Raw genomic sequence first — 72,089 nt, forward strand, 5'->3', positions numbered from 1 at the left:
TAATGAAGGAATGGTTGGAGTAGGACTTGGAGTTTCCTCGACTTGTCCATCTGAAGAGTTATCTAACTTCGAAAAAAATGATAACAAGTTTTTTCTTTTCTTAGTGCTCGAAGATTGTCCTCTTTTCATTTCAAATTCTACAAATAAATAAGATACTACATGAGCAATCAGTCGAAAATCATATTGTAATGGAGGGGACTCAGGAGAGAGTGATGCAACTCGAAAAGACGTAGGGGGACGTCGGCTCTCTGTCGGGGACGATGCCCCTTCTCTGCAACTCAAAAAGACGTAGAAAGAGAGAGCAGGGAGGGGACTCAGGGGAGAGTGATGCAGCAAGGGGGCGTCGGCTCCATATCAACCTCCTAGCGAATACGATACAGAGGGGGAGCATCGCCGTAGGGGGAGGGGGGCATCGGCTCCCTGCCAACCTCCCGGTGACCTGAGAGAGGCATAAAGGAAAAAGGGGCACGACAGGGGGTCATCGGCCTCCCGCCGGTCTCTCGGCAACACAAAGAGGCACAAAGGGGGGAATCGTCGCAGGGAGGCCCATCTGCCTCCCAGCTAATACGATATAGAGGGTGAGGCAAAGCGTCGCCGCAAGGGGGGGGGGGGGTCGACTCCCTGCCAACCTCCCAGCGACCTGAGAGAGGCATAAAGGAAAAAGGGGCACGGCAGGAGGCCATCGGCCTCCCGCCGGTCTCTCGGCAGCACAGAGAGGCACAAAGGGGGGAATCACCCCAAAGAGGCTCGTCGGCTCCCTGCCGGCCTCCCGGCGATTGCAGTTTAGAGGGAAATCGCAGCACGAAGCAGTCGTCGGCTCCCTGCCGGCCTCCCGAGTCCCCGATGCACGCATAGAGGGGGAAAGATGAGGGAGAAAACAGAGGGAGAGAGGGATAGAGAGACGGCGTACCTGGATTCCGTCGGCACCCGCAGCTGCAAGCAGGGAGCGAGAGATGGGGGAGAAAGGGAATACGTAACAGAGGGAGCGGCTGCACTTGAAAAGGAAGAGGAAGATTGTGCCGTGATTTAAAACCCTACCAGGTTTCGGGTCCAACCCAACTTCCGAGGCAGGATCGGGCTACAACCCAGTTCTCAACCCCCCCCTTTGGTCGTGGTAGGCTGCCATTGGCACCAAAGGCCGTAGGCAGATACTCCTAGATGTTGTACTTTATTTTTATAATAAAACCAAATTAAATCAGTATTTATTATTTGTTTATTTATGTTGTAATTCATTTATTATGCTAAAAATTTGATCCATCTTTTTTATGCAAAACTTTTTAATCATGCATCGATTATCTAATGTTTTTTGCCATTTAACATGTTACTCTTGTCCAAAAAAGTTATGGTTGTACCATAAAAAGGGCACTTTTTTCAATATTTTGACTTAAAAAATAACATTATATATATAATGTACGATTTTTTGCTCAAATGAAGTTAGGGGAAAATTAACTTTCTGAAATTTAAATCCATATTTGAGTTTTTTTGAACAATACTTTTTTGAACAATACTTTTTTGAACATAGTTTTTCATGTTCTAGGCATTTGTCTAGAAAGAATGATTTTCTTTTTTAATAAAAAAGGGGTAGTTTCTACTTTATATTTTCAAGGAGTTGTTGAAAAAGACATGCTCTCAACATTTGCTAAACATAATCATTACACCTTTATTTTAATAGTTTATATGATATGATTACAAATCTAAAACAAATGGTCAAATGGAGACCCGAGGGTTTAGCGCAAGTGGAATAGACTTCGACTGTCAGACGGACAGTCAGGGTTCAATTCCCATGGGCGTTATCCCCCTTGCAGTAGTTTGCCAAAGTCGGTGACTCCCCGAGTTCACACCCCTCTGCCAGGTTTTCCTTTCATTATAAAAAAACAACAAATGGTATAATGTAGTCTTGCACTGTCGTTTCCATCTCTTTAGGAGCATGGATGTTTGTTACCTCACTGCAAGAAAAATAGTTTTTTGCTGGTGCATAAATAGCACCAGCAGTTGCACCAGGAAAGGCATCGCCGTTAATGCATTTTCTGGTGCAACTTTAAATCATCAGGAAAAAGTTGTTCTTGTTGGCACAAATTTGCGCCAGCAAAAATTTAATTCCAACAGTTCTGTGCCAGCAAAGATCTTTCTCAAAATTAAAAAGATCTTTGACTGGCGTAGTTCTACGCCAGAAAAAAGTCTTTACTGGCGCACAAATAACGCTAGCAAAGATGTCCAGTAAAGATAAACTTTTAATGGCGCAATTTATAACTGTGCCAGTAAAATTTTTTACTTTTTTTAATTATATACGAAACTACCAGTTGTCGTCAGATATAATTTAGAGAAGCTTGTACCTGTTTAATCAACATGCAACCGAACAATCAAAACACAAAAAAGCGATCTATTCAGTACCTCCCACATAGCAATAAGAACAACAATGCTAATTTTGTTGGCAGAATATATTTATCTCAGAATATATTTAACAAAAAAGTTCATTGTTTGCATATATATAGATTTTATTTTTCCAAGTGACTAAATAGCAGTATCTGAGGTCTCTCTTAAACACCTGTGTATTGGCATATTAAATGGCATAAATGAATTTCAAATAAACTGAAGTTATACCATCCAAAACATACTTTGGTTCAAGGTAACCCAGTGTCCCTACAATCTTAATGTTGGTTTGATTCTAGCTTCCAACAGTGACTGCAAGACCAAAGTCTGAGAACTGCATACAGCCGCAGATCCATAAGACATCAGGGAGTGGAGATGAAAGGAACACCTAAATTATCAGCAGAGAGATTTAAAATTAAATGCCAGCCTAACAACGCAGATGAACCTTGGCATTGTAGTTGGAATCCAAAAGAATGTTAGAAGGCTTCAAGTCATGGTGGATCACAGGGGGTTGCAGTGTTCATGCAGATACTTAATATGTAGTGCCTGGGCCCCTAAGAACAATTAATTTATATTGGATGGAAATTTTAAGTCTGGAAATAAGAAGATTTTTCTCATAGAAAAATCTGTTTCTTTGTAGGCCGAAGCTGGCTTTTTTTCTTCATGAAGGATGGGTAAACCACCCTAGAAATCAGAAACTTAGTCGCACTGGCTAAGCCTGCCATACTTACAGTCAATGTTATGATGGTATAAGCTGGGGGTATTCTTGATGCGCAAGGCAGCGTCGGGGGACCTAGAGTTAGAAGCTACATAACAAGTCAAGCTAGGTCGAGTGAATATGTTTAACGAAAAATGACCATACTTTCTTTGTAAAATTGTGCGACTTCGGAAATGCTTCATAATTTGCCAAAAACCTCCCAATGCCCAAAATTTTGATTCTCGACTTTTTAGGACATTTTTACCTTTCGCACAAGTGAACTTGTTGATGTTCTCACAATAAATACATATGTCGTACAAAGCTCACAACATCTCAATAACAAGGAGATTCACATAACATTTTGCAGACCTGATATAATCCACATAAAAGAATCTACTAACTTGGCTAAGTCAAATTCCAACAAAGGAGATTCGCATATCAAATGCTCCTCTTCCGAGGTTCACAATCCCTATGCAAACTTTCTAGAATTTAAAAGTTTTAGCTCAGTAGATTTGCTCCATACATTTATAGCAGTTCTAACATTCGTGCAAATGTCTTGCAAACTTTCTTTAACTAAAAACTCACTTAAAGTCAAGATATACGTATGTTTGTAAATATACGTATGACATTTGCAAATATATATTCTGAATGTCCTTACCTTCACATGTTTAATAACTAGTTGCAAGTTTATGTCACATATTGGAGAACATCATGACCTTCACACAAATGCCATGCAAACCTCCTTTCACTAAAAACTTGCATAAAGTTTGAATGCACGTCCACAAATGTGCGCCCTAACTTTATAGGTCATAGCTTGCAAACAAAGGACATCAGTAGATAGATGACTATGTTGCCTATATTTGCAAGTATATGTCATAGTTAGCAAATTGAGGACATCTGCAAATGGAAGCTTATGTTCACAAATATAGGTCATAGTTCACAAACGAAGGACATCTGCAAATAGAAGTCTATGTTCACAAATATAGGTTATAGTTGGCAAACGGATGACATCCATAAATAGAAGTCTATGTTCGCAAATATAGATTATAGTTTATAAAATAAGTATATTCGCAAATACAAGCCTATTTTCACAAATATAATCTGACTCTGCACTTTCTGAAATACTCTTTCTCACTTGAGCTAACTCTGGATCTAAGGGTTGCTTTTCCTTAAATTGCTCACATAATTCTGACATCAACGTGGTTTGCACAAACAGTAATCGATCTGGTAAGCATTGAGCTTTTGCTTTCTAATGTGCGACTGTAGAAAATAAATCCCAGTTTGCTAGTCTGGCTAATACTTCTGACTTTCTACTAAGAGCGTCAGCGACTATATTCACCTTTCCAAGGTAATATTTTAGCTCAAAATCATAATCTTTTAAAAATTTCAGCTATCTTCTCAGTTTCAAGGTCAAGTTTGTTTGCAAAAATAAGTATTTAAGGCTTTGATGGTCAGTAAAAACTTCAAACTGTTCATCATACAGGTAGTATCTGCATATCTTGAGAGCGAATACAATCGTTGCTAGCTCCAAGTCATACATCGGATACTTGACTTTATGTGTTTTGAGTTGGCGAGATGCATAAGCTATCACCTTACCATGCTGCATCAGAACGCAATCCAATATCTTATGAGAAGCATAACTGTAAATAGTGAAACCTCTGGATCTAGAAAGTAAGACCAACACTAGAGCAATGGTCAAACACTTTTTTATCTCTTAAAAATTTTGCTCACACTTATCATTTCACTCAAACTTTACATCTTTCTTATACCCAACCAATCTCAAGAAATTATGAATCTTAGTAGGATTTTTTTGTCCAACCCAATTGGTGACTGCTTCAATATTTGTAGGATCTACCATAATTCCATCTTTAGATACAATATGACCAAGAAAGGATACCTGCTCTAACCAAAATACACGCTTAGAGAATTTGGGGTAGAGTTGGTGATCTCTGAGTGTCTACAGAATTATCCTCAGGTGTTCCTCATGTTGCTCCCTCGTGGTTGAATAAATGAGAATGCCATCAACAAATATCACAATAAACTTATCCAAATATGGTCTTAAAACTCTATTCATCATATCCATGAAGGTTGTTGGTGCATTAGTCAGACTAAAAGGCATGACCAAATATTCATAATGGTTGTATCTTGATCTGAATATCCTTTTAGCCACATCTTCTTTCTTAATCTTTAGCTGATGATAACCCAATCTTAGATCTAACTTTGAGAAATATATAGCTCCTTAAAGTTGATTAAACAAATCATCAATTCGCGACAATGGATATTTATTCTTGATGGTCACTACATTCAATTGCCGATAATCTATACACATTCATAGTGATTTGTCCTTCTTGATGAACAAAATTGGAACACCCCAAGGAGATACTGACAATCGAATAAAACCTTTCTCCAATAATTCACGCAGTTGCTTCTTGAGTTCCTTAAGTTCTACAGGTCTCATCCGATAAGAAGCTTTTGAAATGAGCATTATTCTCGGAATAAGATCGATATGAAACTCAATTTCTCGATAAGGAGGGTGACCTGGTAGTTCCTCAAGAAAAATATCAGCATATTTATGAACTATGTTTACATCTGATAATGTGAGGTCTTCTCTCCCTTCGGTCTTTATGTATACTAGAAATCCAATGTATCTTTCTTGAATGTATTTGTTGGCCTTCAAGCAAGATATGATCATTGGCTTGGGTAGTTTCTTAACATCCTGATATGTGAAAGTTGGAGTCTAGGGGGTTTGAAAACTGACACACTTTTTTCTGCAATCAATGGTGGTATGATTGTCCAACAACCAATCCATGCCAAGAACAATAGCTATATCTTTGAAATTAAGTTGCAATAAGTTTACAGGCAACTCACATTTTTTTATTTTTACTATACAATTGTTATATACAGTGTCCACTATGGTGGACTTGCCTATAGGTGTTTCTATCAAATAAGAAACAATCAATCGTGAAGGTGTAATTGACAACCATTTTTTAAAAGTTGAAGTAGTGAAACTATGTGTAACTCTAGAATCAAACAATATATGTGCTAGAATACCAGAAATAGGAAGTGTACCTTCAACCACTTTAGGGTTGGCAAGAGCTTCTTGAAGAGTAGTTGCATAAGCGCGACCTGATACTACGGGGTTCTGCTTCGGGGGTGCATTGTTTCTCCGATCAGGTTATAGGCAATCATTGGTATAAAGACCCATATGTTGGAAGTTAAAGCACCTGACATTCTTTAGGTCAAACTTGCACTCACACCTCTGAAAGCCACAAGTCCTGTATGCACTTTCTGATTGGGCAGTCTTTTAAATCTTTTGCCTCTTAGCTTGTTGGCCTTTCACATTTTTGACTTGCCTACCCTAGGTTTGGCCTCTATATTGCCTCTTGTGCTCTTGTTGGAATCTCCCTTTATACTGAATCTTCTTTCGAGAGGACTCTGCCATGTCACCACTGTGGTGCTTGGTTTTGTCTTCAATCTTAGGCTTTTCTTTCTCCTGGAGCTTCTCTTTCATCCTCAACTCCCAAAATTCATACTTCGAAGCGTAGTTCATGAATTGACTGTATTTCTTTATCTATTGTGACCCTACCAACCTCAGAATTTTGGGTCTCAAGCTCCTCTCAAATCATCTGCACTTTTTTTCTCATTCACCACCAAAGACTTGGCAAAATGGAAAAGAGAGTTAAATCGGGTTGTGTATTGGGCTACAATCATATCACCCTTCTTCAGCTTCCTAAATTCTTCTTCTTTTTCCACACTCTAACACTTTAGAAATAATTGCCTATAGATCCTTCTCACAAAGGTAGAATAAGGCAAATATGTGTCATGCTCTAAGGTGTCTCTGATTGACCTCCACCAGTGTTCTGCATCGCTAGTCAAATTCGACATTGCTATCCATACCCTATGATCCTCAGGACACTAAATGACATCTAAGGCTTTTTCCACTTGCATGAGCCAATTCTTAGCAGCGACGTCATCATAAGTGTCGTCGAAAAGTGGAAGTTGCATGTACTTAAACCTTTAAGCCCAAGAGGTGATGCCAGAAATAATCATTTGGGGTTGACCTTGTTGAGCTCGGGTCGCCTGCATGATCTCTTATAAAATATGGTTCATGGTATCCTCAGGAGATATCCTCGTGCTTTCTCCTGCTATGCTTCTCATTGGCGATCCTTGTGAAATCTCTATATTTTCTTCTCTACCTCCACGTGGAGCATGCCTCTAAGGGGTATGAAAAAATGAAGATGCTCTCTAAACTGGTGTACTTTTCGAGGACGAGGATGATGAAGGTGCTCTTTGGGATGGTCCGCCAAGGCGCTCCCATCTCCAGCCATTGTGTCGAGCTGCCCCATCTCTCATCTGAAAGTTATAGTGTCCATAGATAGATAGGATGTTCCCCTATGAGTGATCATGTATACTACATTGAAATTATCATGTAATATGCTTGTCATTATTTAAATCATTTATACCCGCACAAGATTTCATCACATGCAACCAATTATAACACTCATTATTTAAAAATATCTTATTTTGTTTCATTAATCATCTGAGTACACATAAATGAAATATTATTAAGCAAGCAAGAAGAAAGCAAAGCAAAATAGAAATGATCGAACTAGACTAACTAATGCTAAGCATTGCTAAATATGACATCATATCACTCTTCAATCCATCTGAAGCTTGGTTCTCTCCCTGAATTCATTTGTGTTTGCTGAGGGCAAGTCATACCAAGAACATTTAAGCCATATTAGGGCGAAGCAGGAGTGTAGGTAAGTGAGGCGGGATCAATAGTGGGATCTTTAGCCACAGAAAGAGTACCCATATTGTATGGGGTCGAAGCAGGAGTATAGGTAGGTGAGGCAGAATCATTAGTGAGATCTTTATACTTGCCTACTTTTCGATGTTGCTTGCTCGGCCCTGTACTAGCCCTGGCCTGCTTCCGTTTTCCTCAACAGCTTGACATGCTGCTTTTGCGACCTGAATTGCCACTCTTATAGTTTCTTCATAAAGAAACTCCCCGACCAGATTTGAAACTCCTTGATTGGCTGCACTCATGGCAGCCACATAGCTGGCTCAGGACATATGTCGTTCCCATGTACTGGTCATATGAGACCCTCTCTAAGATGTAAAGTTTGCGCTAGGAGATGCTCTCCTTGTGACTCCTTCTCAAGCCGTCAGTCAATCCCTCGTCATTCACCCGCGTACTGACTGAGCTCTCTAACGATGGGACTAGTGAGTCCCTCGCCCGTAGGGCTGTGGCTATTGCCCGTAAGTAGTGTCGAGATAGTGATGTCGATACACATCTCTATCTTCGGCTATGATGTAAATTGATTAGAGTCGTAGTGTCAACTCTCTAACTATTCGAGTCATACTTGTCATGACTTCAGTAACCATCATCATTGCAGCAATGAATGCTTCTCTCCCAATGACAGGTGGCTCAGAAGGGTCTTGTACTCTAGGGTCTTTATGATTATCGTGCTCGCTAGCAATTCCTAATCACAAAACAACCTAATCACTAATCTGTCTTTATCAAGTAGAGACTTATATCATATTTTATGTCATTGAACTCGTTATGAATAATGAACCTTTTTGTGTAAACCTGAATTTGATACCATTTTGTAATACCTCGATCTAGGACCTCAGGATTTCAAGTTCGGTTGGTAGGCATATAAAGTTCACACAGAGAAAACATGGCTAAAACGTTTTTTCATTCTTTTTTCAATAACTCACTTTCTTTCACAATGTTCATCATTCATAGCATAAGAAATAACAAATACATAAATGTTTAATGACAAGAAAAATAAAAACTACCAAGTGCTTTGTCGAAGAAGTAGTCGATCATGTCATGCTTGTGCTAGTGTGCCTGAAACCTACAATTGTAATTATACAGAGAGTGACTCTATAACCCAATAAGAAATAATTATAAGCAAATAAATATTTTAACTTACAACTGTAGTGGACTCTAAGCCTCTAGTTTGAGTTTAATTTTTGACCCACCACACAAGTTTGTATGTTTTAATTATCCCCTCATTAACTCTCTTAAATACTTTATCACACCAAAGTAACCCTAGGTCGGTTATACCAGTTATAGACATGTATGGGTGTAGCAACCCACGTAGAACACCCCAATTTTATATGTTGGCTAGATAATGAACCATACACTCTCATTGATCTCCGTACCACCAGACACTGCAGTGAAACAAAAAGAAGACTCCACCGGGAGGTCAGGCTTAATCTCAATTTCAGTATGGTTCATACTACATCCTAATCATGATGGTTATTTATGATCGTCTAGAGTTTCAAACATTGTGTGAGTATAACCCTAATCATTAAATTCAACACATTGAACCACATTCTCAAACTCGTAATTCACTCGTTTTCTCATAAGTGCTATCATAAAATGATCATGATAGATCTCACTTTTTAATTTTGGGATGACATTAGAGTTCACACTTATATCATACTAAGCACATAATGATTTAGGATCACCATATCGTTAAATCATTGGTGTCACACTCTCTATGGTGACTAGACTCTAGTCGCAAACTAGGTAGCCCTTACCACAGGTTTTCAATTCCGAGATTTAAGGGATTATGTATGTTAATCTCAATATATTTATTCATATAACATGAATAGAATAAGAGGGACTCAAGTCTAAACACAATCTCATTATAATGCATGTTATTAATAATTTATCACATATATGCTATCACAAAATAATATCTTTCTAATATGCATGACATACCACGACTAACATGTGTATGTAATTATCTAATAATATCATGCATAGTCATTTTATACACATCATATTTACACTCAAAAGCTCTCATGCTAATTCACAACATTACAATAACGTGCAACACAAAAGTGTTTATTAAACTTATAATATCCTTTACCTCGAATATGATTCTTGTGTTTTGGTCACAATCAAGTCTCAAGCGATTCTAATAGTAGGATCTTATCATTACACAAGCATATTTGTATTAATACATATCACTTTTTATATTTTAACAAAATTAGTAAAATACCCTTCCTAAATTGACTCGTGAGACATCAATTTTTGTACCCCTCATTTGACCAAAACCAGAAAATACAAAGATTCTCCTCTACGATACGAGTCCAATGCACCAAACCTCACTCGATTATGAGTTCAGAGTGCAAAGTTATGCCTATTTTACCAAAATGGATCTTAGGTACTTTGGTAATTTCGATAATTATTTTTAATATTCAAAATTAAATCATAACTCGATCTAGATCTATTTCTAATTTAGATCCAAAATTGTCTGACTGGATCCATACCCATTACTGATCTGGATCTAGACCCAGTTTTGATCTAGATATAGAATTAATTAATTCATTCAGTTGGATCCAGATTCAGTTTTGATATAAATCCAGTACTGATCTGAACTAGATCCAGTTCTATTCTGGATCTAGAACAGTCAGTTTAGATCTAAACACATATCTCTCTGAATCCAGTTCTATTTGGATCTGTCCATACTGACTGGATTAGACTGGATCCAGATTCGGTCTGATCCAAATCAGACCAGTTTGGATCCGAGACCCAGTCAGATACGACTCAGTCTGGTTCACACTTGAACGAGTTTGATTTGAACCAGTTAGATTCAAACTGGTTCAGTTTGAACTATTTCGATCTAGACCGGTTCTATCTGAACCGACTCAAACTAAACTGGTTCAGTCAGAACCAATTTGGTCTGAACCTGTTCGACCCGATATATATATATATATATATATATATATATATATATATTTAAACATACCTGGTTCGATCTGGGTCGCACTCAAACCGATCCACTTAAAATATATAAGAAAAATGAAAGGGGGGCGACAGCCATATCCGGCCCTCCCCTTCCTCTCTATTGCAGACGACCCTCTCTCTCTCGGTCGGGGTTTTCCCCTCTTTTTTTTTGTTTCTCTGCAGCTCGTCGACAGCCATGGCTGTCAGCTCTCTTTTCGCTTAGAAAAAAAAGAAGGAAAAACATCTTACCTCATCGTCGGCCAAATTTTTGGTAAGATCTTTTGCAAATCTTTTTTCTGCAACTCATTTTCCTCTATTTTTGCTCGATCGATGGTGAGGGAGGCGAACCATGAGGGTTATTTATAGCTCTCATGGTAGGGTGAGGATAACCTCAACCCCCGTTGATCATGGGGTGAGGGGGGGGGTGAGGTTTATCTTCATCCCCCCAATCCGTTACGAGTCTCCCCTTTCCCCCTCTTTTTTTTTTTTAATATCCCCTCCGACGATTTTGTCGAAGGGGAGTTTTATACAAACATTCACAAAAATATTAAAAGATTCACATTAAAGTCTTGAAAAATTTGTAAATTTATGTCCATTGTGCGAATGTGAAAAGTTTGCAAATGAGACACAAGATCTGCATATATAAAAGATATTCGCGAATCATCTTGCTATTGTCACGAGGACGTCCGCAAATGAGTGAGGACATTCACAAATCATCTTTGCAAATATCAGTAGACATTTGTGAACTTTTTCGAGAAGTATTACTTAAAAGCGGTTCACAACTTATATTCATGAAGGTCATACTGTATTTGTAAATATTGTATTGTATTTGCTGAGGTCTCATCAAAGTGCGAATGTGAGAGACATTTGCAACAGGTGACTGCGAATGCCATACACCTTAGCGAAGCTCCTTGAGAGATATTTACTTAAGTGAGTGTCGGGGGTTGTATTTGGGAAGGTCCTACTGTAAGTGTCTTACTATATTATATTTGCATAATCTCTTTTTTATTGAATGGTTTCAAACTTCCTGTAACATATCTATATATATAGTGCAAACCTCAGCAGGTTCGTATGTGCAAAAGAAAAAAAAAATGTCTAAAAAAAGATAGCCAGTATTGGATATACTAGAGAAATTTTCAAATTTGTTAGGTATTTCCTAAAACAAGGCATTTTGCAGGGACAATATGATCGTTTTTAAACCATCAAATAAAAAAACACACTACAAAAGAAAGACAGCCAATATAACGTGATTCGGTTTCTGCTACACTGAGTGTTAAGGATCCGCTTTTCTTATTTCATCTCGACAAGACTATGTACAATATTTATGAGGATTTTACTCTTTTCAAAATTTTCACAATACATGATTTTTTGCAACGTTTCCCTCTCTTTGTTACCTTGAAGAATTCCATCCTCATAGCAAGTCTGAGTGCCAACTCCTTTTGGATTAGGAACACGTCATTAACACCCTATTGCCTCATTTGGATCACGTCCACTTACCGTATGGGTATGGGTATGGGTATGGGTATGGGTATGGATATTCTTGTTAACAAACCCGTCTAACATTTTCGAATTTTGGTTTTACTTCAGATAAAGGACGGAGGTAACTGAAAATTATTTACTAATAGATCGTGTATTTGTAAATTTTTAAAAGATGGGCTGTATTTGTAATTACGCCCAAGTTAGGATACATTTTTTCTTAAAAAAAATAGTGCATCAGTATGAAAAGCTTCTTACCAGGGCAAGGGTATATTGGTAAAATCATCACTCCCCCAAAGTAGAAGCACAAAAAGTGGATGATTGCCGGAGACTGCAATCTGCCCAACACAAGGGCGAGAGGTCCCCGATTTTCTCTCTATATTTTTCAGGGTCTCCTTCCACCCAAGAAGGAGAAAATCAAGGATTTGGATTTCCTCTTTGGAATTTGAAAATCCAATGGATCGCCTTTTCCCGCCCGAGGAGGGCTCGTCTGCTTCTTCACCACCACCTTCTTCCTCATCAAATGAGAACTTCGACAGATTGCTCTTCAAGAATCTAGTGGAGATGGTCCCGCTCATCGAGTCCCTCATGGTAAGATAAGACACGAGAGAAAGAAGCAGTTTCTTCTTCTTCTTTTTTTGTAAAATTGGTCGTTCTCTCTCTCTAGATTTGATGCGGTCTGAGTTTCGGTTTATGAATTTTGCACCTTTTTCGAAGAATGGGGAGCTGGGTTTTCTTTCTTTAGATTGTGCTTCAATTTTGAGTTTCGCGGTCAAAGGGTTGGGAGTTTCGGGTTTCTTATTGTTTTATTTTTCTTTAGTTCAACTTTTGATCTTTTTTTGGTGGGTTTTTGTGTTGAAGGATCGAAGATCGAACACTTCGTTCACTCGCCGGGCATCTCTAATCTACACCAAGACGCCTTCTAAGGACCTTAATTCCAAGAAGGTAATTGAACAGTTTAGATTTTGTATCCGTTTGGTCGATTCCTGTTTCGTTATGCATATTCTTCTTCTTATTCCTTTGTTTGTTTCTTTTGGATTCGATTGCATGCACGGAATGTGTATTCGTAAACATGAATACAGGGTCAAATAAGATTGTTGGACCGGCTAGAGTTGTACGATCTCAACCCAGAATCTTTGTTTCGAATCCTATTGGGGGCATCCGTAGCTATACTACGAAACTAGACAAAAAAAGCGAAACCAATTAATTAAGAAAAATAAAGGAAAAAATAGGGGGAAGTCATGAATACAGCCTAATGGAATCTTGAACGGATCACAGATAGACTAACTTTGAACATGGTTGCCAAGATTTATGATGAGAGCGAGTCCTTCTAAGATAGAATGCGGTCATATATGTACCTTTAAAAAACATCAGAAATATGGGATGGCTGAAGTTTTGAGAATGTTGGTCTTGATAGTCGGCTTATCTATGAGCAATGGTGCTGAACCCCTTGTGCCAACTTTGTTCTTTAGTGTTGCCGAGTTTTTGTCTGTAGTGAACTGTTCATGCAGAAAGGAGAATGGATTGAGAAGAGAGAAAAATGTTATACATGATGAACCAGACTCAGGAAGTAGTTGGGGCTTTGATTGGATTGGCACCCACATCTACTTGGGTGATCTGACTTGTGCTTCTGATTGAACCATAAACATTTCATTTGAAGCTTATATCGTATGCACTGCAAGGGTGAATGAATGGAGTGAAGCTTTTTCTGCTGATATTATTTCGTTTTTGTGGACAAAAGTTTGCATCATTCTAAGCACCGCAATATTCTGTTCCATCTGAGCTTGACTACGACAAACAAATGATGCTTCTTTTTTTCCAAAGCAGAACTAATGATCATTTCCTTGTCACTGGTTCTATTCATATACTTCGTTGCCTAAAAGAAATGTGCATGAGTGTGTGTGCTTACATAGTAACATTGCCTTTAACTGTTACATTCCATGCTTTCATTTGCAGATGGCTGATCCAAAAGGAAGGAACCCAGTTCAAGCTGTCTCCGTCAAAAAGCAAAGGGACCCTGGGCAAAACATTGAAAAAAACACTAATAGAGATAACCAAGATGTTTCTGCTGATGACTTTTCAATTTTAACATCAAAATCAAAGTCATTGGCATCTGAAAAGGAAAGGGAAGAGCTGCTTCTATTGCGACAACAGGTGGAGGAGCTGCAGAAGAAGTTGGTAGAGAAGGATGAAGTATTGAAATCTGCAGAAGAATCAATTAACTGTTTCAACTTAGTTCTGATGGATATTGAAGATTTAAAGCGTCAGATAGAAGAAAAAGACTCCCTAATCAGATCTGCTGATTTGCAACTTTCTGATGCAAAGGTATTTGATTTTATTCTCTGGGATATCTTGATTTTTTTTTTGCTTTCCCCTATTCCCTTAGTAGTATCATCACCATCATCGTCATCAACATTCTTCTTCTTTAGTTGTTCTTATTGGCCAGAGGTCTGCTGGATGTAACCTTCTAATACTACATTGTCACGTCCAAATATGGACTTCTGATTGGCATTGTCTTGCTAGGAATACCAATATTTTTTATCGTAATGGATGTGGTTCTAGTTTTTGTAGTGGTGCCCTTCCATTTGAATTCGTTTTGGTTCCAGTTGGATGGACCCACAATATTAGAATCTTTTTTATAGGTCAGTAATAGATCTGGATTCTTAGAAATATGGGTTTCACTCATGCAGATCTGCATGTGGATCATATAGGTCCATCCAGATCTGATGTATTTGATCTAGATCTAGTATTTATTCTAATCAGGTATGATTCCTCCAGTCCATATTTGGGGATAATATGTCTGGTTAGGCCTGAGCTAAAGTGACATGGGCATGTCTAGGGGGGATGACATGCCCATGTCATCATACTCAGGTCAGGGAATGGCAATATGTATGCCCTTGGGTAGGCGTTTGAGCGGATTTGGACAGGTCTGGCTCATACCCAATATCCATATCCTTTTTTCTTTTTTACATGGTCAAAGGGGTGGTCTCCCCCTTGACCCCCTCCCGATCACAACCCTTCCTAGGAGAGAGAGAGAGAGAGAGAGAGAGAGAGAGAGAGAGAGAGAGAGAGAGAGAGAGAGAGAGAGAGAGAGAGAGAGAGAGAGAGTAGCTCCTTATCCATCCTAAACACTTCTAAAAAGCATAGTTGCACGTATTTTTGCTTAATCCTAACCTTTTAGATGCTTTCATCATTGCTTATTCACTAAAACCATCCTTTGGATTGAATTGATCTCGATGATGATGAGAAATCTTGATTTCTGTTTCACCAAGTTTTGGTGCAATATGAGGCATTGGTTTTTTATTGCTCTAAATATGCCTATAAAAATGAAAAATTGCCTAATCTAACACATGTTCTCTACTAATTTATACAGACATCTATGAGCTTAGATTAAGCAAAAACGTGATTTTTTTTTCCTTTGAAGACCTTTAGGACGGTTTAGGAGATAAGATTGTTTAGGAGCTACTCATTATTCCACATACACACGCACACACTCACACTTATAACCACCTTTACAAGCATTGTTGTACTGTACCTTCCGTACACACACCCAAACCCGTACCCATACCTATGTCTATGTGACATAAGGCTCGAGATCTATCAAGTTATAACCTATTAACTATCTTAAAACACAATACCACCTTTTGGAGCATCAACCTGACTTATAACTTTGAGCAATTTGCCCATCTTTATTGGGTTCTTTGCTTTGATCTCTGACCTGCAACACATTAGTATCAGATATACTACCCCATCATACCATGTTTGTTGATAACTATTGACCTGCAGGGCATAGGTTAAAAAAGTATAATTACTTAAAACAAAGTATAAAAACAAGAAAAAATAAATGCCTTAAATGTTTCTAAATATACAACCAAAAACTGATTCTAATGTTTAAACCATGGTTGCCAGTTGAGGAAGCGGGAGCGGGAAGCGATACGGGAAGCGGGAGCGGGAAGCGAGGCACTTTCAAAATTTTAGGAAGCGGGGAAGCGTGGGACCACTTAGGACCGATTCGGGAAGTGTCTCAGAAGCGACCTAGGAAGCGTCTCGGAAGCGACCTAGGAAGCGTCTCAGAAGCGAGGGGGAAGCGAAAAAAAATAAAAATAAAAAATAAAAAATACAAAAAAATTGAAAAAACAGGGGAAGCGAGGGGGAAGCGTGATGGGAAGCGTGTCCCCCATTAAAGGGAAACACGCTTCCCAAAAAAGGGGGACGCTTCCCCCCACACTTCGGAAGCGCGACGTTTCTCGCTTCCGAAGCGCGCTTCGGGGAAGCGCGCTTCCCCTTTTAGCTAGGCGCTTCCGGTAACCCTGGTTTAAACACTACAAAAAGGAAAATATAAAATACCAACATTGTTGTGCTCCCCACGGCGTTTCTAGATGGTACGCACCTAGGTAGTGTAAGTGACCTAGGAGGAATTTTAACTAGTAAGCCTATGACTCTATCTGCCTATATAATTGTCGCCAAAGTGGGAATCAATGATCTAGATGTTGAACGTTAGAACAACAAAGAAGCTGCATGAGAATCAATTGAAAAAGAACACAATTATTGCTTGGAGGAACAAGTAGGAAGTTAGGAACCATGAGTTATGAGAAACATGAAAAACATAATAATGTTTTTAACATAAAACAACAATAATATACTCATGTGGCCAATTAGTAAGAATGGTGCTTTAATGCATTGAAAGTGTGATACCAACAATTTAGATTTATATTGCCAAACTATAGAGAATCATGCTTTGCTAGAAGAGGAAAAAATGCTCCCTATAAAGGTGAAGCACATCAACTGAAGTGTTCAAGTCTTCAAAAGAGCTTATTTGTTCTTTGATCTAGATCAATGTAAAAAGCACATTGTAAGGTGTATTGGAAGCTGTGTTGTAAATATTATATCAAAACCCATATCAAAAGGGCTCGGGATAACAGTCGGGGAAGCAGGAGAGGGAAGCGGAAGCAGGAAGCAGGAAGCGAGACAAAAATTGTCTCGAAAGTGAGAAGAGAAGCGGACTGAAAGCGACCTAGGAAGCGAATCAGAACCGAAAAAAGAGAAAAAACAAAACAAAAAACAAAAATGAAAAACAAAAAAATAAAAAAGAAGGGGAAGTGCGCTTCCCATTTTTTGGTGCTTACCAGCATGTAGGGGTGGCAAAATCTGACACGACCCGCCAACCCGCTTCTTAGCCGGGTTCGGGTTTGTCTTAAATGGGTTTGTGTCGTAAACAGGTCGACCCGCCTAACCCGTTTATTAAACGGGTTGGGTTCGTGTTAGGGGTATGCCAACTCGTCTGACCCGTTTAATAAACGGGTTAGACGGGTGGGTCAACCCGTTTACCCGAACCCGACCCACCAACCCGACCCGTTTATCGTAATATTTTAGTCACGGGTTGGCGTTCTCCATCGGCATCAACCCTGTCAGAAGCAGCCCCTCCTCATCGTCCTTCTTTCGATCCCGATGGTGGTGGATCTGATCTTCCACCGGTATCCACAATAGCATCTTAGAAACCTTTCAGTCATCCATTCGATCCACCAAAACCACCAAAATCCTTACCGGAAAACCCTAGAAACCCCCAAAATCCAATTTCCCCTCTTTTTTCGCGGAAACACGAAACTCTAACCCTAGAAACAAATCAGAAAACGTCGGAATTCAACATACACCAATCAAGAAACCAGAAACAAACGAAAATGAGAAACCCTAACCCCAGAAAATGAATCAGAAAACGTCGGAACTTTTTTGAAATCAGAACCAAACGAACACGAGAAGTCCTAGACGAGCCAAAACCCTCCGAAAATCGGGGGGAAGGTGGAGAGAGGCATGACGACGAAGCTCGCCCGCACGATCGGACGATCCGATGGCTGAGGAATCGGAAGCAGGGGAGACAGAAGAGCTGTTATTGGGTCGCCGCAAGACGAGGAGAGGAGCATCGACGGTCCAGAGCGACTTTCGTCGCCGTATCGACGGTCATCGTCGTCTTCGCAAGAGGGAAGAGACAGAGAGGAGAAGGAAGCCAATGGAAAGGAAACATCAGTCAAATAACAGAAGGGGAGAGAAAATGGTAACGGATTCTGTGTGCCCGCACAAAGCAATCTCGCAAATCCCATTCTCGGGGAAAATATCGTGACTAAAATATTGCGATAAACGGGTCAGGTTTACCCCCCCGCCAACCCTACCCGCCAACCCGTTTATTAAACGGGTTAACCGTGTCGTGTCGGGTTACCCGTTTAATAAATGGGTCGGGTTTGTGTTTGCCACAGCCAACCCGTTTAATAAACGGGTTGGGTTCATGTTGAGGTATGCTGACCCGCCGACACGACCCACCAACCCGACCCGATTGCCACCCCTACCAGCATGTTTTGCGCTTCCGAAATGCGCTTCGAGGAAGCGCACTTCTTCATGTCCTATGGCACTTCCGGTAACCTTGGTATTTTATCATATCATAAAACATGAGAGAAAAATCACTTGTATTTTACAAAACACAAAAAATTAATGAAAAATCTAAACATTAAGAATACAAGAAAAAAACATTTTAAAAATGAGTACAAGAATTAAAATCAAGTAATTAAATAAAAATAAATTTAGACTATTGACATGTTGTTAACATGAAATAGGGTTTAGTAATTCATTACATAAAGTCAGTAACATAGATCATAGGATGATAGGACTTAGAAGCATAGTTTGCTACATGACTACAAAAGTCAAAAGACTCAAAACAACAAGTCTCATCACTTGAAATTCACTATATAAACTCATAAAGTCAATAACAGTTCACTATATGACTAAAAAAATAAAAAAACTCAAAACAACAAGACTTATCACTCTTCTTCATTATCAAATATTTTGCATAATCGAAAATGACATCTTGTTGTGTGGCTTGTACTGTTAAAATATGTATATACAACAACAACAACAACAACTACGCCTTCATCCCAAAACAATTGGGGTCGGCGATATGAACCAAAAAAAGAAAATCATTCTGGGTCTTCCACATGAATCCTTCTCCTCCAATCATTTCTATCCAATGCCATGTCCTTGGTGAGGTTCAAAGCATTCATATCCTTTCCTATCATCTCCATCCAAGTCTTCTTAGGCCTACCCCGACCTCTTTTAACTAATATATTTTCCCATTTCTCCATCATTCTAACTAGAGCATCATTAGGCCTTCGCCAAATATGTCCAAACCACCATAAACGATTATCTCTCATCTTATTTTCAATGGATGCAATGCCTACCTTCTTACGTATCTCCTCGTTTCGAATCTTATCTTTTATTGTATTTCCACACATCCATCTAAGCATACACATCTCAGCCAAGGTTTTAAAACCCGTGACTCGGAACTCGACTCGTTCTTTATTGACTCGTGACTCGGCGGGTCAACTCGGTGACTCGGACCGGGTTTTGTTAACTTTTGATTTTAAAAGAAAAACAATATATAATTTGTCTGAAACCATGCTTTTGAGTAAACATAGTCTCCAAATGTCTGTAAGAATATAAAAACAACTGCAAAGAGCTATAGAGGTTTGCTTGAATAATCGAATTTGATATCTATACAAGCACTTTGACTAATTCATGACTTGAATTAGAGGATTTGGTCACCATGAGTTCAATCTGCTACTACCTAAGGTTCCTAAAATGGCCAATCATATATGCTAGCTTGTTTTAAAAGTTTTGATTCCCTCTCTAACAAATCCATAAATGTAAAACAGGGATATATGTGCATATTGAAAGTTTACAGAATGCCCAATATCAACATAAATAAGCAATTTTCTCTCATGTATAAAACTATGCAGGAAATATATTAATGGCACAACTATAAAAAGACTACTAATATTTGAATATGTACAATGCTTGTTCACATAACAAATGGATGATGAAACCTAAATGTGACTTCCCATAGGGCACAGTTGACCTGCCATATATAGTGAGAATCATTTCTTCAAAATATTTTGCTAGAATAAGTTGATAACACAGGGTGAACAGTAGTTCGAACAACATGGCGATTTTATTCTATGGATTTAAATGCTTTTTATTTTCTTTTTTATACAAAATCTGGGGGTAACCCTTGTTAAAATATATGTACTTATATATTTCGAAACTGTAATTTGAAACTCAAAAAACAAATTTCAAAATTCAAACATCCCAAAACTCGCCCGAGTCAGGCCGAGTCAAGCCGAGTCAAGCCGAGTCAGGCCGAGTCAAGCCCGAGTTTTGGCAAACCGAGTTTGCCTTGCCGGGTTGACTCGCTGGAGGGGCGAGCCGAGCCGAGTCAGCCGAGTCAACGAGTTGACTCAGCGAGTTTTAAAACACTGATCTCAGCTACACTCATTTTTTGAATATGATGTCTCTTGGTAGCCCAACATTCCGTACCATATAGTAAAATATGAATATGTATATATATATATATTCATAATATAATGAATATGCATAATTTTGTTGTAATAAGTAATACCCATCAGGGGCATTTTAGTCTTTTTTTTACTTTTTTGTATATAGGATCCAGACCCAAACTCTTTCCTCTCTATTATATATATAGCCATGTCCCCATACTCACATTTTTTTAAATTGCCTGTCGTACCCTCCATACCTGTACCCATGTGACATAGTTCACAAGTATGATTTTATGAGATTTTTCTTAACTTGTGTTTGAATTTCTTTCTTTTCTCTTTGATGTATTATTGTGTGAAACATAGAATACTTTACGTAGTATTAAAAATTATATGTGGTTAGGGTCTTAGTGATCATGGGTATCTTGTTATTTTGAAATTTGAATAAATGATTTTTCATATTGATATATGATCCTTGTGCACTTGTTTTGTATGAATTTAATCAATTTCTTGTTTATTGTAAATTCCTTTGAGTTCTTACATTTGATATACATGTTGTCATGTTTTGCTTAGTATAATTAATGAGTGATATCTTATTTGAAATGTTTATCCAAGCCTTTGAGACATTATTGCAAAATTGTTTATATCTTATTGATATTTTATGTCTAAATATGTGTTTCTTTAAGCATTTTGTTAATGAGAACAATTTATATTTTGTGCTTGTCACTCTTAGTGAGTTGTGTGTCTTCATTATAAGGGTGTTCTTGGTCCATAAGTGACCACTTTGCTTTGTATCTCATTGTAAGCCTTTAAAACACTCTCTTGTATTTCTAATATGTACTTGTTTTTTTAGAGATCAAAATTCTACTATGGTCAGAATTTATGAAAAATATGTTGTTTTTATGGTTATAATTATCTAAACAAGAAATTCTTAAAAATTGATTTTGAAGTATATTCATTGTGTTTTCCTTAATGGCTATTGTACTAATGTTTCTAAAATCTTAAAATTATTGCTTAAGGTGCATATCTAATTCATTTTTAAAATTGTTTAAGTTTATAGTATCTCTATGTTTTGTTGAGAAATTTAACCATCGTCACTTCATATATATGAATTAATCAAAGTCATTCTTGTTTCAAATATATATATATATATATTTGTTTTGAATCTAAATACATGTATTTTATATTTATTTTTTAAAATGTTAGGTTGAAATGTTTTTCGTTTAATAACTATTTGGTAATAATATCTTCCTTTAGGTAGTTGGAATTATAGTCACGGATATCACCAATATTTTGAAAATATCGTGATATTATACCTCATCGAGATATAGCCGATACAGATATTTGTGGCTATGGTTAGAACCAAGGTTGTATGTATCGTATCGTAACCCATATTGTTTGGGCTCAAAATAAGATACATATCGTATCGTAAAAAATAATAAATTTTGAAAAAAAAATTCTAAAGAAAATCATAAAAAATAGAAAAATTCTATAAAATCATAACACAAAACAGTGATGAAATGCAATGCAACCATAAAATCACATGTGAGACATTTATGTCTCTATGAGTTGTATAACACATCATCAATCATCAAATCTCACAAAAACAATGCAAAATAGTAATATCTTCAATTAAGAACATGCCATAAGATTCATTAAAAAAAAATTATGAATACTTAATAGTTACAAATTATAATACATAACCAAGTTTTTAAGAAGTACACCGTCAATAATCATTATCTTCATTATCTTCTTTTTGTTCTTCATCTTTATTTTGTTCTCCTCCTTCGACATTCAAATCATCTCCAATATATGTGGGGTCTTCGTCATCTATGTCCCGAGCTCCCTCCATGTTTATCTATTGAATGTCCTCTTCATTCAAGGGGTCTGCTTCTTCTTGAATCCATTCATCCAATACATCGAAGTTATCTAAACTAATGGGATCAAACTGCTCTTTGTGCCTCCTTGATGACAACTTTTGTATTTGCCTAAAAAGATAACATGAAAATTTAAAATTAGTTAAGTTTTGTATACATAAAAAAATATTAAATAGTACATGAATACAATAAATAAACTTTATAATTTTAAAATTACCTTTGCCTTAGTCGTAGGTTGTAGTGAACGTACATGAGGTCATTGAGCCTTTTGTGCTCTAATATGTTTCTTCGCTTTGAATGAATTTGGTCAAAGATGCTCCAATTTCTTTCGCATCCACTTAAACTGAATTTTTGACTTAGGAGAATAGCAAAAGTTCTTAGGTTTAGAACATCACTTCCAAACTTAGTCCACTATATGTTTGAAAAAACAAGAAAATGAGAAATCAATAAGACAATAACTGATACAAATCATTTATGTCACAGGGATTCGGCTAGCAGGGTGCCGCACCCGCGTCGACGCGACTCGACGCGGGTGCGGTCAACCCGATCCTAGATGCGGTCAATGCACCCAGGGTCATTTTGGTCCCAATTCTCGAACTTAAAAAAAAATTTGCCAAGAAATTTTTTTTGCCCTATATGTCACAGGGATTCTCCAACTAGGTGCCGCACCCGATGCGGTCAACCTGACCCTAGGTGCAGTCAACGCACCCAAGGTCATTTATGTCCAACTTTTGGACTTTATATATATATATATATATATATATATATATATATATATATATAATTTTTTATATTTTTTCTGCACCCCCGCACCCAGGTTTTTTGAAAGTGCCGCACCCCCGCACTCACACCCGCACCCGCACCCATGTGACAGCAAATCATACAATCATACAAAACATCATAAATAAATAATAATATGAAATAAAAATTGAAATAGACAAATAAATTACTTGGGTGCATTGTGGTATGATTTTGCATTGCTGCAACTCTCCATATATCATACAATGCATTGTTCATAAATTTTTGTTTCCTTATAAATTTGATCTTAAATGTCATAATCAGGGTTCAACCTTTCAATGCAATCTAAGAGACCCTTGTTGACTTCTCTGTCTATCTTAAATGTAGGGAAGTATCTAAATGCAGGATTTAAATAATACGCTGCAACATGAAGAAGTTGATGAAGCTGCCCAGTCCACCTATGGTTAATGATGTTTCATATGGGCAAATACAAATTTTTTCTTTCTATTTATATTGTCTCTGATGACCTTTTTTGCTTTATACATGGCCTCATAGAGATAACAAATAGCTGGTTTGTCTTTGCTATCAACCTATGTCACAGGGATTCGGCTAGGAGGGTGCCGCACCCGCGTCGACGCGACTCGACGCGGGTGCGGGTGCCGCACCGGGTGCGGTCAACTCGATCCTGGGTGCATTGACCGCACCCAAGATTATTAATGTCCATTTTTTTAAAAAAAAAATTGCCCAAATGGGCTTCAAAATTTTTAAAAAAAAACTTTATGCTAGTATGTCAGCTGCTGACAGACTAGCATAAAGTAAGTTTTTCACGCACAGCTGCTGACAGCACAGCTGCTGACAGCTGTCAGCACAGCTGCTGACAGCTGCAACAGCTGTCTGTTAGCTGCTGACAGCAGCTGACAGCTGCAAAGTTTAAAAAAAAAACCCCGCCTATTCCCCAACCCCCTTTATATATATATATATTACTTATTACATTTTTGCCCCTGCCGCACCCCCGCACCCGGGTTTTTTGGAAGTGCCGAATCCCCGCACCCGCACCCGCGCCCGCACCCGCACCCATGCGACATAACTATCAACCAATTAAAGCACCTTTACCAAAGGTATATTTATTCTCAACAACTTAACACATGAATCCTAAAATTCACTTCTAAATACAATATCTACAATTTCCTTTGGCTTTTTTTTTTTGAAATGGGAATATGCATTCCACCTAATTGAAAAAAACATCTTTTTAAGTGCCTTTCTATTCTTTACAAGACTTTGCACTGTAACAAAATTTGTAGCAAATCTAGTAACTGCGTTATGAATCAATTCAGCACCATTAGTATACTTTCTCATTAAGTTCAAAACCCATGCATGATTATAAATAAATTTTGTAATTTCTTGGTAGCATTCAACTGTATGTCGTATCTCATCCATGTCCTCAAGCATGAAGTCTATGTAATGGGCAACCCATAGGATCCAAAATAGTGACCCGTACTTTTCTGCCAATTCTTTACCTGCTGCCCTATAATTCGGTGCATTATCAGTAATGAATTGTATAATGTTTTGAGAATGAACATCTTCCATAACCTGTTCAAAAACCCTCAAGAATACATCTGATGTCTTGGGCATATAAGACAAATCAATTGATTTTAAAAACATGGTTCATTTGGGATAATAAATAAGAAAATTGATCAAAGTCCTCGACTTTCTGTCTGTCCACCCATCTGTCATGATGGTCTCTCTTCATGACTGCTTATTCTCATCATAATAAGCCTTCACTTTATTCACATTAGCATCTAAATTTTTTTCTCTCAAAGCATGATATAAAATTATCTTGTATCTAGGCCAAATACTGGTTATGGCATTTGCCATGGCCTGAAAATGAAGTTAATTTGCCATATTGAAAGTAATGTATGCATCATAAAATCATCTCCCAACTGCGACATTCACCTGCTCGACTAAATATTGAGGAGTCATAGCAGTACGAATGTCGGGTTACATCCCAGGGGCAGTCCTAGAAGGAAAAAATCTCCTAATAGAGCCTCTAGCTCCACCTCCTCTCGAAGAACTCTCTTTTATTCCTCTTCTTTTTTTGCCCGCGGTACTACTACTAGCACCAACCACACCTTTGAAAAAGGTACATGGAAATCTTTTACCCGATCCAAATTATGTACAGGAGGATCCGACCCGATCAGGATTATATACAGTACAGTGTAATTGTAACATTGTAACCTTTTCTTTTAATCGGGTCTGGATACACCAGACCCGGATCCACTCCCTTGTAATGTAAAATAAATACAAAGTTTTAGGTCACGATTTCTATTTAGAAATCGTGACTGCCGCATGCCCCCTTTCTCGCATTCTTCTCTTCGTCTCTCTCTCTCTCTTCCCAAATACAGGTGCAGAGGGAATTCTAACATGGTATCAGAGCTCAGATCTGTCTGAGGGCAAAAAAAAAGGTTCCAGCAGGTGCAACAATCGAAGTTTTGAGGTTTTCTCGTTCTTTCCTCTTTTCTACTCTTCTCCTTTTTCTTTCTTCCCTTATTCTTATCTCCTTTTCTGATTCTTTCTGTGTACCCACATCTCACGTGGGGTTTTACTTCTCTCTTGATCTGAGGTTCACGTGAACTCAAATCCTAAAAAAAAAAGAGTGGCTGTATTTCATGTGAATCGCTGAAATCGATTCACGTGAAACATCAGACCAATCATGTGCCCTATTTCATTCTTTTTTGATATTAGTCCTCCACACATCTATTTCTACATATTCAAATGTATTCTTGCTGACTTGCTTTCTCCCTGTTTATCCCTTGCTGCATGTCTAAAAATATATTTAAAGTTTTTTTTTGCTAATTGTCTGAAAATACATTTAACGTGGAAAAAGTCTTCTCTCACGTCAGTATCAACTTTCTAGAGTGCATAAAAGGGGAGGGGTTCAGTCTCTCTATTCCCTGATTCTGACAACAAAAAAAGGAGGCTGAGCATTGTGTGAGAACTCTTGCACTTCGTGAACACTCTTATTGAACTTCACTCTCTATGGATCCTTATTCCTCTCAATCAAATCTCTCTTCCAAGTTTTCTCAACCAACTCGTTTTTGAAAAGTTGAATACCTCGAACTTCTTGATTTGGAAGAGACAAATCATTCCTTTTATAAGGAGCTAAGGTCTCTTAGGTCACCTGGATGAAACCACTCCAGTCCCACTAGAATTTGTTCCGAGGGAAGAGAAAGATGATCAAGGGGCGAGTTCGATCGTGTATGTCAAAAATATAGAATTTCTCAATTGGGAAAGGAAAGATCAATCAGTTGTTGCGTACATCACCTCAACCTTGTCTCAAGAGGTACTTGTTGCCATTCCCGACAATTGTACAACACTACAACTCTGGGAACGACTTGTTCAGACGTATTCGCAGGTTTCTCAAGAAAGGATGAGTTTTCTAAAAAGGGAATTTCAGTTGTTAAGGAAAGACTCCATGACTATCATGGAATATTTGAACGAGACAAAGATCATCACAAATCAACTTGCAGTTATAGGATGTGCCGTAAGTGACAATGACATGGTGCAACAAACTCTGAGTGGAGGGGTTCAGTCTCTCTATTCCCTGATTCTGACAACAAAAAAAGGAGGCTGAGCATTGTGTGAGAACTCTTGCACTTCGTGAACACTCTTATTGAACTTCACTCTCTATGGATCCTTATTCCTCTCAATCAAATCTCTCTTCCAAGTTTTCTCAACCAACTCGTTTTTGAAAAGTTGAATACCTCGAACTTCTTGATTTGGAAGAGACAAATCATTCCTTTTATAAGGAGCTAAGGTCTCTTAGGTCACCTGGATGAAACCACTCCAGTCCCACTAGAATTTGTTCCGAGGGAAGAGAAAGATGATCAAGGGGCGAGTTCGATCGTGTATGTCAAAAATATAGAATTTCTCAATTGGGAAAGGAAAGATCAATCGGTTGTTGCGTACATCACCTCAACCTTGTCTCAAGAGGTACTTGTTGCCATTCCCGACAATTGTACAACACTACAACTCTGGGAACGACTTGTTCAGACGTATTCACAGGTTTCTCAAGCAAGGATGAGTTTTCTAAAAAGGGAATTTCAGTTGTTAAGGAAAGACTCCATGACTATCATGGAATATTTGAACGAGACAAAGATCATCACAAATCAACTTGCAGTTATAGGATGTGCCGTAAGTGACAATGACATGGTGCAACAAACTCTGAGTGGAGGGGTTCAGTCTCTCTATTCCCTGATTCTGACAACAAAAAAAGGAGGCTGAGCATTGTGTGAGAACTCTTGCACTTCGTGAACACTCTTATTGAACTTCACTCTCTATGGATCCTTATTCCTCTCAATCAAATCTCTCTTCCAAGTTTTCTCAACCAACTCGTTTTTGAAAAGTTGAATACCTCGAACTTCTTGATTTGGAAGAGACAAATCATTCCTTTTATAAGGAGCTAAGGTCTCTTAGGTCACCTGGATGAAACCACTCCAGTCCCACTAGAATTTGTTCCGAGGGAAGAGAAAGATGATCAAGGGGCGAGTTCGATCGTGTATGTCAAAAATATAGAATTTCTCAATTGGGAAAGGAAAGATCAATCAGTTGTTGCGTACATCACCTCAACCTTGTCTCAAGAGGTACTTGTTGCCATTCCCGACAATTGTACAACACTACAACTCTGGGAACGACTTGTTCAGACGTATTCGCAGGTTTCTCAAGAAATGATGAGTTTTCTAAAAAGGGAATTTCAGTTGTTAAGGAAAGACTCCATGACTATCATGGAATATTTGAACGAGACAAAGATCATCACAAATCAACTTGCAGTTATAGGATGTGTCGTAAGTGACAATGACATGGTGCAACAAACTCTGAGTGGATTGAGATTTGACTACAATATGATAGTCACTTCACTATTGTGCCTTCCTACCTTCGATGAGCTACGAGCCAAATTGATCCAGTATGAAATGACTCTGAAGGGATTCTCTGAAGAAAGTCACACTCATCCAAATTTTCAAGAACTTTTTGCCACAGGCGTGACTTATGGTAGAGGACTGGGACGAGGAGGACAAGGGTAAAGTGGATATGGAGGGCGTGGTCTACTTTCCACTCCAAATATGTTAGCTCATGTGCAAGGACCAAGATCCATCCCTACTTGCTTCCTTTGTAACAAAAAGGGGCATATCAAGGCGAACTGTTGGCACAATCCAGAGAATAAAGGAAAGGGTCCACAAACAGAAACTAAAAGAAGATTCACAAATACCAGAGACAGTGGAGAGATTAAAGATCTGCTGATATCTGCCTTGTTAGAGTTGAAATTGAAGCAGAGTGATGAAGGCACTTGGTTTGTTGACTCAGGGGCAGCGACTCATGTGACAAGCGATGCAGGTAAAATTTCTAACCCTATTCCTTATTTTGGAAAAAGTAAGTTTGTCACTGGAGATGGATCCCACCATCCTGTTTCTCATGTTGGAAAAATTGTCATTCCCATGTCACATTCCACTCTTACTCTTTCTGATGTTCTGCATGCTCCTGACATCAAGAAAAATATTGTCTCTGTTTCTAAACTTATTGATGATAATAATGCCTCAGTTGAATTCACTCCCTTCCCTGTGTAGGTCAAGGACCTATACACGAGGGAAACATTCGCTGAAGGAAAGAGACGAGACAATATGTATGTCTTTGAAGAAGCTCTATGTCATGCTGTCTACCCGGTTCATTTGAATTCGAAGTCTTCACTAGTCATGTTTATCCTCTTCTGCTAATGTTTTTAGAATTTCTGAATGTAATAAGTCATTCTTGTGGCATAGTCGATTAGGACATTGTGAGAGTCATTTCATTGAAAAACCTGTTTCTAATAATCTCATTCCAAAAGAAAATCTCAATTGGGATGAGAGCAGTCATAAGTGTTCCAGTTGTCTTTCATGCAAGAGTCATGTATTGCCTTTCCATTCCATTAATAAGAGAGCTTCAAAACCTTTTGAGATAATTTGTTCTGATGTATGGGGGCCCGCTCCAATTGTCTCTGGATCCGGGAGCAGATATTATCTAATTTTTGTTGATAACTATTCTCGATACACTTGGATATATTTCATGAAAAATAAGTCGGAAGTGTTCTCTCTGTTTCAAAATTTTCTTTCTTTAGTTAAAAATCAATTTTTCGAGTCCATTCAATTTTTCCAATGTGATGGAGGTGGGGAGTTCTCATCCCGTGATTTTATTTCTTTTCTTCGAAAAAACGGAATAAGAAGAAGGGTATCCTGCCCTCACACCCCTCAACATAATGGGATTGCTGAACGAAAACATAGGCATATTGTTGAAAGTGCCATGAGTATGCTTCATGACAGTAATCTTCCGATCAACCTATGGACAAAGGCTTTTCATTCTGCCGTGCATGTGATAAATAGACTGCCTATGGTTATCCTGGAAAATAAGTCCCCTTATCACTGTCTTTTTGAAGTTCATCCCAGTTATCAGGATCTGCTTGTTTTTGGGTGTGTTTGCTACGTGCATATTGATCAGTCCTTGAGAAACAAGTTCCAGGACAAGGCCCAGAAGTGCAGATTTGTGGGATATGCAGATGACTACAAAGGATATAGGTGTTATGATCCCACCAACAAACTCATCAGAACCTCAAGAAATGTTATTTTTAATGAACAAAATTTTGATCACGGAGTCGACACAACGAATATGCCAACTGAAGTTTACTATCCTTGGTTGAGCTCAGAACTTTTTGCTGGTTCCAATGAAGATTGTTCCTCAGACTGCGTACAACAAGAAGAAGAGATGTTTGAGAACACTGGGACGTCGAAATCACAGAATGGAGTTGAAGTACCGGGCAGATACAAAGGCATCGTCTATTCTAGGCAGAGACCGACAACATCAAGCCACTCAGACCATGTCTCAGTCGTCAATCCTACTCTTGAGGTCAGAAAATCAAATCACATACGACATCCTATTGACAAATAGGTTAGCTATAACAACTTCTCTCTGGATCTTCAACTGTTTTTAACTGCCATCAATAAGGAAGATGAGCCCATTATGTACTATCAGGCAGCTACTTCTACCAAATGGGTAGAAGTTATGAATGATGAAATGCAAGCTTTGTATGAATGTGAAACCTGGGAAGTTGTTCCCAGACCACCAGACAAAAATGTTGTCGGATGTAAATGAGTCTATAAAATAAAGTACAAGCCAGATGGAACAATTGAACGATATAAGGCAAAGCTTCTGGCAAAAAGATTTACTCAAGAAGCAGGACAAGACTATGATGAGACTTTTAGTCCAGTTGTAAGAATGAGAACGATTCGAATTATCATTTCTCTGGCTGTTGAACATGGATGGAAGTTGAGTCAACTTGATGTGAAAAATACATTCTTGCATGGGGATTTGAAGGAGGAAGTATACATGGAACAACCCCTTGAATATCAAGAACAAAATTGTAAATCCCATGTGTGCAGGTTCAAAAGGGCTATCTACGGTCTGAAGCAAACATCTCGCTCCTTATTCGATAGCTTATCGCTGGAGATTCAGAAACATGGATTTTCACGTTTCATGCTGGACCACTCATTATTTATTTTTAGAAGCCAGCCTGTGACCACTCTATTATTAATCTACGTTGATGATATTATCATCACGGGAAACTCTGCGGGCCACATTCAAGAAGTTAAAGACTTACTAGGTCAGAGGTTCAAAATGAAAGACCTTGGAGTTCTGCGTTATTTTCTTGGTGTAGAAGTCGATAACCAGGCTCATGGTTGGACACTCACTCAGCACAAGTACACCGTAGATGTTCTCAACAAGGCAGGCATGAAAGACTACAAACCTCTAGGAACTCCGAGTGTGCTTCATCAAAAACTTAGTGCTCATGATGGAGATATATGTGATGATCCCACTAGGTATCGAAGCATAATAGGAATGTTGCAGTACCTCACTCTTACTAGACCTGATATTGTTTGTTCAGTCAATCAAGTGTCTCAATTCATGCATGCGCCACATACTGGACATATGGAAGCGGTCAAGAGGATCCTTAGATATCTGAAAGGGACTATTGGGGATGGATTGACATATTCACCACCGTCATATGGCAAAGATGAGCACGAACTTACTGTGTATTGTGATGCAGACTGGGTAGGAGATCCTGACGAACGAAGGTCTACATCAGGATATTGTGTCTTCATTGAAAGAAATTTAGTTTCTTGGAGTAGCAAAAAACAAAAAGCTATTGCTAGATCAAGCACTGAGACTGAGTACAGATCCATGGATTCTGTTGCTGCCGAAGTCACATGGGTTAGGCATCTACTAACAGAAGTAGGAGAAAAGATATCCCACACTACCTTGCTATGTGACAATCAAAGTGCTATCAGCATGTCATTCAATCCAGTACATCACAGTCGTGCTAAACACATTGAGATCGACCAACACTTTGTAAGACAAAAGGTTGAAGAAAAGGAGATTGAGCCTGAGTTCGTCAGTACTGAAAGACAAGTTGCAGACATATTTACCAAAGGGTTAACAAAGAATCGTTTTTGGATGCTTAAAAGCAAGTTGTTCATGGTCCAAAACCATGATCAACTTGAGGGGGAGGGGGTGAAAAAGGTACAAGGAAATCTTTTACCCGATCTAAATTATATACAGGAGGATCCGACCCGATCTGGATTATGTACAGTACAATGTAATTGTAACATTGTAACCTTTTCTTTTAATCCGGTCTGGATACACCAAACCCGGATCCACTCCCTTGTAATGTAAAATAAATACAAAGTTTTAGGTCACGATTTCTATTTAGAAATCGTGACTGCCGCAGGCCCCCTTTCTCGCATTCTTCTCTTCGTCTCTCTCTCTCTCTTCCCAAATACAGGTGCAGATGGAATTCTAACAACCTTTTCCCTTCAATGCAAAACTTTCTACTTTTGATGCTACGTAGGGGCTGAATGATCAGAAGTATGGAGCTCATCTTTGTCCTCTTAGGGCATTGCATACCTCATTTTTGCCTCACTTATCTCTTTTTCTTGTCTTTTTTATTTCAAACAAGTAAATAATTGTTGGTATTGTCATTTTACAACATTCAACAAAGTTTTTGACATGCAAGCCGCAACATTTAGATGTGTCCCAAGTAAATGATGCTTCAATTGAGAGATACAACTCGAAATAACAATATGGCAATAGTTGCACTCGATTTTTAACCGGTTTTCACTCATTATTCGAGTGCTCTAGTGCCATGTCGGATCATTTGATGCCATCTTCCTCCAAAAAAACTCAATAAAAAACAAAGAATAAAGCTTTTTTAACCTTAACCCACTTGAGTAGAAAAATGATGAAAATGTACTCTTGCTTGATGAAATCGCAAAAGCTTTCTCCCTTGCGCACGAATAGGCTCCCAAATCGCTCTCACAAGTCCTAGTGTGCGTGTATACCTTTGTAATGACCTCTACACAAATTAGGGAGTCGACCCTCAAGAGGTCTTTAAAACCCAAAAATAAAAAATTACTTTTCAACCCTTTTTAAGTGCGCAATACCCATATCGTAGGATACGCTCCGTATCATATGATACATACAATACAGATATGATACACACTTGTATCATGATACAAGTGTGTATCGTATAGTTTTTTTATATATTTATGATACGTATTATACGGTACGATATTAACAAACCTTTGGTTTGTTCTCTTTGGAGGTTCTTAAAGATGCTATGGGTTGAGCAAAAAATTATATCTTTTATGCATCGTGAAGATGGAGATAGCCGATGCAGGGCATTTGGAGAAGATTATCATTGAAGATTTGGATCCTTTTCTTTGTTTTCTTTTTGTATTTTCAAACTTTTAATGTTTATGCTGTAAGTTTGAGGAAAGGTGTTAAAATATGTATATATATATATATAATATAATGAATATATATTTTTGTTCTAATAATTAGTGCCCATCAAGGCCATTTTAGTTTTTTTACTTTTTGTATATAGGTCGGTCTTATAAGGATAATCTTGTATTTATTTTTGTTTTTTATATTTTTTGTAATTGTTCTGGTTTTGAGGGGCTCTTTTAGTTAGGTTCTTTTGGACTAGTCAACATAGACTTGACTAGTCAATAGAGCTGTTAGAACAGTCCAACAACTCTATTTCTAGTTGTTGCTGTTCCAAGAGCTCTATTGTGACTACCTCTTGTGTATAGATTTGGGCTAAAAACCCCCATTTGTTTCCAATGTTTTTCTTAAGCATTCTACTCAATAAAGATTATATTTTTTTATGTTCTTGTGTTATTTTTTTTGACTCTTTGAAATCTTGTATATGCACTTTGTGCATGTGTGGTGCCTTAGTGGTTTTGTAATGTTCTTTATTGGACTTGTAATAATGCTTGTGCTCTTTATGTTTTTTTTTTGGGTATATTTCATTACATTGTCCATCCTATTGCTTTTCATTTGATTCATCATCTACGTTTCGTTGTGACAATGCATGAATACTCTGCGCACGTGCCAATTCTTGTAATTTGCTTTCCTCCTATGTATCTCCTCTAGATTGGCAGATATTATAACACATACATCTAGAACTTGTATACATGATCACATTGGTGCACTACATCACAAAACTATCATGTTAGGTCATCAACACGTTGAGCCATTGTTAAATTTAATTATCATAAATATAATTGATTAAAACTTAAAATAAAATATCACTACATACAAAAGTTAAAAGGTTTACAACTTTATATAACACGATGATAGGATCAACAAGGGCCATACAAACTTAGAAACTAAAGTTCAAAAACATATATATATATATATATATATATATATCAATTCAATGATTTTCTACAAACGTTTGTTGCAACGTCTACTAGCTTGAGATGTTGAATCAGGAATGATTTCTAGTAATTTTTATCTTAAAAATGTTTGATGCACTTTTGTCTTTTTTTATCTTGTATGAGACTCGTAAGAAGCTTTGACATGAACATCAAAGGGAATGTGCTGAGTACCTAATCAGACAATGGAGTTGCTATGCTTTACGATATGACATTTAAATCTATACAATCTATCATGCATTACAAAACTACAGAAGTTACACTTTATTATCCCTCTCAAAGTCATCCCTAAATCCATAGGTTTGCAATAATTTCATGCAGATCATTTGAGCCACATCATCTACCATCCATCGACCTTTAGGGGGCGTTTAAATCGCGAACGCTCATAGATATGATAGCACGTCCTGTCGTGTACTCTCCGCAAACAGGATAGGATGCAATGTCCTGCACTGTCCACACGCCCAAAAAAACAATGTTTTTTATGCATCCATGCATGTCTGTCCTTCGTTGTTCCATGGTAGGGCACAGAACGGCAGACACCGTTTTGGCGTCTGCGGGATGCACCAATATTGCGTTTACGAGTCTCTCGTTTACGTGGGCATGCGAATGCGCATGGGGACCATGCGTTGGATGTCTTATAGACGCTTACTGACGGCATATTAAATGCCCCCTTAGGGCACAATTTCGAGATTTAAGAATACAAAAATAAGTATTTTAGGATGAAAAAGGAAAAAACTAAGATCAACAATAGATTTAGGATGAAATGCGAAAATGAAGAAATATATTGAAACCAGAGTTACCGGAAGCGCCTAGCTAAAAGGGGAAGCGCGCTTCCCCGAAGCGCGCTTCGGAAGCGCGAAACGTCGCGCTTCCGAAGCGTGGGGGGAAGCGTCCCCCTTTTTTGGGAAGCGCGCTTCCCTTTAATGGGGGACGCGTTTCCCTTTAATGGGGGACGCGCTTCCCTTTAATGGGAAGCGCGCTTCCCCAACGCTTCCCCCACGCTTCCCCCTCGCTTCCCCCACGCTTCCCCCACGCTTCCCCCTCGCTTCTCCTGTTTTTTCAAATTTTTTGTATTTTTTATTTTTTATTTTTATTTTTTTCGCTTCCCCCTCGCTTCCGAGACGCTTCCTGGGTCGCTTCCGAGACGCTTCCTAGGTCGCTTTCGAGACGCTTCCCGAATCGCTCCTAAGTGGTCCCACGCTTCCCCGCTTCCTAAAATTTTGAAAGTGCCTCGCTTCCCGCTCCCGCTTCCCGTATCGCTTCCCGCTCCCGCTTCCTCAACTGGCAACCATGATTGAAACATCAAAATAATGGTTTTAATGCTTTAAGTCTACCTCTAACTTCAATCGCACGCAAATCAAACCCTTGGGTTTGATTTTGAGGGTTTGAGGCTAAAAAAAGGTTGAGTAGGATGAAAATGAGTGAGATTTGAAGTAAATCACACTCTTAGGGTTTAGATCTAGCAAAAGCCCCAATTTTTAGGTGGATTTGATTTAAGAAATGAGTGGGTAGGCTTAGAAATAAAGTTTGGAAATGGGAAAAAAAAGACGGTCAAAATGACCCCTTGGGCCTTAAAAATGACCCTCATAAGTGGCTGGTTGCCTCTTTTTCCGCACTGGAAAAGTTTTTTTTTTTAAAAAAGTGGTCGACTCATATGATACGGGGTATATCATATGATACAATATTATACACATATATTGTACGATATGGTCCAATACGGGCCTTTAACCCTAATTTTATGATATATGTGGCATATCGTATCGGTTCACCCATCAATACACCGATACAGCGTATCATATCATATGATACAATACAATACTAATAAGTAATAACACTAATTGGGAGTCTAGGACATAGGCTTATTGCATAACAATCTATTGTAAGATGTATGAAAAGATTATAATTAAGAAATTACCAATTTTTATAACCAATCGAGTCTATGTTGGCTCTCTTTGGATGTGAGATTGAATGCCTTTGCTATTAAATTCTCAAAGGAGGGTGAGGTTTTAGGGTCCATTTGCATCCCAAGGAAGAGGGGGTGGTTTCCTCCTATGTCACAAAGATACATGGACATAAGGACACGTGATGTGAGTTTGACTTGAAAGTTCAAATTTTTTTAAGAAATAGGATACAAGGGCACATAATTTGCTAATTTTTTAATCAATAAAATTTTTTGATATTTTAACCATAAAAGATGCATTTTTATTGAAATACTATTAAAAGTATTAAAATATTATTCAAAATATTAAAATAATGTTCATGAGTGTCATTGTCTTTGTCTATGTTAGCTCGTGTCACCAAGGGCACACACAAAAAATGGTGCCCTTGTGACATAGGTTTTCTATCAAAACCAATCTACAATGTCCCCCATACAAAACAATGTCTCTTAGTCAATTCATGAATCATGAGAAGTTTTTTTAATGACATAGTATTTATTGAACGACCCATGCAGATAGAATGCAATTTTCTGAGATTTATGATTTTAATGATGTCATAGTATGATATAATGATAATTATATTGGATCCATATGGTAATGTAGAAGTAGAATTCAATACCTATGAAAAATTCAAAAAAACCCAAAAGGTAGCCATATCTTCTGATACAACATGGACTGTACAAAACAGCACAATATGGTATCATATCTTATGATGTGGTTCGGCACGCCTTTTTCTGATAAGAAGGGGTGTATCCTCTCATATGGATCCATTCTACTATGATTTGTTGTATCACCATATGACATGAATTTTGCAACATTCAACTAGATCTTCCATTATGCATGGTCTGTGATGCTTGTAAGAAATGATCAGGTGGGGAAGCACTCAATTCTGCCAAACCATGGCTTGCCTTGCATGTAGGGGAAATGTTGATATAGGAGAACACATGCCAATTAGTTTTGGCAAGCTTGTTTGTGCTGTGCAAGGAGTTTTGGAGTATATCCCTCGCTTATCCATGGTCTCTGTGTTAAAATGTAATTCCAAACCAACATTGTAAGTATATATATATATATTTATTTATATATATATTTATATATATACATATATACTATGTATGTATATGTATCTCTATGTGTGTGTGTATATATATATATATATATATATATATATATATATATATATATATATATATATATATATATATATATATATATATATATATATATATATTTGTCCATAATACCCGAAAGGGTATTTTTGTAATTTCACCTTTTACGCATATTCTGCTTGGAATAATGCTTGTAATTTCTTCTTTATTTTATTTTCTATTCTTTTTATTTTTTCTATTTTTATTTTCTTTTTTTAATGCATCGTATCACATTGGGGGCCTCCCAATAATAGGGTCGTTGGGGGCCCCCAACTACTCCTTTGGGAGCCCCCCATGTGGTCCCTTTTGCTTGTATAAATAGGGGTGTTCCCCCTTTGTAATGTATAAGCTTGAGAGTCTCAAGCATTCTCCTTTTTTATTGAAACACATGCCTTAATGCATGTTTGCTATTTTTACGCATTTGTGCGTGGTTGTTCAAGTGTTGTGTGAGTGCCTTAGTGCACATCTTTTGTAAAGTATTTGTGCTTGTATACGTATTGTCTCTTCGTAGACATTTTCACATGGTATCAGAGCCAAGTTGGTGACAGAGGATCGTGGGATTCTTTATTTTTTCGAGTGCCTCAAAAAGCGTGCCTTCGGTGTTTTGAAGATTGAAGTGGTGGATCTTGCTTCTCCAATATTTTAGAAGAATCTTGTGTAAGTAAGACTTAAAGATATCCTTTTGGTACGTATTTCTTCCTCTATCTTTACACTCTAATGGGCAAAAAAGAGTCCTCCGTTGCTCTTGGCTTTAAACTAAATGACTCTAACTATCATGTTTGGGCCGAGAACATGGAGGCTCACATAAAAGGGAAGGGTTTATGGGGTGATGTGCAAGGCACAATCCCGGAACCCGAACAAAAAATTACTATTGTTAAAGATGGATAAATCAAGATTCTTGAAGGGGATGAAAGAACAAAAGCACTTGAGGATTATTCCAAGAAACATGACGAATGGGAAATAAAGAATTTTAAGATTCTTTCTTAGATTTTTTCGTTGGTTGAAACCAAGATTAATGCCAATATTATTAAGTTTAAGAAAGCTTTGGAAGCATGCATTATCTTAAAAAAATGTATACCTCAAGGGATCTTTCCCATAAATACTACCTTCAAAAGAAGGCTCTTACTCTTCAACACGGCGACATGACTATTAGAGAATATTTCACCGACCTTTCTTCTATTTGGGATGAGCTTGCTATGCTCGAAGCAAAATGGAGTGAAGAAGCAATTGAACTCCGTCACAAGTAACTTAAAGAAGATCGATTCTTCAACTTTTTGAATGGGCTAAGGCCCGAATTTGAGCAAATAAGATCGTCTCTTTTATCCTCATTTACTCCCCCCTCTCTTGAGGATATTCTCCCCAAATTAAGTGGTGAAGAGACTCGTATGGGTATAAGTAAACAAGGATCAGATGTTCTTGCTGTTCCTTCTAATTATGAAGAAAATGATGGGGTCAATGTCGTATCAAGACTCAGAAACAATGTAAGAGCCTATTGTCCTCCTCATTTCAAACCACAAAATCAAGGAGGAAATAGTGGGAAGGGGGAAAGAAGGACTATAGCAACATTTTTTGTCATTTTTGTAAAGAACCGGGGCTTATCAAACCTATATGCCCTAAATGGAAGAGACTTCTTGCCATGGCCACCACCGATATGCCACAAAAGGAGGAGGCATCTTCAAGTGGATCTCTTTCACTAAATCAAATAGTGGAAGCTTTCAACCTCTCTTCAAGCGAGCTACCTCCGGTGCCGCCGTATCTACCTCTTCCCCTCCAGGTAAAGTTTCTTGGCTTTTGGACTCCGGTCCATCTTTTCATATGTCCCCAAACATATATTCTCTTTCCGATTATTCAAAAAATATTTCACCAACTTTTGTTTCCATTGCGGATGGAACCTCTCTTGAAATTAAAGGCATAGGAAATTTTGAAACTCAAGATTTTTTTATTCCAAAAATTAGATTTATACCTAAGCTAAACTTAAACCTTCTCTCTGTTTCTCAACTCTCGGACCATGGTTGTGATATTAAATTTTTTTTGATAAATGTTCAATATAGGATCGTCGGTCCGAGAAATTGATTGGGGAAGACTTTAGGAAGAGAGACTTATACTATATGGACTCTCTTCAAATTCCAATTTTTTTTGTAATGTTGCCCGACATAAAGATGTAAATGTGTTGCACAAAAGACTTTGTCATCCTAACATCACCAAGTTGTCTTATTTACATTTTGCAAAAGATCTCTGGTTCATTTTCTTGTAATGATTATATTCTCGGGAAAATGCGAAGTTTACCTTTTGAGCAAAGAACTATGTTTTCTTCTAAATCTTTCGAAATTGTATTTGCTCGGTACGGATTGTTAAATTATGTACCTTATCACCTAATGTAATATATATATATATATATTATATATATATAAGGTAATACATATACCTATATTAATATATATGTATATGTATCTACTTATTATATATATAAAATATATATTTCTTCTTATTTAATCGTAGGGGTAGTTTCATCTTTTCCTTCATTTTACGCACATTCACCTTTTGAATGTGTTTGTAATTTCTTTTTAGTTTTTCTTTTTCTTTATTTTTCTTTTTATTTTTTTGTACTTAAAGAAACCTTGGGGGGCCCACTCAAATAGACGTTGGGCCCCTCCAACAGTCACATTTGTGACCGTTGGAGGGGCTCCAACGTCTATGAGTGGAGCCCCTCCAAGGCTCCTTTTTGAATGGTTATAAATAGGGGCTCTCCCCTTGTATTCGATTATGGCTTTGTGTCAAAGCCCAAGTTCTCAATAAATCGATTCCATTGTTTTTATGCCTTTGTGCATTTGTGAGGTATTTGTGGGTTGTGCTTTTTATGCACTAAGTGTTCTTATTGTGCTTTCGTGGTGGGTTTAATATCAAGAAGATTAAGGTTTTGATATTAGTATCTTATTGAAGATACTTTCACATGGTATCAGAGCCAGGTTGGAAGAAAGAGGACCGTGCATCTCGTCTCTTGTGAAGCACCTCGAAAATCGTGCCCTCAAGCTAGTGAAGTTTTTGAGTGAAGCATTTACTTCGGGCAATATTTTAGAAGCAACTTTTGTCAAGAAAAGGTTGAAAATACGTTAAGGTACGCATTATTTTCCATCTTCTCTTCTCTCTAATGGGTGAAAAAGACTCCCATTTCTCCCTTGGGTTTAAACTTAGCGGTTCGAACTACCATGTTTGGGCCGGCAATATGGAAGTCCATATCAAAGGGAAAGGCCTTTGGGGTTACGTTCAAAGCTCCATATCGGAACCCGAACCCAAGCTTTCTACTATAGAGAAAGGGGAAATTAAGATTCTTGAAGGAGAAGATAGACAAAAGGCCTTAGAAGAATATTCCAAAAGGCATGATGAGTGGGAAATGAAGAACTTCAAAATATTGTCTTGGATTTTTTCGTCCGTAGAAACCAAGATCAATGCCAACATCATTAAATTTAAAAGGGCCTCCGAAGCTTGGTTATACCTTGAAAAAAATGTATACTTCAAGTGACTTGTCTCACAAATACTATCTCCAAAAGAAAGCCTTGACTCTTCAACAAAATGATTTATCTATTCGGGAATATTTCGCCGAATTGTCATCTATTTGGGACGAGCTTGCCATGCTCGAACCAAAATGGAGCGGAGAAGCTATTGAATTAAGGCACAAACAACTAGAGGAAGATCGATTTTTCAACTTCCTAAATGGTCTTAGACCCGAATTTGAGCAAATTCGGTCCTCTCTTCTATCGGCTTTCACCTCCCCATCTATTGAAGATGTCATCACCAAGCTAAGTGGTGAGGAAACAAGTATGAGGATTTATAAAAATAACCCAAGCATTCTTGCTACACCTTCTCAAAATAACTATGAAGTGGTTAATGTCGTATCAAGATCCAGAAATAATTTGAAGACCTACAAACCGCCCCATTTCAAAAATCAAGGGCAAAATGATCGATATGGCAAGAGAGATTATAGCAAATTAACTTGCCATTTTTGTAAAGAACCGGGACATATCAAACCCAATTGTCCCAAATGGAAGAAATTTCTTGCCGCAGCTTTAGCATCCCAATCGGAGGAACGGCCTTCAACTTCAAATGAACCTCTTTCGCTTCATCAAATTGTGGATGCTCTTCAACCTCTTCTCAAAGGAGGCATTTCTGGAGCCGCTATGTCATCCTCTTCCTCTCTTGGTAAGACATCTTGGTTACTTGATTCTGGTGCTTCGTTTCATATGACTCCAAGCCATTGCTTTCTTTCTGATTATTCTAAAAATGGTCTTCCATCCTTTGTCTCAACGGCGGATGGAACCCCTCTTGAAATTAAAGGAATGGGCAATTTTGAAAAACAAGACTTCTTTATCCCAAAAAATTCGTCTTATACCAAAACTAAACTTAAATTTACTTTCCGTTTCTCAACTCTCGGACTGTGGTTGCGATATAAAATTCTCTTCTAATAAATGTTGGATACAGGATCGCCAGTCCGGGAAATGGATTGGGGAAGGCTCTAGGAGAGGAGACCTCTACTATGTTGATTTTCTTAAAATTCCCAAGAATCAATTTTGTAATGTTGCTCAAAACAAAGATATTCATGTATGGCATAAGAGATTGGGTCATCCCAACATTGTTAAAATCTCCTATTTGCCTTTTATTAAGCATCTTTGTAATGAAAATTTTGTTTGTAATGAATGTATTCTTGGAAAAATGAGAAGTCTCCCTTTTCCTCAAAGATCCATGTTTACAACAAAACCTTTTGAAATTGTTCACTCCGATGTATGGGGTCCGGCTCCGGTAATATCCAAGGGAGGTTTTTCTTACTATGTTATCTTTGTGGACGATTTCACTAGGTTTAGTTGGATATTTTTTCTTAAACATAAACATGAAGTTTTTTCAACTTTTAAAACATTTCATATGATGATTTTAAATCAATTCAATGGAAATTTAAAAATTTTTAGAACCGATTCGGGTGGTGAATACCTTTCCAATGAATTCAAAAGCTATCTTGAAAACTATGGAATTCTTCATCAGAAGTCTTGTCCTAAAACCCCCCAACAAAATGGGTTGGCTGAATGAAAACATAGGCATATTATTGAAACCACACGAACTTTGCTCATTTCCCAAAATATTCCGAAAAAACTTTGGGCGGAGACCGCTCTTACTTCTGTCTATCTCATAAATAGACTTCCATCTAAAATCTTGAACAAAATTTTCCCATTTTAAAAATTATATGAAAAAGAACCTGATTATAGCAGGTTAAGGGTTTTTGGATGTAAATGTTTTGTCCTTACTGATAAAAATGACAAACTCTCTCCTAAGGCCATTCCTTGTGCCTTTCTTGGTTACTCTAAAACTCATAAAGGTTTTCGCTGTTATGATGTTCAGAGTGATAAACTATATGTTTCCAGAAATGTGAGTTTTTTGGAAAATGTTAGTGGTTTCGAAAAACTTGAAACCAATGACGAGAATATGGACTATTCTTTTCTGTTTGATTTATTAACTGAAGATGATGAAACAAATCAAAATGACTTGAATAATGAAACTCATTCTGATCAACATATCAATGAAGAACATAGAGATCCTATAACCTACTCTCATAGAGATAGGAATACTTTTAGAAGTGCTCTCGAAAGATATGATAGTGAGTCTACCCCTTCAAGTGAAGGAAATCTTCGTAGGACCGAAAGATCAAGAAGACCCCCTTCTAGGTTCATCTCATATGAGTCCTTTTCACCAAAATATAGAGCCTGTCTAAGCGCCATTCACTCATACATAGAACCAAGGGATTTCGAGGAAGCACGGACATGTCCAGAATGGATAGTCGCTATGAATAATGAACTTGAAGCCCTTAAGAAAGCAAAGACCTGGGAGTTTCAAGACCTTCCTAAAGACAAGAAAGCAATAGGGTGTAGATGGGTATTTAAAGTCAAAACTAAGAGTGATGGGTCTCTTGAGAGGTATAAGGCTCGCTTAGTTGCAAAGGGATATGGTAAAAAATATGGGATTGATTATGATGAGACTTTTGCCCCCGTTGCTCGTATGGTCACTGTCCGATGTCTTATAACTGTTGCTTCAATTAATAAATGGAACATCTATCAGATGGATGTTAAGAATGCGTTTTTAAACGAGGATCTAAACGAAGAAGTATATATGGATTCTCCTCCTGGAATGGAGTATCTTAAGGGAAAAATGCTTCGTCTTCGGAAAACACTTTATGGTTTGAAACAAGCTCCCAAGGCTTGGTATGATAGGTTTAACTCCGTAATGTTAGAAAATGATTTCTCATCCTGCTTTACTGATACTGCTTTGTTTGTTAGAAAATCTAATGCAGGAATTGTTATTCTACTACTTTATGTGGACGACATGCTTATAACTGAGAGCGATTTTAAAGGGATTAAAAGCATAAAATCCATTTTAAAGGATAAGTTTGAAATGTCTGACTTAGGCTTCCTAACTTACTTTTTGGGTATTGATGTAGCTTACTCTCATAGAGGATATTTTTTGTCTCAAACTAAGCTTGCATCTGAGATTGTTGACAGGTCAGGCATTACAGATGATAAAATTTGTGAAACTCCTGCTATAGTAGGAGCTAAAATGAAGATTGATGATGGTGTTCCTCTCTCTGATCCTACTCCCTACAGGCAACTAGTAGGATCGTTGATGTATCTAAGTATCACCAGACCAAACATCTCGCATGCAGTGCATACGGCAAGTCAGTTTCAGCATGCACCAACTTCTGTTCACATGGGTGCTATCTTACGTGTCGTAAGATACCTAAAACACACTATTAATAAGGGAGTTTTTCTGTCTTCTTCTTCTGAGTTGAGATTAATTGCTTATACTGACTCTGATTGGGGAGGTGACCCAAATAACCGTCACTCCACCACTGGTTTTTGTGTATTCTTAGGAGACTCATTAATCTCATGGAGATGTAAGAAGCAGCAAAAGGTGTCTCTATCCTCAACTGAAGCAGAATATCGTGCCATGGCGACTACTACCATGGAAATCGTTTGGATTCATCAGTTGTTGGAAGACATGGGGATCACTATTGAAGGGCCTACCAAGCTTTGCTGTGACAACAAAAGTGCGATTTATATTGCTAAAAATCACACCTTTCATGAGCGGACCAAACACATAGAGATGGATTGTCACTACGTTCGGGAGGCGTACCTCAAAGGAATCATTGACCTTCCATATGTCACGTCCGAATATCAATTGGCGGATTTCTTCACCAAAGCCTTGTGTGCTCCGCGTTTCAACTTTCTTCTTAGCAAACTCTCGGTTATCCTGCCCTAAGTTTGAGGGGGGGTGTTAAATTATGTACCTTATCACCTAATGTAATATATATATATATTTTATATATATAAGGTAATACATATACATATATTAATATCTATGTATATGTATCTACTTATTATATATATAAAATATATATATTTCTTCTTATTTAGTCGTAGGGGTAGTTTTGTCTTTTCCTTCATTTTACGCACATTCACCTTTTGAATGTGTTTGTAATTTCTTTTTAGTTTTTCTTTTTCTTTATTTTTCTTTTTATTTTTTTGTACTTAAAGGAACCTTGGGGGGCCCACTCAAATAGACGTTGGGCCCCTTCAACGGTCACATTTGTGACCGTTGGAGGGGCTCCAACATCTATGAGTGGAGCCCCTCCAAGGCTCCTTTTTGAATGGTTATAAATAGGGGCTCTCCCCTTGTATTCGATTATGGCTTTGTGTCAAAGCCCAAGTTCTCAATAAATCGATTCCATTGTTTTTATGCCTTTGTGCATTTGTGAGGTATTTGTGGGTTGTGCTTTTTATGCACAAGTGTTCTAAAGTGTTCTTATTGTGCTTTCGTGGTGGGTTTAATATCAAGAATATTAAGGTCTTGATATTAGTATCTTATTGAAGATACTTTCACGGATGACATGTATTCCCCATTATGTGATCTCGACGTGTTAATAGTCTCAGAGGTTTCTTCTTTCTGTTGTCCATAATCTGGAGGACAAACTTCATTGGAACTAGCAAAAAGCTCGGAATTCAACCAGGGATAATAAACTTCGGTGATGGTAGGAAGCATATCCATTGTCCAAGCTTTGTGATCGAAATTTTGTTCATCAAAGATAATATTTCTTGAGATTCTGATACGCCTGTTCGCAGGATCATAGCACCTATATCCTTTGTAGTCGTCTGCATATCCCACAAATCTACACTTCTGAGCCTTGTCCTGAAACTTGTTTCTCAGGGACCGATCAATGTGTACATAACAAACACATCCGAAGACACGCAAATCATAATAACTAGGATGAGCTCCAAAAAGGTAGTAATAAGGAGACTTATTTTTCAGGACAACCATGAGCAGTCTATTAATCACATATACGGTAGAATGAAAGGCTTCTGTCCACAGAGTGATGGAAAGGTTACTGTCATGCAGCATACTCATGGCACTCTCAACGATATGCCTATGTTTTCGCTCAGCAATCCCATTTTGTTGGGGAGTGTGTGGACAAGATACCCTTCTTCCTATCCCATTATTTTGAAGAAAAGAAATAAAGTCACTAGAAGAGAAGTCCCCACCTCCATCACATTGGAAGAATTAGATGGATTCAGAGAATTGATTTTTTACTAAGGAAAGAAAATTTTGAAACAAAGGAAAAACTTCCGACTTATTTTTTATGAAATATATCCAGGTGTATCGAGAATAGCTATCAACAAAGATTAGGTAGTATCTGCTTCCAGATCCAGAGGGAACTGGGGTAGGTCCCCATACATCAGAACATATTACCTCAAAAGGCTTTGAAGCTCTCTTATTAATAGAATGAAAAGGCAATACATGACTTTTGCATAAAAGACAATTGAAACACTTCTGATTTTTCTCATCCACATTGAGACTATATGTTGGAATGAGATTATTAGAAACAAGTTTCTCAATAAAATGACTCCCACAATGTCCTAATCGACTATGCCATAAGAAATGCTTATTACATTAAAAAATACTAAAAACATTTGTAGAAGAGGAGGAACACGACTCTAATGAAGTCTTCGAATCCAGATGAGCAGGACGGACGAAATGACATGGAGCTTCTTCAAAAACATACATATTGCCTCGTCTCTTTCCTTCAGCGAATGCTTCCCTCGTGCGAAGGTCCTTGACCTGCACAGAGAAGGGAGTGAATTCGACTGAAGCATGATTATCATCAACAAGTTTAGAAACAGAGACAATGTTTTTCTTGATGTTGGGAGCATGTAGGACATCAGAAAGTTCAAGAGTAGAATGTGACATGGGAATGACAATTTTTCCAATATGGGAAATAGGATGGTGAGATCCATCTCTAGTGACAATTTTACTTTTGCCAAAATAAGGAATAGGATTAAAAAGTTTACCTGCATCACCAGTCACGTGAGTTGCTGCCCCTGAATCAACGAACCAAGTGCCTTGATCATTCTGCTTTAGTTTTAATTCTGACAAGGCGAATATGAGCAGATCTTTAATCTCTCCACTGTTACTAATACTGGTAGACTTACTCTTGGGTTCTGCCTGTAGAGTTTTTCCTTTATTTTCTGGATTGTGCCAACAATTCGCCTTGACATGCCCCCTTTTGTTACAAAAGAAGCAAGTGGGGATGGATCTTTGTCCCTGAGCATGAATTGACATATTTGGAGTGGGAAGCAATCCACGTCCTCTGTGTCCACTTCGTCCTTGTCCTCCTCGCCCTCGTCCTCGACCGTAAGTTATCCCTGTGGCATAAACTGCTTGGGAACTTGTATGAGCATGAGTTTCTTCAGAAAAACCTTTCAGAGTCATCTCATAGCGAATCAATTTAGCTCGCAACTCATCAAAGGTAGGAAGGGCAGGCAGACACAATAGTGAAGTGACGATCATATTGTAGTCGGATCCCAATCCACTCAGAGTCTGTTGCACCATATCACTGTCACTCACCACACATCCTATAACTGCAAGTTGGTCTGTGATAGTCTTCATCTTGTTCAGATATTTTATGATGGTCATGAAATCTTTTCTCAGCATCTGAAATTCCCTCTTGAGAAAAACCATTCTCGCCTGCGAAACTTGTGAATATGTTTGAACCAATTTCTCCCAAAGTTGCAGAGCTGTACAATTGTCGGGAATTGCAACAAGGACCTCTTGGGACAGGGTAGAAGTGATATATGCAACCACTGACTGATCTTTCCTTTCCCAGTTGAGGTACTCTACATTTTTGACATACACAATTGAGCTTACTCCTTTGTCATCCTTTTCTTCTCTCGTAACAAATTCGAGTGGGACCGGAGTGGTTCCATCCAGGTGACCTAAGAGACCTTGACTCCTTATAAAAGGGATGATTTGTCTCTTCCAAATCAAGAAGTTTGAGGTGGTTAACTTTTCAGAAACAAGTTGATTGAGAAAACTTGAAGAAAGATTGGATGGAGAAGAGTGAAGATCCATGAAGAAAAGAATTTTAACAAGAAAAACAATTTTTAACCGGAGTAGTCACGAAATGCTCAATCTGCAGCCAGAGAGGTTTGCTGATCGCCCTGATCGCCTTTTTTTTTTGCCGACTGAGTAACCTCAAAGATTGGCGACTAGAGGCTGTCAGAAGAAAAACTGAGTTTTCCCTTCTACCTTCTGTAAGATTTGATATTTAAGCAATGAGATTTTTACTGACTGTATTTTCAACGTGAATCCCACCCGTGCAGCGAGAAGGGATATGTTACGAGAAAGGATAGAACAAAACAAAAAAGAATGAGAATCAAATTAAATAAAAAGAATTTTTGTCACACAGCAGGCTGGACAACAAAAGTAGTTTAGAATCTCAGATTTAATATCTCAGATCTGACTAAACTTTACGATCAGATCTGGATATCCAGTCCAAGTGAAAAGAAAGGATACACAGAGAGAAAAAAAAAATAATACGCAGAGGATGCATATTTGGTGAATCAGTTTTGAATAAAGAATGAAGAATAGAGTGGGTTATAGTTCGATCTTGACGTTTCACGTGAAACTGGAGGTTCACGTGAAACTGGAGGTTCACGTGAAACAAGCTTTTCCTCCTCTTTTGACACACAAGGTTTTCGTGAACCAAGGTTCACGTGAACTCCTCGTGAACAACTTGGGGATAAGACGTGAATCCACCAAAAGAGAACTGGGGAAGGAGAAAAGGGAGAAACGAGAGATAGGGATTGGGGATGTAGATAGAGAAAGAAGAAAGCTGAAGAAGAAAAAAAAAGATGGGAGATGAACGAATCCTCAAACCTTTGATCTGTCGCACCTTTTGGAATCCTCTTCAACCCCTAGATGGATCTGATAGAATTTCATCTGCACCTGCATTAAGAGAGAGAGGGAGAGAGAGAGAGAGACGAAAAGAGAAAACCAAAAGGGGCCTCTGCGGCTGTCACGATTTCTGTATATCAGAAATCGTGACCTAATGCATTGTATAAAGGCACTTAAGTGTACATGGGTCGGGTCGGGTCTAATATAATATCCGAACCCAACCCAGAAAAAAAATACATTTAAAATTTTACACTAATACATAAAATGGAATGAACTCGGGTCTGGTATAGGATCCAGACCCGAAACACTATACACCTTTTTCACCCCCCCTCAAGTTGATCATGGTTATGAACCATGCACAACTTGCCTTTGAGCGTCCAAAAACGATCCTTTGTTAATCCTTTCGTAAATAGGTCCGCAACTTGTTGTTCAGTATTGACGAACTCAGACTCAATCTCTTTTTCTTCAACTTTCTGTCTCACAAAGTGTTGGTCAATCTCAATGTGCTTAGCACGACTGTGATGTACTGGATTGAATGACATGTTAATAGTACTTTGGTTGTCACATAGCAAGGTAGCGTGGGAGATCTTTTCTCCTACTTCAGTCAGTAGATGTCTGATCCATGTGACTTCGGCAGTGGCAGCAGCCATAGATCTATATTCAGCCTCAGTACTTTATCTAGCGATAGCTTTTTGTTTTCTACTGCTCCAAGAGACTAAATTTCTTCCAATGAAGACATAATATCCTGATGTAGATCTTCGTTCATCAGGATCCCCAACCCAGTCTGCATCACAATATACAATGAGTCCATGCTCATCTTTGCCATATGACTGTGGTGAGTATGTCAATCCATCCCCAATAGTCCCTTTCAGATATCTAAGGATCCTCTTGACAACTTCCATATGTCCAGTACGTGGCACATGCATAAATTGAGATACTTGATTGACTAAATAAACAATATCTGGTCTAGTGAAGGTCAGATACTGTAACATTCCTATTATGCTTCGATACCTGGTGGGATCATCACACAAATCTCCATCATGGGCACTAAGTTTTTGATGCAGCACACTCGGAGTTCCCAGAGGTTTGCAGTCTTTCATACCTGCCTTGCGGAGAACATCTATGGTGTACTTGTACTGTGTGAGTGTCAAACCATGAGTTTGATTATCAACTTCTACACCAAGAAAATAGCGTAGAGTTCTAAGATCTTTCATTTTGAACCTCTGACCTAGTAAGTCTTTCACTTCTTGGATGTGAACCACAGAGTTTCCTGTGATAACAATATCATCAACATAAATTAATAACAGAGTGGTCACAGTCTGACTTCTAAAAAAAAACAATGAGTGGTCTAGCATGGAACGCGAAAATCCATGTTTCTGAATCTCTAGTGAGAAGCTATCAAACCAAGAGCGAGATGCTTGTTTCAGACCATAGATAGCTCTCTTTAACCTGCACACATGGGTTTTACAATTTTGTTCTTGATATCCAGGGGGTTGCTCCATATACACTTCCTCCTTCGAGTCCCCATGCAAGAAGGCATTCTTTACATCAAGCTGACTCAACTTCCACCCATGTTCAACAGCCAGAGAGATAATAATCCGAATTGTTTCCATTCTTACAACCGGACTAAAAGTCTCATCATAGTCTTGCCCTGCTTCTTGAGTGAATCCTTTTGCTACGAGCCTTGCCTTGTATCACTCAATAGTTCCATCTGGCTTGTACTTTATCTTGTAGACCCATTTACATCCAACAACATTTTTGTCAGGCGGTCTGGGAATGACTTCCCAAGTTCCACATTCATGCAAAGCTTGCATTTCATCATTCATGGCTTCTACCCACTTGGTAGAAGTGGCTGCCTGGTAGTACATAGTGGGCTCATCTTCTTTATTGAGAGCAGTTAAAAACAACTGAAGATCCAAGGAGAAGTTGTTATAGCTGACCCACCTGTCAATGGGATGTCATATGCGGCTTGATTTTCTGATCTCAGGAGTGTGAGAAGGGGTCAGATTGCTGACTGAAGCATGATCTGAATGTCTTGATGTCATCGGTCTCTGTCTGGAATAGACAATGCCTTTGTATCTGCCAGGTACTTTCTCTGAATTTTGTGGCCCCGACGTCCCAGTGTTCTCAGACATCTCTTCTTCTTGCTGCACGCAATTTGATGAACATGCTTCATTGGAGCCAGCAAAAAGTTCTGAACTCAACCAAGGATAGTAAACTTCAGTTGGTATATTGGTTGCATCAGCTTTGTCATCGAAATTTTTCTCATCAAAGACAACATTTCTTGAGATTCTGATACGTTTGTTGGTGGGATCATAACACCTATATCCTTTGTAGTCACCTGCGTATCCCACAAACCTACACTTATGGGCCTTGTCTTGAAACTTGTTTATCAGGGACCGATCAACATGCACATAGCAAACACATAAAAAAACACGCAGATTATGATAACTAGGATGAGCTCCAAAGAGACAGTGATAAGGAGACTTGTTTTCCAGAATGACCATTGGCAATCTATTTATCACATGCACGGCAGAATGAAAGGCTTCTATCCATAGGTTGGTGGGAAGATTGCTGTCATGAAGCATACTCATGGCACTTTCAGCAATATGTCTATGTTTTGGTTCAACAATCCCATTTTGTTGAGGAGTGTGAGGGCAGGACACCCTTCTTCCTATTCCGTTATCTCGAAGAAAAGAAATAAAATCATGGGATGAAAATTCCCCACCTCCATCACATTGGAAAAACTGAATGGACTCAGAAAATTGGTTTTTGACCAAGGAAAAGAAATTTTGAAACAAAGAGAAGACTTCTGACTTATTTTTTATGAAATATATCCAAGTGTATCGAGAATAGCTATCAACAAAGATTAGATAATATCTGCTTCTAGACCCAGAGACAATTGGAGTTTTCATTAGAGAACTAACCCAGTTATGCTGCGATAACAAGAGTGCAATTTATATTGCAAAAAATCACACTTTTCATGAGCGAACAAAGCATATAGAAATGGACTGCCACTATGTCAGGGAAGAATACTTGAAGAAGGTCATTGATCTCCCGTACGTGACGTCTGAGTATCAACTGACGGACTTCTTCACTAAGGCTCTTTGCTCGCCCAGATTTCACTTCCTTCTTGGCAAACTTGCGGTTATCGCACCGTAAGTTTGAGGGGGGTGTTAAAATGTAATTGCAAACCAACATTGTAAGTATATATATATATATATATTTGTCCATAATACCCAAAAGGGTATTTATGTAATTTCACCTTTTACGCATATTCCACTTGGAATAATGCTTGTAATTTCTTCTTTATTTTATTTTCTATTCTTTTTATTTTCTTTTTTTAATGCATCGTATCACATTGGGGGCCTCCCAATAGAGTCGTTGGGGGCTCCCCAACGACTCCTTTGGGAGCCCCCCATGTGGTCCCTTTTGCTTGTATAAATAGGGGTGTTCCCTCTTTGTAATGTATAAGCTTGAGAGTCTCAAGCATTCTCCTTTTTTATTGAAACACATGCCTTAGTGCATGTTTGCTATTTTTACGCATTTGTGCGTAGTTGTTCAAGTGTTGTGTGAGTGCCTTCGTGCACATCTTTTGTAAAGTGTTTGTGCTTGTATACATATTGTCTCTTCGTAGACATTTTCACACTATGTGCTATTCCAACTGGACAAGAGTATATCTGAATGGTTGCTCTTATTACCTGTATAGCATGGGAAGTGGGTAAGAATCAAGTTGTAGTTGCTGCTAGCGAGTTTTCTTGGATTGGTGTTTTATGATGCAACCACCACCTTCCTTGCATGTGTACTCTATTTAGGAAGTTTGCATTCCCTTATCCTACTTTTCTTGTTTTGAGAATCATGGATTTACATGAGTTAAAAGGATCAAAGAATTTGAACATATATCATGCCTATAAAAGCATATTACACTTAATAGTCAAAGTCAGGACTAGGTGCCTATAGTCAACCGGGACCTAGTCGACCGACTAATTGCTAATAAGTGACTAGTCGCTAGTAGGGGTGGCAATGGGGGTGGGGTGTCGGGTTGGCAGGTCAGAATACCTCAACACAAACACGACCCGTTTATTAAACGGGTTGGATGTGGCAAACACGAACACAACCCATTTATTAAACGGGTAACCCGTCACGACACGGTTAACCCATTTAATAAACGGGTCCGGTCGACACGACACGATTACACGACACGATGACCCGTTTATTAAACGGGTCGACCCGATAACATAAACATTTTTGTTTACGATTTGGTTTGGTTCGGACTATTGGTCAAACATGAGTTAGGGTTAGATAAGTTAATATATATATATATATATATATATATATATATATATATATATATATATATATAAACGGGTTGCGGGTTGACGGGTTCGTGTAAACGGGTTGACCCTCCCGCCTAACCCGTTTATTAAACGGGTCAAACAGGTTGGCGGGTTGGCATACCCCTAACACGAACACGACCCGTTTACGACACGAACCCGTTTAAGCCAAACCCTAACCCAGCTAAGAAGCGGGTTGGCGGGTCAGGTCAGATTTTGCCACCCCTAGTCGCTAGAGATATTTTGTCCCACCTTTTTTATTTGACTTTTGTTCAATCCTCATATATACTGTACTCTCTAACTAAAACTCATAGGTGCAAGTTTTATTTTATCAATTTGACATCGCAAATGCATTCAGCATAGCCCATTTACTAAAAAATGCACTTTTGATAAAGTAGTTTTGGACATAAAACATGATTTTCTCAATCATGAAATTTTTATACATCATGGACTGTTGACTTTTGAAGCCTTTAAAATATCTGCTTATACAATGCAATCAAATGATCTAAAACATGTTTTTGACTAAACAAATCATATAGATCATATCTGTAGGGCTTGATCCACAAAAAAATCAGGAAAATGTGATGGAATAGGCTGTTTCTACCATAGGGTGCACTTCATGCCATGGACATAGTCAAGCCAATTTCACACAGTCAACATTGTGTCATTAACTTTTTCTATTTTTATTTATGGTTTTATTTACTTATTTCATATTCACTTGAGTTTTTTTTTTTAACTTTGTCATCAATTACATTACATTTTAATTTCAACTTAGTTTCATTATTTGTTGTTCCTAATTATAGTGATTTAGAATTGTTGTTTTATGCACACTTGCACACATAAATACATCTATGTGTATTGTATCCTGTCAACATCTATATATATAATCTGTGTGAGCGTGTGTTATTATACTTAATGCATCTTTCACTTTCTGTTGCTATTTGTGCATCTGTTCAATTAAGAAACTTGCCAAGTGTTATGCCGACAATGAGTCGTATCTAATGGTGGCTGCATGGTTTGTTCATTTATGTTATTGGTATAATGTAACTATTCATGTGAAACTAGAAACCACACTTTTTGATGGATGAGATCTTGGCTTCCAAACAGATCAAACTTGCTGACAATCAAGCTGTTGTGGAGAAACTAGAGTGGGAAGCAAAAAATTCGAGTAGGAAAGCAGAGCAGGCAAGGGATGAGCTTGACTATTTGCATAATGAGATTGCAATATTTATGCGGGTGTTTGAAACAAGCAAAGGGATTTCATCAAACTCATGCTTCAAGGAAGAAGATGCTGCTGCTGATGAACACATTTCTCACTGTCAAGATCAGTTCCAGTCCATGGTATTTTCTTTTCCTGTTTTTGTTGATTTGAAAATCCCCCCACCCACACTTTCTCAGAAGTATTGATTTTGATATTGGTGGTCTCTTATGAAGTTTGTTTTAACATGGTTACTAAATTTCTCTTTTAATTTTTTTAGCTGTGTGCAAGCTTCTGCATCAGGAACATCTTTAATCAATGTCCATTCTACTGTGTCTGGACCTTTTGCTCAGGTGTATGAGATAGTCCAAGGCCTTTTAACACACTTTTCTGCTTATATTTTTTGTCATGTTTCTTTCACACCGTCCCTTTTTCCACACCTATGCCTTTTGAAATTTCTTAATTGGTGTGTTTGTCCTCTGTCCATGCTTACCATTCTATCCATTTGTAATGGTGACTGTATGTTGCTTGTTTCTTGTAAACCTTCCTGTCAGGTTGTTTTGATGGATTGTTCTGTTATTTTATTGGTATTCCGTGTGATTAGTGTGTGCATGTCCATGCATGTTCTGATGTGCATGTTTTGGTTCTCTTAATTAACAGGAGATAATTTATAATCGAGAACTGGAAAACATAGAAATTGCAAGAAAAGAATACTTGGCAGCTATTGCTGCTGCCAAAGAAAACCCAGATGAGGAATCTCTAGCTGTCACTTCTAAATCAAGGTTACATCTACAATCTCTTCTGGGTGGAATGCATGGAGTGGATGTCGGCAAGAACAGGCACATTCTCAATGAGTTCAGCTGCCCGCTTGCTGAAGCCCTTGCACACTAACCTGCTTTCTTGTAGAGTAACTGAGGACCCTCAATGAAAAAAGAGGTTGCCCTCACTGACATCTGTTGCAACCTTGATGCCCAGTTTGTGCTTGATCATGGTAAATATTAGCATAATTTGTCTACTTCCTTTGTATAATACTATGGATTTGTGCTGGTCCCTGGTGTGAGGGCTTCTCTTAATGTTATATCCTGTTCACCTTAAGACGATATTTGTTGGCTAGTTTTCCCTAGAATTCCCAGACAGGCCTTGAAAAGAATTGTAGGGTGATGATTTTGATTAACAGCGTGTTCCTATTGGTATCTGGAGCTTTGGTAAATTTCTTTTGTTTTTCTGGGATAATGGGAGAAAACCACCTAATTCACATGCAAATTTGTTGTTAAAACCCCAGGTTTCCCTTGCCTACCAGGAAGTACACCCAGCAAGGGACTTGCACCCATGGGTTTTGAATTTGTGGCGTCTCTTCATCTTAGCTACCTACCAGATAAGAGGAATCCTCATTGGCGGTTATGTTTAATTTTGATACTGTCAAAAATCTGAAAAAAGAAGATTTGCAAGCTTACTAATAGGAAACCTGAAAACCAAGCACCCTCCTGATTTTATTGGCATTGTCATCTATATGTATGCTGTCAAAGTTATGGAAATTTCTCAACTATTACCTTGAAGGCCTGATCAGGATTTCTTGCTGAGAAGAATGTCCAGCTTCTGAGAAATTGGCCTTTTACAGTTCCAAATATGGCTTATTGCATCTTTGATTCTCACTCTGCAGCCAAGTCTGGATACAGGAAATTTGAGTTGGGTCAATCCTTGCTTCAGATTCTAGCTATCCACTTTGTGACCATGTAATTTATTTTGTTTCTGTGCAAGGTGTAATATACATGGGGCATATTTTTCAGACATTTGGCATTAGCATGGCTGCGCCAAGATCCCAAAGTGTAGTCAATTACCACCTATATTATCAGTACCTGGAGGTTCTTTTCTGTATTATCAGTAGGCTAGTTTGAAAAATGTATTTTGTAAATGTTGAGCTAGGAACTTAGTCAGTACCTGTGGTAGGAAATGGTAGAACATGGAAGGATAAGCCACCCAATTGGTTTCCTAGTGATCCAAATTCTTTCATGAACTGGTAGGGGTCTTTCCTAACGCCAGCTTACGTATTAGAAAATTTTTTTTTGTAAAGATTCTTATTTTTTCTGACAAAAGTTTGAAATTTTGTTTGGTTCAGTTACCCACAACTTGGTTGTTTCTGCTTTCTCTTTCGTAGAATGCCAAAATGGAGGATGACCCTGGAATTTGAACTAACCCCAACCAAGATGGGGCAAACTTAATTGGTAAATGCTCTGCTTAATTTTGAACCCTTCTCTTTATGCACATTAACCACTTGTTGCTATTGGGCTCCAGAAATGTGAAATTTAAGGTAAAGGGATAGAAGAAACATTTTACGAGTTAACTCATAAGTGTAAATTACTTATATATAAAGTAAATTTCCAAACAATGACAGACTAGAACACCTCTAATAGTGAAACAAAGTCACATTGTAGCCAGCCCACGCTTGAGTGTGTATGTGCAACTTAGTGGCCCTGGGCTAGCAAAGACCCCGGTGCCCTCTTTTTTTTTTTAGGAAAGCTGGGGTTAGGCAGACCCCCACCAGTTATTATTCCACATACCACTAGGGTTTGAACCTGCAACTTCCCACCACAAGGAGACGTGCACTGACAGCTCCTACCAACCACACGGAGCCCCGTTGGTACCCCCACCCCCCAGTGCCGTCTACAACTGGAAATTCTCTTCATTCATCACCGGATTCCGGCTGACGACATTGAATGGACCGCTTACGAAGGATTAAGTGAGCATCATGAACAGACCAAATTCATAATCAAGTGATGCCATGGAATAGAGACCTTGTGCACGTTCAACCAGTGACGAGTTGCGCTCTGGTGCTGCAGTGAGTGCATCATCTACCACCTATGTTGAGCCAAACATTGCTGCTACTGGATTGTTGCAGGAGATGTTGATGGGTCGGTTTGGTGCCATGCGGAATGCGATAGCTTCAGGCCCTTGCACAATGTCATGCAAGTAAAATTGCAGCCTTGTCACCTTGGGCTTAATCGCTTAGGAGATTTGAAGGCCAGCAAAAACTGCTAGGAGATGGAAAAGAACAGGGGACTCTGCTTGTTCGGTAGGAGCTGTTAGTGCATGTCACATTGTGTTGGGACGTTGCAAGTTCAAATCCCAATGGTATAACTGGTGGGGGTCTGCCTAACCCCAGCTCGCCTATATAAAAAAAAACACGCTTTATTGAGTTGCTTGCAGCTGCAGCCATTTCAGATGGTATTTCTTTTTGTTAGGATTGCAGTGATCTCAAGAATGTTTCAGATGTTCATGTATATAGAAAACTTAGGGTTGGTAGTAATTTCCAAATTGGTTAATCAGACACCAAATTCTTGGGGAGGAAACAATGGCCAGTATTCTAGATGGCGGACCATCAAAGTTTGGCTGACCTGATTAAAATCTGCCCAGTTGGAAAGATACCTCAAGATCTCAGTTTCATGAATGTTGGATTTTTTTGTACCTCTTTTCAAATGTAGAAAATTCATCTATGACTATCGGCACAAGGAAAGTCTCCAATCTGAATATGAATCCAACACGTTGATATAAGGCCTGAAAAGGTAAATGGAAAGAAAAATGGTTCCACCAACATTCACATGGACAAATATTATGCATTTTCTTAAATGCCACACAATTTGCGCTATTCTTCCCATGTCCAAAATCACAAATACCTAACTTTGTTATGACCTTTTTAATCCTCGCATGTAGAGAACTGATGAAGTTTACATGAGATATCACTTCACTCCTCAGGTAACGAAAACTCCCATTTAAAGGAGTTTCACAAGTTTTTTTTTGTGGACATCAAGAAGTTTGCATAAAATTATATGTGAACTTTATGTTAATCTCGAACTTCGGAACATCATACATACATGACAAAGTTCACACATATGTTTGCACATAATTTTATGCAAACCTCGTGATACTCTCAAACTTCAGAACATCGCACATACCTGATGAAGTCCGCACATATGTCATGAGATTTGCATAAAATTATGTGCAAACTTTGTGAGTATAAAACTGAAACACCGCACCAAGGCTCTTTTCACATAAATTTTTAGGGTTCTTTGTGGTCCCCAGCGATGACTTTTTTGGCAATACTTTCGGCAACTGTTTTGGTGAGACTTCATTATCGAGTATTTTGGAATCATCTGACGATGATTTTTTTCAATAATATATTTAACGGTTGAACCAGTTTTTTTTTTAAACATAATTTTTTTTATTTGTTTCGACGATTCGTATGCTTCTATTTCATCCTCCAATTTTGTTGTTTATATGATGTAGGTCTTGTATAATAAACATGGTATGTTTAACACAATGTTTGATTTTTTTTATTGTCTCCTTAACGATTTGAGTTTTTGTTTTGTCTTTGTTTTCTGCATGTTTACCTATATTGTTTGTCTTGGTATTATAGAAAATTCTTATTTTGTCTGATACAATATGCAAACTGAGAAGACAATGTTGGAGGAGTCTACACCTGAATCATCTTCTACCGTTTGCATAACAGAAAAAACTAAAGAAAAAAATTACGAACTGGGACATCCTTTGTCTCATGAAACAAGGTGCTTGCTTGACACATGGATAAAGAGAGAGTCACATCCAATACCAAGAGTCCGGGTGCCTGATATTTTTCATGAAAAGGCACCCTTCGCAAACTAAAAAAAACTGCACTCAAACACTTAGCAAAAAATGCATAGAAAGTTGGCTAAATAGCAACTAGTTGTTTCACGATGGCCCACATTTTAAGAAATAATGTGTAGAAAAAGTTGAAGGTTTTATGGCCACAATCTTGTCTCTCATCTCGAAAGCATCTAAAGAGTGACTCAGTGGTAAAGACCAAGTCATTCTGAGTCAAGTAACTCAACTACTAAACATTATTAATTTGAAAGATGGCCAAGTCATTCAGGAGAAACCAAAATAATGAAAATATCGTTAAATGCAGGGTCACTAAATTTCAGAAATTTGGACAGCCACTTTGCCCAATTATATAGAAGCTTTTTTACAACAAAACAAATATTCTGCATTTGTACCCATTATTGCCTACAACAATGAACGTTTACCTCAATCTCAGGGGTCATGTTTTCACTGTCAGCAATTTTCTTCAGAAGCCTCAACCATGGACCTACACGGGGATTAGGTGGAGCAGCCCCATCCAGGCCTTCCTCCTTGGGGATCTTCTCGCAAGTGTGGCACACCTAGGAATACAATAAGAAAATATAAGCTACTACCACATGGATAGAAGTTAAATTTCCAGAACAAAATTGCACTTAATGACTCCTGAATAATTGGCCTTCCTCCTTGGGGATCTGTACATATCGATTAGCCCAACACACAAAATTGTTTATGGCTTTCACTGGATAATTGGTCTTCATGCGAGCTCAAGGGGGAGGAGAAGAAAATGATTGGAAATTTGGTTTCTACAACTGAAATCCCTTTACCAAAAGGTAGAAAAGTATTAGTTAGAAAAAAGGAATGACACGAACTAAGGGCTTTTTCTAGCTTTTATTTATTTATTTGTTTATTTTTCTGCTTGTGTGCATTAGATTCTTAGCTTGTTAACATTTACACGTCGTATCTTCAAAAGGCAAAAAATTCACAAAGAATGGCATCAATCCCAAGTAGCAACATCTTTCTAAAATTACAATGCAAGGTTGGTTGCGAATGAGATACACATAGGAGCACGACGGCCTGGACTTCGACAAGACCTCTAGACCAATGGTAAGTGTGGAAATGATCAGAGTTGCTTTTTTTAGCAGTTATGTTTGGCTGGTAGTTATACGGTGTTTGGAAAGCTTTTCTACATGAAAACTTATATGAGGAGGTGCACATTCAATGGTTTAACATAATCAACATGGTTGTGTGAACCATTAGATTTATTTTAGCTACATTAGTGATGCTCATTATATATATATATATATATATATATATATATATATATATATATATATATATAGAGAGAGAGAGAGAGAGAGAGAGAGAGAGAGAGAGAGAGAGAGAGGTAGTTTGTGCATGGATTAAGAGTGCATGACCCAAAGGCACCACAAAAAGCCATAATTGTTTTTTACGATCTAACCGCATAAATATGTTCAACATAGTCAATTTTCTAGGAACCGGCCTTTGAATCATGTTTCTTCAATGAAAAAATATGATCTTTTAAAGTTTGAAATTTAAAAAATGATGGGTGGCTGATTTTTCAAGCCAAAAAAAAAACTATGTAGAGTACATTTGTACAGTCAGATTTTTTTAAAAAAATTAAAAATGGTAGAAAAACAGGCATGCACACCCATATATATATGTGTGTGTGTGTGACAGAGAGAGAATATGTAATATCTTGTATTTTTTCATGATTTTTAAAATAATAAATATAATTTTTAATTATATATTTATTTTAAATTGTTAAAATCATGAAAAAATATATTAAAATATAGGTGACATCAGCTGGTAGCCCAGAGCCCTCTAACATGAACTATTTAAATTATTTATGATTTTTGAATTTTTTTGTTTTTAACCTTTAAATTCAAATAAAAAACGAGCAAAATTCATGTTAAATTCAAGCAAAATTTAGGTATGACCACCGTTAGATCAACCTTGGAATGTAGATCATGTTGGCGACCTGTTTTTTTGAAATCGGATTACGGTTGGCCTGAAAAATGTATTTTTAAAAAATGATCGACCTCTATTTTTGACATTTTTTTAGATTGGATTGAACTGGTTGATCCAAGTTAATATGGATCTAGACTTTATCCAATATTCATATTGACTAAGATCTGGTCGAGGTAGGATCTATGTAGATTTGGATATTAATTTAGCTCTTAGATTCAGATCAAGATCCAAAATTCATCCATGACCATTTTAAAACTTTAAAATCAACTTTTAAATTAAAGATATAATGAAGTAGAGTTCTACCTAGGGTAGAACTCTAACACTGGGCTTTCAAGAAGGAGGGGGGGGGGGGGGGGGGGACACCCTCTAGAATATTCTTTAGGATATTAATTAAATAATAAAAAATGATAAAATATCTAAAAGGGGTAGAGTTCTACCGTTGGTAGAACTCTACTCTCTAAAAGAGAGCTCTATAGGGGACATCACCCCTATCTAAAAACAAATAAATAATAATAATAATATGATAAAATAAAATATATAAAAAGGGGTCATATCTCCTCTCTAGAACTCATGTTCTAGAGAGAGAAAAAAAATCAAGAAGCAAAAATCATGTAGAGAGAGAAAAAAAATAAGGAAATAGAGAAAAGAAAAGAAGAAGAGGAAGAAAATTAAATTTTTTTCTAAAGCATCTATTGATTTTTCTGAGTTTTTTATGCTATAAATCAAGGTACGGGTTTCTCCCTAATTTCTTATAGGAAGGAAATTGTATAAACTGTTTTAAGCATGAGTTTAGCGGGGAGAAAGAGAAATCTGATTTCAAAACAATATATATATATATATATATATATATATATATATATATATTATCGATTTTATATAGATATATACATATGTATATTTGTTCTCATGTATGTCAATTTTCCTAGTCCATGCGTTTGAAAATATATAAGTACATATATATTCAGACTCATCGATTTTATTGATTTTGCATATGCATATTAACAAGTTGATTGTTCATGCATTCTAAAATATATTTATGCCTTAAATTCAATTAATCTTATTGCTAATGCATATAAAAATATGCATATAACCTGTATGTGTCGATATTATACTCATGTGTGTGTGCTTTAATAGTTGTTGATTTTATTGGAGGTACATGGTTGATAATATTATGGGCTTGACGAATGTGTTTTGTTGATTTCCCATACTCATATATATATGTGTGTGTGTGTTCATATTTGTCGAGTTTTCAGACTCTTGTAATCTGAATATATATATGTGTATATACATATGTAAGACTTGTTGATCATGCATCTAAGAATGTTTTTTAATTAGATATTGTCGAGTTTTCACTTGCGTGCATTTGAATAGATTTTGTTTCATTCAAATTTTGCCGAGCTTATACCCATGCATATGAACATATTGTGTTTTAGTTTTGCCAAATTAGTATTTATATAGCTGAATATATATTTTTATTCAGATCTGCCGAGCATACGTTCATGCAGATCTGCTCGAACATATGTTTATGTAGATCTGGTTCAGATCTGTCGAGCATATGTTTATGCGATTGGGTTCAGATCTACCAAGTTTCAGGCAGATCTGCTGAGTACATGTTTATTTTAATTGAATCAGATCTGCCGAACACTTATATATGTAGATCTGGTTCTGATTTGCCGAACACATGTATATGTTGTTTTGATTAAGATCTGTCGAGTTCCATTCTTATGCATTAGAACAAATTGTTTTGATTCAAACCTATTCTAGTTACATGTTTATGCATTGAATTAGTTTGTTTTGGATTCAAATCTGATCTTGTTACATGTTCATGCATTTGTATATTTTGTTTTGATTTACATGCTCATGAACCTGAAAATATATTTGCATATTTCAGCTTTTATCAAGCTTTGTACTCATGCATATGTGCAGCCAGCATGTTGTACATTCTATACACATGGCTCTTTTTGGTCTGGCCGACCCATGTACATGATTATGATCATGTACATGGATCAACCAGCATGCCACCCACATGGTACAGGTCTGGTCCACCCATGTACATGTTCGTGAACATGTACACAGATCAGCAAGTAGGGCTTGTACATGTTGTTTGGGGTCTAGCCGCCTTATGTACATGGATCAACCAACATGATAGAAATATGTGTTTTTCAGCTAGACCGACCCATGTTCATGATTTTGATCATGTACATAGATCAACCCCAACTATTGGCTTGGTTATCTGACCAGCAGAGGTAAAATTTTTGTATAGTTGATTGAGTATATGAAATGGGTCATGTACATGTTTAAAGTTGATATATGTATTCTTTTTTAGATGATACATAAACCTGATTTTGATTTGATTAATTGCAATTATGCATATCATACACATGAATCTAAAATTTATTTGATGTTTGCATGACTGATCATATGTATGTTTGGTTGATTATGCATGAAATTGATCATGAATGGTGTGTTCGGCAAGCATTATATTTATATAAGTATGTGCTTGACTTAATGTGCATTCATATTTTGTGTTTTGAATATGCATTATGAACATGTTGGAAACTGTGTGTTGCATGTTCAGTGAAATTTTGCAAATATGCATAAATTACTTTTAAGATGTATTGATGGCCAGATGTGAACCACTGCAGGCCTTGTAGGCCAAGAGCATGTGTTGCTCCAATTGTTATTGATTTTATTTATGCATTGCAAAATTTATTTTTGAAAATTTATTGGTTTTTCAAATTTAATTACATTGTTAAATTGTGAGGGCCAGGATTTGTGTATTTTGCATGTATATTTGCAAAACGGTTATTGCGTAAAGAATCTGAAAGTGTTTTGAAATGGAAAAAAAGACCAAAAAGTGTAATTAATCTCTTTCTTGATATCCCTTCCATAGTGTGAAAATCTTTGATGACGGTCATGGGGGGATCGTGAGGATACTAAAACTTCGTGTGTGATTGTACCTCTGAACTTAATATGGTGGTTCACCCCCCGTCCATGATTTTAGAAAGATTTCAGCCAATTTGCCTGAGGGTGGTGTGGTTGACTCAACTGTAGTTTTGGTATAGCAAAAAAGTGACATCAATGGTTGAGGATTTTCATTGATGTCCTGGCATTAACTGAAGATTTATAATATTTCAATGGAATGTGAGGATTTCTTATATCAATCGAGGAACAAGTATGGAAACCAATAATAAAATACAAATTGTGTGTTAAGTTATAACTGGAAACCTAACTGAGACTTCAAAAATTTATACGTGTTTTGAGTATCTGTGAGTTTATAAAAAATTAAAAATTAAATTTGTGTGCATTTAATAAAGACATGCATGCAAAAACAACTATGATAAATAACTTAGTAAGTTATTCATGCATGTGTATTGAATCATGCATATTTTACTGTTCAACATTAGTTCATGCATTCATGCTTATTTGGTTTCGCATGATATTTGTTTCTTTATTATATTTGGTTGAATGCTTGAATAACAGAATAATTGTGTTAAGTTAATGCTTGTGATATTTCTCTAAAATTTATGTATGAATTTATTTATGTTATTTCTTCTACTGGATTTTTAGAAAAAATTATACAAAGGACTTCACTTCTTAGCCATTTTCTTAAAACTGTTTTATAGGCACAGATGCTCAGTGATGTCCTGACTAGCTGGCTGGTGACTGCGAGCCTTATGACTGGTGTTCTAATTTTTGACAGGATACTCATATGGATATAAATGATTTTTATGTCTTAGACTATTTGATAAATTGATTAAATTAATAAAGTTTGATGTATTCTTCAATCAATTCAATGCATGGTATGATTTGTGGTTTGATATATTAAATACGTGATGCCCTAGATCCTTGGGTAATTTTTTGTAATTATTTAAAAAAAAATCCACTATTTTTATGAGGGTTAGTTAGGGTCGTGTTTTCAACTCATTCAACTAAATTTAGTGTTTTCAACTCATTTAAGAGTTATTTTAACTTCAACTTTATTTTTGGCATTCAAAATTGTATTCTTAAGATTTTTGTCCAAAATAATCAATTAAACTAGATGATTTTAGCTTTCTAATATGACAAAAATCAAGTCAGTTTGACATCAAAGTTATTGCCAAAACAAGGTGACTTATTCAGTAAAAATCCTATTTTTTTTTATGTAGGAACCACTTTGAATGAATTTTTGACCACTAAAATTATCGAATTTAGTTTTTTCACTTAAATGATGAATTAAATTATAGGATGTTAGCTTTCCAACACACCAAAATCTGTCTCAATCTAACACTCAGATTGGATTTTAATCATGAATGAAAATAATCAGTCGTTTCACCACCGGTGTTGATAGGCATGTTGACTATGCTTTCAGCAAGTTGGAGAAGGAGGGATAGGGAGAATCACAGAGACAAGGATCCCCTTAGATCGAGATTCTATTCATGATGTACATGATTTTGATATTTGTGATGTACATGCATTGGCTTTTAACTTGATATGATATGATCATGATTTTCCTATGTATTTGACTCCAACGAATGATTGCTTGTGACTTATAGCATGTGAGTGAGAGGTTGACTCAAGATAAGTTTATTCAAAAGTTGCTCATATACACCTATATGAGCAACTTTTGAATAAACTTATCATGCCCAAATGTTTAACAACCTTTAAAAATATATCCCTCATAAATGATCAAGCATTTCCTCAGTTATATTGCATGAGTGCACTTTCATTCAAATCGTCTTTGAAACTTAATCATTTTGACATCCATTTTTCTTTCAAGATTACTCCACACCAATGAGAATTGGCTAGGCCTCATTACCATCCTCATATTGGTTTCCTAAAATGAAACTAAAAGGTGGCTAGTCATAGGAACCCAAAGTTAAGTATCCATAATGCTGGACTGCCACAATGGATTCTGCAGAGTTTAAAACTCTATATGCCACCAAACAGGAAAAGTGCCTTAGGAGAGTCTCTTAAGCCCATGAGAAAGAAAATATTGGAGATAAGTCTAGGTTCACCTCATGTCTGTTCACTTTTCATGGTTTTCCCCAATCAATAACCTCCCATTCTTAGATCAATACAAAATTTTCTCTTTTTTCACTTGTGACCCTTTTTTATGGCCTCGTTGGCTTTTTTCATCTCTCAAACCATTTCCACATAGACCTATGACTGGGCAATATCCATCACAAAAACCACAAAGCCTAGGAGTATGATAGGGGTTTCTCACTTTAGTATACTTTTTTTTACACTTAGCCACTTTTTTGTCTTATTCACCTCTCGATTAGTTCGGTTATTGAAGTCCACCCAAGGCAAGTGACTAGGGATCCCCTAGGACTGACCAAAGGAGTTTGAGAAGCAGTGTCATGAAGAAGGTAACTTATGCCTGATCTTAAACTTGCAAAGTTGGTCACCTAAGAAGGTCCTATATAGTGTTATAACCATTGACTCAGGACACCTACCTAAGGGTCTCCAATATTTGCTCCTTAAGGCTTTTGATTAGGACACAATGCATTAAACAGTTCGACCTTCACTGCCTTTCTCATTTTTATAGTGTGACCATCCATTTAAACTTCAATCTCTATGATTTCATTCTTGCTCAACTTTCGTGAATTACATCATACTTATATAACAATGGACTATTTTAAAAAATAGACCCGGTCTAGAAATATTTGTTTTTTTCAAATTAGAAGCATTGATCGGGTTGGATAACTCAACTCCATCAGCATTAATTAGACTATAAGAGTTTTCAGACAAGACTTGGTTAATAGCATATGGTCCTTCCCAATTTGGGTGCCACTTCTCCAAAGGATGTGGCCCTGTATGCTAGATCTGACGTAGGAGTAAATCGTTTATCCAAAAAGACTGCGCAATCACGTGCTTAACATAATATTGCGTGATTCTCCTTGTATCTCTTTGCATGATTGGCTGATAGGAGCCCTTTCTCATCCATGAGATCCAACTCAACCAACCTAAGTTTCAGCTAGGTTTCTAAAGGCATTTCTAAGACAACAACAATCCTGAGAGAGGGTGAGTGCACTTGCAAGGGCAAGATGGCTTGGGTCCCATGCATTAACTTAAATGAAGTGAAGTTGGTAGTGGTATGAATGGTAGTTTGGTATGCCCATAATGCATTATGCAACTTCTCATGCCGATCATGACCAATTTTCATTGTTCTCTTAATTATGCAGATGATGGTTTTATTGGTGGCCTCAGCTTGTCCATTACCTTGGGGGTAATATGGGGCCAAGAAATGCAAGGTTATGCCAAACTTCTTGTATGCTTTCCTCATATTATCATTCTTCAAATGAGAACCATCATCACTCACAATATCCTTAGGGACTCCAAAATGACACACTATGTTTTTATGAATGAAAGATGCCACATGCTGCCCTCGACTCTGGTTAGGAACAACTTCAACCCACTTGGCGAAGTATTTTGTGGCTTCAAGGATCAATGCCCATTGGATGCATGAGGATAAATGGGACCTATAACATCAAAAGTCCCACATGGGGATGCAACAAAATGTAATTCTGATGAGAGTGAATGAGTAACATGACCATGGATTTGACACTTCTCACACTTCTTGACAAATTAGTAGCAGTTGGAGTTCATGGTGATCCACTAGTATCTTGACTTGAGAATTTTCTTAATTATCATCTAGATGCCTATATGGCCACCACAAATTTCATTGTGGCACTCTTCTAGAACTTTATAGGCCTCCTCCTTGTCCAGGCACCTAAGCAGATCTTTGCTATACCCTTTCTTGTATAGGATTCCACCTAAAAAAGAATATCTCTGGAAAAGTTTTACAAGGGATTTCTTATCTCGCGGTCCTACATTCTCAGAAAAGGTCCTATTTTTTAAGATGTTTGATATCTTAGAATTATGGTTTCCCATATTGCGACCCTTAATAGTTGACCTCTTCTAGTTGTGCCTTCTCTCTCTTTTCACATGATGGTCTTTCTAGTCATCCAATTGAGATAGATCTAGAGTTTTGATCTTATTCCATTCTATTAATGGAAGCAAGACTTGCAAGGTTGTCAACAAATTGATTGTTGTCTATTTTCACATAAGAGAATTCAATGAGATCAAAGTTTTTTATCAAATCCAAAACCAAATTGGTATAAGGGATTAACCTTTCCTACTTGATTTGTCATTCTCCAACAACTTGCCTGATTACCAACATTGAATCACCTTTAACATGAACCTTTCAAACTTTTAATTTGATCAAGACCTTCAATCCTTGGATCAAGGCTTCATATTCTTTGACATTGTTAGTACATACAAAGTCCAATTTGAGATCATATGGAATCTTGTCACCTTTTAAAGTAATGATGACAAATCTCATCCCATATCTATTGATGTTTCTAGATATGTCAAAATACAATTTCTAAATATCCTTTTTACTTTCTTCCTCCATGGCCAAGATAGTTTAATCAGGAAAATCATCATCGGCTCTTATCTTCTCATCTATGGGTATATATTCTAGGTGGTCTTCTATGGCTTGTCCCTTGATTGACTTTTGAGAGCCGTGCTTTAGATTAAATTTCATGAACAATTCTTGTCATCTTGTAATCCTTTCAGTTAAGACAAGCTTTTCAAAGATATACTTAATTGGATCAAGCCTAGATATGACCCTAACTCACATGATAGCATATAATGCCTTAATTTTTGAGTCGCCTAAACCAAAGCTAAGCATGTTTTCTACAACCTATTATATTTCTTCTCATATTCCATAAAGGTCTTGCTTATGTAATAGATGCCATATATCTTCCCATCATCTGCATATTGAGCAAGCAACCACTCTAGGGCTTCATAATTGATGGATAGATATAAGAGTAAAGGTTTGCCTACAATATGAGATTTTAAGGCAGGTGGATTCAGGAGGTATTCTTTGAGTATATTAAAAGGTGCTTGACATTCTTCACCCCAGATAAACTTGGCTCCTTTTTCTCATTTTCCAATTGAAGGGTTCACACGTAGTGGCTAAGTTTGAGATGAACCTTCTAATTGCCAGAATCTTTCCGTAGATGTTTGAAATTGCTTAAGATTAGTTGGTATTGGCATCCCAATAATGACTTTGATTTTGGTGGGATATATCTCTATGCCCCTCTTCCTAACAATAAAGCCAAGTTTACCTGACTCAACACCAAAGACACACTTCTAGAGATTCATCTGGAGTTTGTATTTTCTAAGGAGTTCAAAAATCCTTCACAAGGACTCTAGGTGATTCTAGTCTTACAATTGACTAAGATATCATCCATGTAGACTTCAATACAATCATGGTTTTGATCATGGAAGATAACAACCATAGCTCTTTAGTAGGTTTTCCCAACAGTTTTTAGGCCAAAAGGCATGATGGTCCTAATATGACCATGTGAACACGCCCTTATATTGGGTTAGGAAGTCTATCAAGGTTTCTCTTTCCTTAAGACTCAGGGAAGTTCCTATTCTAGCCACTTTGGGTTCCTTGAGGGTGATTAGGTTAATCCACTACAAGAAAAATGCGTATTAGCGACAGATGCTATCCGTCGCTAATCCATCACTAAATACGTTAGCGACAGATTCACGATGAATAGCGTCCATCGCATAACCCTAGTCGCTAAACTACGACAGAATTTATCTGTCACCAATCCATCGCTAAGTAACAATGGCTTAGCGACGAATCATGTTCGTCGCTAATTAGAGACTGATTTGGTTATGCGATGAAATTTAATCCATCGCTACTATTTAACGAGGGATACTATCCGTCGCTAATGTCCATCGCCAATTTGGTGACGACCATTAGCGACAACTTAAATTCTGTCGCAAACCAACGATTGTTTCAAATTGGCGACGGATTAGCGATGTCTATTATCCATCGCTAATTTTTAATAAAAAAATTTATTTTTTTTTTGAAATATTTTGAAACTCAAGAAAAATTTCTCGTTGTACAATTCATATAACCTGCTTATAAAAAAAGTACACATAAAAAATACATATACAGGTGAAACAAATTTAACACAAGTTATAAGTTAAGCAAACTTTAACAACCAAATACAGTCCTTGCCAAGTTATAATTAGTTACAAGTATGTCAAATAAATTAAACAAATGAATCTAATCCTCGCCAAGATTTTGGGCATCATCCTCTTCATTTTCTCGATCTGCCCCTCCCTCTATGCCTCCATCAGCTTCTCTACGCTGATCATCTCCAACATCCTACAAGAGAACCAAAATGTTAGTATTTATAAACAAAATATAATGAAATAAGTTATATGCAATGCACCTAATGTAATGCAACAAAGTAAATGACTGAATGTCACATAGACTAGCAATAAACTGAAGGACATTAACAGAATTCAAATATGTGTTCTAAGACTGATTTTTTTTTTATAGTGATTCAATCATGCATATATGTGTTCTAAGGTTGTCAAAGAATGTCACAGTGATTCACGCATGCATATATGGTTTATAAAGCTGTCAAATAAATGTGTTATGTATCACAATCATGCATATATGTGTTATAAGACAGTAAAAAAACTTTCATAGTGATGAAATCATGCTTATATGTGTTCTAATGTTGTCAAAAAACTTTTATAGTGATTCAATCATGCTCATATGTGTTCTAAAGCAGTAAAAAAACTTGCATATTGATTCAATTATGGATAAATGTGTTCTAAGAAAATTTTTATAGTAATTCAATCATGCATATGTGTGTTCTAAGGCAGTAAAACAATTTCATAGTGATGAAAGTATGCTTGTATGTATTCTAAGGTTGTCAAAAAACTTTCATAGTGATTCAATCATGCATATATGTGTTGTAAAGTTGTCAAAAAACTTGCATATTGATTCAATCATGCATATATGTGTTCTAAGGTTGTCAAACAACTTTCATATTGATTCAATCATGCATATATGTGTTATAAGGCAGTCAAAAAACTTTCATATATACTAATATCATGCTTATATGTGTTATAAGGCAATAAAAAAACTTTCATAGTGATTCAATCATGCTCATATGTGTTATAAGGCAGTCAAAAAACTTTATATGTGATTCAATCATGCATATCATGTTCTAAAGCAGTCAAAAAATGTTATAGTGATGCAATCATGCTCATATGTGTTCTAAGGCAGTCAAAAAACTTTATATGTGATTCAATCATGCGTATCATGTTTTAAGGCCGTCAAATTTTTTTATAGTGATTCAATCATGCATATATGTGTTATAAGGCATTAAAAAACTTTCATATATGCTAATATCAGGCTCATATGTGTTCTAAGGTTGTCATAGTGATGAAAGCATGCTTGTATGTGTTCTAAGGTTGTCAAAAAACTTTTATAGTGATTAAATCATGCATACATGTGTTATAAGGCACTAAAAAAATTTTATAGTGATGAAATCATGCATATATGTGTTATAAGGTTGTAAAAAACTTTCATAGTGATTCAATCATGCGTATATGTGTTATAAGGGTGTCATAAAAATTGTATAGTGAATCAATCATGCATATATGTATTATAAAGTGTCAAAAAAATTTATAGTGCGATAATCATGCATATATGTATTCAATCATGCATATACTAGCTTGAAATCTAACGACATGAATCTTTATACCTGACGGGCACCAGAGCTCATGTTGAATGAAGACAAAGTTCCCTTGTCCTGAAAAAAGTTGCATAACTCATTACGGATAATGTTGGGAATGACTTCATTTAAAAAGTACTGCATTTTATCCTCAAAATGCTGACAACCACCATCTCAAGACATAGCAGAGTCAATCGGACGTTGGGAGTTGATGCTGGCAGGAGAACTCTGAGAGTCGTGGCTGTAAGAGGCAACGACTGGTGTGGTGTTCATGTTACTCCCAAATCCGAACACACGACCATTTTTGGGTTCACCAGTTGCAGTCACTTATGCTGCATGATCAAAAGGCAGATGCTGAGTGGAGTCATCACCATATCGTTGTACAATTTGCTGCTCGTATGACTCCTACAAAGTAATGATTAAAATATGAATTAATAATTAAGAATTACAATGTTTATGATAACGTAATTCATAGTAACTTGTATATTATAATGTTTATTAATACAATAAATACATACCGATGTCACTCTCACCTTCTCTGATACAAAATCTCCCGTGCTCTTACATTTATGTGTTTCAACAAACACATCCTTGTAAGGCACAATGTCTTCTTTTTCTTCTTTCTGCAATGTTAAATGATAAAAAAATCGATTAATAGGTATGCATAAATACTTACACATTTGACAATATATATATTGATGAGTTACCATTTTCTTCTGGTGGCTCCCAAAAGTCCTATATTCACTTGTGTATAGATGGGCATCGGGCATCTTCGCTCGGTTTTGTGCAGCCTTTGCTGAGCGATTTCGAAATTCATTGCTTGCCCACTTGTCTCACATGCCCTCACAATAATCTCTTCTGATAGTAGAAGGCCCATGGCCCTTCCACTATAGTGGATCATCTATCCCACTAGCTGTTTTTTTGCTACAGTCTTCATATTGTGTAGCATGTCGGCAAATCGATTGGTAGCCACCTTCTGCCATACTACCCTTGCATCTTTCTCCTAGTTCGCAGTCGCGAAGCGATGGGAAACATACAAATATTTTC

General features: G+C 37.4%; 1 protein-coding gene across 2 annotated transcripts; it reads left to right on the forward strand.

The window, feature by feature from the left end:
• The first annotated feature begins 12,639 nt into the window (after window positions 1-12,639).
• On the forward strand, window positions 12,640-55,116 carry LOC149812969 (protein MICROTUBULE BINDING PROTEIN 2C-like). 2 transcript variants are annotated; one of them, XM_089990860.1, is made up of 6 exons: window positions 12,640-12,884; window positions 13,155-13,238; window positions 14,250-14,618; window positions 53,808-54,041; window positions 54,179-54,251; window positions 54,559-54,666. In XM_089990860.1, the coding sequence occupies exons 1-6, from the start codon at window positions 12,750-12,752 to the stop codon at window positions 54,570-54,572; spliced, it is 909 nt and encodes a 302-aa protein (XP_089846986.1). In that variant the 5' UTR covers window positions 12,640-12,749; the 3' UTR covers window positions 54,573-54,666. The 2 variants fall into 2 exon arrangements, with proteins under 2 accessions (XP_089846986.1, XP_089846985.1); XM_089990859.1 differs by lacking the exon at window positions 54,179-54,251 and having other exon boundaries at window positions 54,559-55,116.
• The last annotated feature ends 16,973 nt before the right edge of the window (window positions 55,117-72,089 follow it).

The sequence above is a fragment of the Nuphar pumila genome, chromosome 16, assembly GCF_984573655.1.
Source record: "Nuphar pumila chromosome 16, dmNupPumi1.hap1.1, whole genome shotgun sequence".
Classification (NCBI taxonomy): Eukaryota; Viridiplantae; Streptophyta; class Magnoliopsida; order Nymphaeales; family Nymphaeaceae; genus Nuphar; species Nuphar pumila.

Bases quoted from the DNA above. Each gene is read 5' to 3' on its own strand.
- LOC149812969 (XM_089990859.1), top strand. From the start codon at position 12,750: ATGGATCGCCTTTTCCCGCCCGAGGAGGGCTCGTCTGCTTCTTCACCA. The intron at 12,885-13,154 runs GTAAGATAAGAC...TTTGTGTTGAAG, and splicing joins CGCTCATCGAGTCCCTCATG to GATCGAAGATCGAACACTTC. The intron at 54,042-54,558 runs GTATTTTCTTTT...CTTAATTAACAG, and splicing joins AAGATCAGTTCCAGTCCATG to GAGATAATTTATAATCGAGA.